Source organism: Harpia harpyja, chromosome 5, assembly GCF_026419915.1.
Source record: "Harpia harpyja isolate bHarHar1 chromosome 5, bHarHar1 primary haplotype, whole genome shotgun sequence".
In the NCBI taxonomy this organism is placed as follows: Eukaryota; Metazoa; Chordata; class Aves; order Accipitriformes; family Accipitridae; genus Harpia; species Harpia harpyja.
Genome location: NC_068944.1, coordinates 64,104,290 through 64,176,378, shown reverse-complemented (window position 1 = coordinate 64,176,378; position 72,089 = coordinate 64,104,290). Strand labels below are relative to the sequence as shown.

Genomic DNA, 72,089 nt, shown 5'->3' with positions numbered 1-72,089 from the left:
CTACTAATTTGTCTGGTAGCTGTGTCAGTCTCAGACGTCAATCTTCCCTGTGGAAAGGGAGGACATTGCAGCTTTCCAGTTCCAAAGCGGTTTTAAGGAAGAAGTTAAAGTATCACAGCTGACCATTCAACAAATCGGCTGAATAGCTCAGTATTCAGATTTTTAGTCTGCATAGTATTTGAACTATGAGAGATGTCTATTCAGGATCAGAATGCCTTGCACTGATGCCTTAAGTGATGTGATTAATATCTATCATGTGATGTTTACTCTTCTCCCCTCCTCTGGAGAGAAGCGTGTGCCCTGGAATGTATTATTTTGGTACAGCTTTATCAGTTTTGGCTTTGTTTGGCTTTGTTTTCTTTGAAAAATGCAATTCTTGCTCTATTTATTTTAGAGAAGGCAAGGTTAGAGAAACAAGGACCTTAAGTCTTGAGGGAGCTCATTCCACAGTTGCAGGCTGACCAGTTCTGTCTCCTCCACAGATAAAATTTGCCCTAGTTTTAGAGAGGTCTTGTTCCAGCAGAAGAGCAAAGTTACTGAGTACAGATTTTACTGAGGGCTTTAAACAGTCTTTAAGATATTTTGGGCCAAAAATGTGAATCATTTGAATGGTTCATCACATTGTGAACTCCATTTGGTAGTCTTTGGGAAGCCAACGCCAGACCTGGACGAAAAGTCTGATTTCCTGTGGTCAGGTCTGTTATTTGAAGGGCTGTGTGAACCTCTGGGGTACAAGCTGGATGCCTTAAGCCAGATAGATCACACTAGTGATGCAGGAGTAAATAACTGAAGTGGGTCACTGCTAGGCATGCAACACATCTCAGTCAACTGCAGAAGCCATGTGCAAGCCTTCATGCAACAAGTTAGCATTGACAGGGAATGACTGCTCCAGAAGCAAAGACCAAGGACACCCTCCCAGAGGGGCTGGGTTTGGGCTCTGAGCTTCTCAGCCGTTTGACATGCCAGACTCCCTCTTCACATGAACTCCATGTGTGGTTTCAGGCTCACAGAACATGGATTGGCTAAGAAATTAACGCCGAAGAGAAGTTAAGCAGAGGGAGCTTTCTCATTAATATTAATCTGTATTCTGGTGTGTCGTGGGATGCCTAAACAATTGCATTCCTGATGTTCAGGAGCCAACCTCACATTCCTGCTAGCGCTTTCTGTGCTGCTCTGAGCAGCCACCAAAAGGGTTGTTACAGAATGGCTTGAAGTCTTTTCATATTTAAGGGGTTGAGACTGATGCTTTCTAGCCCTGCTAGCTCAGGTGCCTCTGCTGTGGTTGTTTTAAATCCTCTCAGGATGAAGCTGAGCAACAGAAAACAATAAAAAGCAACAAAGGACTCACTAGGAATTTGGTATGAAGGGAGGGCATCTAAGCTTGCTGGTGCACTCATAGATTTTTTCAGGCATGCATCCAGTATTAGACTCAGACTCTTAATTTCCTTTAGGCTATGGTTTCATGTGGCTCAGTTTATTCATAGGTACCCAAAGAGTTTAAAAGTCTCATACAATCCAGAAACTTCCTAATGACCCCAGACAGCTCCATAAAGCAAGCAAGCACTGGAAAAGTAATAGCAACTGTAATAGCTGCAGATTACTTCCTAGTCCTTTAAGTTCTCCCTTCAGAGCATGCAGCCAGGCAGGGTTAGCTGGGTCATCCGCTGCGTAGGATGCACCCAGGTAGCAGCTACATCAGGCCCTTTAGCAAACAGCAGAGCTAACTCCAAGGTATTGCTCTTTACTCCCACCCGAGCCCGTTATAAGGGGGCTGTGCAGTTTAATATGAAATAAACCAGGTTGTAGTTCCTTCAGATCCCTGGAACAGTGCAGCCACTATTGTGCTGCTGACAGCAGTCCCCCCGGCTTCTTGGCCCGATTACAGCTCAGGTAGCTGCAATCTGCCTACTTACAGTCTCCCTTGAGTTCCTGTTGGCAGCATTATTCCTTTTCCACTTCTTGTCCCAATTTACTTGGGTTATCTTGCTGTGCACTGTTAAATGCTATCACAATCCATATCAGAGGTGGCTACATGTCAGGTTTGGGTGAAGCGATCTCTCATTAGGGGAGCCTGATCTTCCAGGCTTCACTCCTGTGAATAATCGAGAGGCATGTAATTAGGCTTCCAGAGGTCCAGCACTACTACTGGGCAATGTATTCAGAAGATTAACATCACTCGAGTGGCCTAGAGTTTTATATGCACATCTACACAACGTCCTTGCTGCAAATGTGAAGTCTTTGTTTAACTTTGCCATTCCAAACCAATTTGAAAATAAACAATATTTTGGGAAAAAGTGAGAAACAAGGGATTTACCTTGCTTGCCCTGAAACCATTAAAAAGCTTGGGGCTTTCAATACTCTTGTATACTGAACAATGATATCCACAGCCTTTCAGCTCAGTTTGAGCTCAGTGGAAGCCAGAATTAAAAATGCAGCCCACTGGGCTCGAGTGTAAATGGATTAAAACCAGTGGAGCAAAGACTCCGCTGCTCTTGAGAGTTTTCATAGAATCATAGAACCACAGAACAGTTTGAGTTTGAAGGGACCTTTAAAGGTCATCTAGTCCACCCCCCTTGCAGTCAGCAGGGACATCTTGTACTAGATCAGGCTGCTCAGAGCCCTGTCCAGCCTGAGCTTGAATGTTTCCAGGGATGGGGCATCTACCAGCTCTCTGGGTAACCTGCCATTACCCCTTGTCTTATCGCCAAAGGCCCTACCAAAAAGTCTGTCCCCATCTTTCCTATGAGCCCCCTTTAGGTACTGGAAGGCGGCAATAAGGTCCCCCCAGAGCCTTCTCTTCTCCAGGCTGAATAACCCCAACTCTCTCAGCCTTTCCTTATAGGAGAGGTGTTCCATGCCTCTGATCAGTTTCAGGGCCCTTCTCTGGACCCGCTCCAACAGGTCCATGTCTTCCCTGTGCTGAGGACCCCAGAGCTGGAGGCAGTACTCCAGGCGGGGTCTCGCTAGAGCGGAGTAGAGGGGCAGAATCACCTCCCTCGACCTGCTGGCCACGCTGCTTTCGATGCAGCCCAGTATACAGGATACACACAGGTCTACAAGCTATGAGGATGCTGATCAAGAACTTTGAGAAAATATTTTTTAATAAATGCAAAATACTAATGTATCTATTTTGCCAGTAGACATCCATTTTTCTTCCTTTCTATGGTCTCTGGGCTCATCTGTGACATGTGGCTAGAGACCCATGTGGTCCAGAGACCAACTCCTCCCATCTGAAGACAAGATCTAAGATAGGGAGGATGAATTATCCCAAGGCTACCTTTTGGTCTGCTCTGACTATGGAGGAAGCTTTTATTCCTCGGTTGGCAGGATGGAATACAGCCACCCTGCCTAAGTAAATAATGGGAAAGGCATCTAAATTTCCTGCATGTGATGTAAATTAGAACATAGATTTTTCCTTCTTGAGCAACAAAACATATCAGCTGTAAGTGTCACCCAACAGAAAATACATACAATATATATGCACATATTTAAAAATCACACAACTTTAAGGTAAGTTATACATGGTGAGTTATACATGCATTTGTTTTCAGATGCAGTCAATATCTATACTGGCAGGAGATCTTTAGCTTTTGATATACTGCTCTGATGATTGCCTATGTAGGGTGAAATGCATCCTTAAACACTGCACTGTCAAAGTAATATCCACAAATCATTCAGCGCCCATCACTGGCAGATAGTAAATATTTTATACCTTATTGAAAAATAATATTTCTTCTTCTCAAGTATTGCTCATGTCTTCCCTTTGGGCAACTCTCAGAATAGCCTTTTGGGATTCATAAAAACTAATAGTTCCCTTTATGCTTTTAAAGCTGTTGTCACATGGGCTCCCCAAAGCACTTCCATGGCAGAAATCCTAGTCACTTAGTTTGAAAGATGAATATACATTAAGGAGAATGTAGGGAGAGTAAAAATTCTTTCCTCTGTTCCAGCATGAAGACGTCACCTATGCTGTGTGCAGGACTGCCACTAGCATGGGTGGTCTCTCTACAGAGGTGCCATGGAGGAATGGCCCTGCTCTGGGAAGATGTTTCGAAGCAATGTGCAAAGAAAATGCACTGTGTGCCTGGGGAAGGCTACTAGGCTCACTAGAAAGATTGTGAAAGAAAGGTGTTATATTTCCTTTTTTTTTTTAAATTCATGCTATTGTTATTTCCCACATCCTGATCCATCTTTTTATTGCTGTGTTTGCAGCTGGATTGAAACTGTTGGGTTTGCTGATAATTTTTTCTTTAGAAGACAGATGTCCCTTACATCATACCAGATAAGACTGACACTGAGCAGGATTTCTGCAGTGACATTCAGGCTGGCCCATGGGCACCTCTGCTTTGCCTATTTTCAAGCTGCAGGTTAGGATGGCATTGCTCAGTTTGGCATTGGTTTCTGCAGCAGATTTAGACAGTAAATTGAATTCCGCCACTCCTCGTGACCTGTGTGCTTAGCAAGGCTGTTAAAACCTGCAGATAGCTTGCCCTCACATTATCCACGTCACCACTAGGTCCCAAAAACTGAGCTGGGGATACCTTCTGGAAAGCAAACTTTTGGACTTGTCCATGGACAGCCTGGCCAAACACTGTGTGATGGTAGGGTTGCACAAAGGTATGTCATGCTGTGGGGATCTCCTTCTTAACAAGTACCAGAGCTCTGCTCAAGTCCATGCCCGAGACGACACCAGCTGGGAGTTGGCCCTTAGCTGGGCACTAGGTATGGACCCGTGTGTCCCTGCTCCGCAGGCAGCACAAAAGCTGTGGGGATGCACTGCCAAGGCAGGTACTAAATATCACTGTAGAAATTGAATAGGGTTCTGCAGATGGAGAAGATCACGCTGCCCACAAATAATTCCTTCCCCCACCATCTGTTGCTGAAATGCTTTGCCTCCAGCGGTGGAGCAGGCTGACATTGCCTGGGCAGTCCCTGCTCTTTGTGGTCTGGAGAGGACAGAGCAAGCTGAGCCATCCATATGCTATGGCCCTCATAAAGCTAAAAAATGGCACCAGTACTTTGTGCTTTTAGCCGCTACTGTTGATGATGCTGGCCCAAGTTTCATTTGCCATGCTTATAGTTTTGAGAAACAGCAGTGTGTCATTATGTCCCTGGAAGTTGGAGATTATAAAAGGGATAACAGAAATAATAATAATAATAATAATAATAATAATAATAATAATAATAATAAATAATAATAATAATGTGGCTTTCAGAATGCTGTTCGTGAAAGCAGTCTAACATTCTGCCCTTGAGCTATTCCTCCAAACAAAATTTCCAGCATGTATTCTTCCCTTTCAAACGTCTAATGGAGTGTTGAGCCAGCAAGACAGCTGGGAAGTTCGAGTTTCTGCCTGCACAATGGCAGCAGTGTCTGTGCTGTCAAAATTAACTCTGCATTTTTTCCTGCTCGTGCTGGAAAAAAGATCTTTCTAACCTTTGAAAAATATACTGTGTGCTCAGAGATCTTATGTTCCTCCACTGGTTTAGTTCAAACAAAGCTGATCAAAAAACTAAATTCTACTGTCATTCAGGTAGCCAGTGATATTCAAATATTGGTATCATGAAGGTCTACTTTAAACACATGATCTCAGGGTGTGTGGAAGGATAAGCACAGTGGATCACTGCTTGGCTAATGAGGGGATGGGCACTGCATAAAAACCTGAAAAGAAGCATCAGTCCAGCTCTATAGGTATTTCCTGACTAGGTTGACACAATACCTGCCGATACTGGTATTTGCCAGGTAAATCCTGCTCTGGGTTGCACTTACCCAAAGAATTTCATCATGCTCTGTGGGGTTTTGCAGCTGAAAGGGAGGACGGGATCCAGCCCATTTTGTTACACACCTAATTGCTGTTGAATGGTGGATTTTGTGATTCATTTATCAGCCAATGCACAAACTGCATCAAAACATCAGACAGAGGAATTGCCACTTTTTGACCCGAGCTGCTAGACAAAGAAGGTTTGTACAGTTTTGTAATATCCATTTTGACCTCTCTGCCTTTGATGGTAATAGCACATGTTCAGCGTGAGCCCAGTTTTTAAAATATAAGTGACCCCCCTGAGGATCTATTCTAAAAAACTCAGGCTTCTCAGTGATAGAAAGTGATGTTTTTCTCTTTAAGGGAAAGAGGGAGGTAGGTAAGGAGGAGTGAGTACTCTGCTCCTTGGATATGGAAGGCACATGTAAATGCAAGATGCCATTTATCATTATTTGATATATAGCAAAATACAGTAATTTCATTTAGCAGCAGGTTTTAAGAAGATTAAACATGCTAGGAAAATTGTTTTAAAATAACAATGTAACAGGATATTGTAAATTATTTTGCAGTAGGCTGTCATGCCATGTCACCATAATTCTTCAATATTTAATTAAAACCCACAACAACTTAATATTCAGGTCCTGTCAAGAAAACTAATTGGATACAGGGACCAGCTGCTGGAGAAGTTTGGATGTCAACTTCAAATGGTAATGTGAGTGGTTCACGCTAGCTTGTAGGTACACATTTAAAACACTCGATCACCACGGACTTACGGAAAAGGCTGGTTTTGTTTATAATAAAGTCTTGGCATTTTAGCCAGAAAGATTCATCTTTAATGACAAGATATACTAATCCTATTTAATTAGAGACTGGTTTTTTTTAAAACAGCTCTCAGTTTAATGCTCTGTGATAGAAAGTTCTCTCTTGGGAAAGGTGATACCCACTGGTGTCCACGGTGTTCGGCACCTCTGCTTCTGCATACCCGATGGACCTTCTGTTTTTCCCCCTATCTCTGAGATTAAGCTCTTTTAAGGTAAGGATGGCTATTTCAAATCACTAGTCCCCTTTTTAGCATTCTAATCATTGCACTGGGCTGAGCGACCACTAGATCAGGCTACAAGATTATGGGGGGGTGAGTTTGGGAACTGTGGTACCCATTGAAGTGGGGCCAGCCACACTGGCCAGGTTTCATGCTAAATAATGAAAGGCCTGACATTAAATGCATTGCAATGAATCACACGCCTGTTCAGGGTGATATTTTATAGCTCTGCAGTCTCAGAGCTGTGTACGTTTTTTAAAAAATAAGTTTTAAATTACAAGTGCTTTGTACAGCTCATTTGTAAACTCACAAGTACTTGGTATTGCAAGGTATCTGTATTTCAGTGTTTATCAGAACACAGAACACTTTGCAAATTGCTCAGGAATAGAAAAAAAAAGTTTAAAATGATGGAAACTGGCATAATAGGGATTTATAAATATTATGTTAGCAGAGCAAGTAGGCTGTGTAATTCTCCTACCTTTGCAGCATTATAAAATACCCACAGTAAAAGGTACTCTCTTTTCTAGTAAATTGTTATGATTTTTTTCCATCATTGATTTATATTGAAGTGCTGAACTCCAACACTTTTGTTGCCAGCTAGCAATTAAGATGAAAGCACTGTCCTTTCTGAGAACTGCATTCTTTCAGGTGATACGGAGATCTTGACACAGTTTTGCTCTTTTACTCAGCAGTTGTTTGCAAAACAATAGAGAGGAACTGTACTAGATTTCATTGCTTTAAAAATGAAGAAAAAGAAAAAAAAAGGAAAGAAAAAAGGATGGAAATATTTAGCTTACAAAGAGATGAGAAATGGGTCTTGCAGGGAGCCAATGTCATGCTGTATGGAAGCTAATATAGCAAATTCAGAGTAAATGCAAATTCTGTGTTAGGCAAATTAGAGATGGTTGAATTAATCATGAATAAGTGACCAACATTGTGCTGCTTCTGTCTGGGTTCTCCAGCTGATGCTGATTTCTGATTATGCTCTCTTTGCTGTTTAAGAAGATTCTTCTGTGGCTTAATCCTGTGAGTACCTGAACTGCTTGCAGACACCAAGGACATCAAGACATCGCGTGACACGGAGTGAGGAAATGCCTCTCCTGAGTGGGGAGATCCGCCGAACTGCAGCAGGATTCCCAGCCCTGGGACTTTCTCCCAGCTCCTCTAAGACAGTTAAGGACCTCACCCTGGGCTCTTGGTAGTCTGGACCTGGCCCTGGGGAGCTCTGCGTGCCCTGCTGAGCCTCGTGCTCATGTTTCACTGTGCTGGCCTTGTGGCTCTCCTCCAGCAGCTGGGAGACACATACACCCACACAATGTCAAGGGGGCAGAAGCCGTGTGTCTTGCCGGGCTGAGAGCTCTTCATCAGCCTCATCTAGAGAGCGACGCTGGGCAAGCTGCTACGCCAAGTGAGTGACGCACTCGGTGTTAGTCCTGCTCATATCACATTTTCTGTCTTGACAGTGCTTAGGCAGGGTCTCTCTGCAGCCCAGTGACACGACTGCCATGGGGAAGGGAGAGCAGCTGTCCTTGTCCCCTGTGATGCAGAATGAGCATCCACGGGACTGGGCAATGAGTCTCCTCCAAGATTTTATCGCATACTAAATTCACTGGAGGAACAACGACATCCTTCTAGGCTTTGGTTTGACATCAGGTGGTAAATACCTCATTCTTGTAAAGCTTGTTCTGCCATAGAGAACAGTGTTCCTCTACGTTAGTGTACATCTTCCACGTGCAACTTCTGTTAATTTAATGAATTATTTAGCAGTGCCGTGCTCACAGGCTTGTGCCAACACAGTAATGGAATTCTGTACCGGCTACGGGTATAGCCAGATGTTCACAATTTTTCTCCCTCTTTCTGCACAGATTTTATGCAAATTGCAGGAAGAACAGCACTGCCATCACCACCTTCTCCGTTAATAAATCCCATAATGGACTCCACGCCTGTACAAACCAACCCACAAGGGACAAGCTGCCGGGTGTGATCCTTAGTCTTTGTGAGTTAAAGATGCTCAGTGGTGGGAAGGTAAGGGCCACCGGAGCCATTTCTTCACTTGCCCGCTCCTGCTGGTGTAAATCGTGTGTAACCACAGTCGGTGCATTTACACTCAAGTGTTGTCAGGGGAGAACCGGGCTCGGCAAACTCAGGAATAATTAGATAAGCTACAAAGTTAAAGGGTGATCGGAAGGTGATGACAGAAGCACAGTAGGAAATTCTGAGCTGTTGTGCGTGACAGTTTTACAGAAACCTTTTTCCTTTTTATTTTTTTTTCCTAGGGATTGTTTTTCCAGCGCTGGTGCGATTTTACGGAGTACCTACAGAGAGAAGAGCTGGCCTCATTCTCTCCCCGTTTCCACTATTCAGTCCCCTCCTCAGAGGATTTACTTGTGATTTACACTTGCAGAAGTGAGAAGAGATTCAAGCTGTGCTCATGCAATTATACCAAATGGGGGAGAAAGGCCAGCAGAACTGAAGTCGGTGGATTTTGGGGCTGGGGTTGTTTCTGCACAGCTGTGCTCCCTGCTCGACCATTTGAACCGCTCCAGAGTGAGACAAAGTGGATGCAGCCGCTCTGGAGTCAGAGCAGTTTAAGTCCAGGGCTGCTTTTCGACTCATAATGACACCCCTGCTTTGCAAAGTATTTAAATACGAACTTTACTCCCAACAGCTTCATTGCGGCACTTAAGCTTAAGCACGTGCTTAAATGTTTTTCTGAAGTGGGTCCTTGGTTTGATAGCATTTTATACATGAGGTCAAAGTTAATAAGCACCAGGCCCACTACACGACAGTGTGAGAATTACCCATTTATAGAGATCTAGAAATGTCATTTATAATTCAAGTCTTTCAAGGGAAGGATAATTGTCCAATTTTGCACTGCTGCATGGGAGAAAACAAAACTGGGTTATGTGTTTGCGTGCTCTGTGCTTTTTGGCTTAATGTCGTTTTGCTTTATAAATTGCTCCAGGTTTTGGGGGGATTGAAATCCACCTGATGCTGTAAAATGCTTCCTATAAAGCAAAGTCTTGCACCCTGCCATAGCTGTGGGCTTTTGCAGAAGTGTTCTGTTTGCTCCAGACTCCATCTCTGGTCCTGCTCACCCTGGGTGCCTATTAATTACATGCTAACTTCATACCCTGGCATAGGGACTGATGATGGATGATCTCTGGCCAGAGTGATCTCTGCTTTCTGGTCACTTGAGTCGCCTTGCCAATGAGACTGTATTTCTGTTTACTCAGTTAATGAGGATCAGTGTTATGAAATGCATGGCAGGGATTCAGTATACATTACCAGTTAATAGAGATAATTGAGTGGAAGGAAAACTAGTTTCTGATGTCACAAAATGTCTCTTGTGATAAAGCATTTGGAATATAATGGTTAACATTTCATTTAGCACTCACGGAGATTTGTGTACTGGTTAATATGTATTGTTTGTGAAATTATAATGACATAATAATTGCTTGCAGATACATTCCTATTATATTGGGTGAAGCCTTCCTCTCCATTTTTCTTGTCTATCCAGTCTTATTAATTCTCCAAACACACCATCAGACATCTGGTGCCAGGATCTGAGTATCTATTTTTCTGTCTCCACATCTAGACTCCTGAAAAGACAGCCAAATCTTTTTCTTGTTTTGTTTTGTGGGTTTTTTTTCCTCAGAAACATAAACACTGAGATCTGTGGGAGTTGAAGACTGAGTAATATTTCAAATTAGGCAACTTCTTAACTATGCTATAGCACATGTGTATGTAGAAGATCAATAGATAAGTGCCAGGAAAGGACACTCGGAGCATGTAGCATAATTTCTAGACTTGATAAGACCACTAAAACTTCCTGTTGTGCATTGTACAGACTTTCTTTGGCGCCTATTGACACTCGTCTTTGGCACTATTAAAAATCTTGGCTCTGGTTTGGGAAAACAGCTAGCAAACTAACACTGTTTACCTGTTTGTTTGACCATCCATCTTCTGATTTAACAAGTATTGATCAATATGGATTTTTATTTTGAAAAAATCAGACTCAACTGAGACATGAGCATTTTACCTTTTTTTTTTTTTTCATTAAGTCCTCATATCAGTTTCAACTAAAAAGATGTGTTTAACTGACAGGTATATTTGCTTTTCCAGCATGCAGAACCTTGAGAATAAGAGGAAAATAGGAATACATTGGGGGAAAGAAACAGTACTTTCCTCCTTATATATAGAAATAAATAATGTCTAAAATTTTTTTTTTGCCTCCTGCTTGAGTAGACTAAAATCCTAGAAGCTTCTTATATGTGCTGGCTGACTAAAAATAGAGAGCATATATCACATTATCATTCATAAAAAAACTGCCTGCACAGCCTGTGTAGTCCCCAGGCTGCTGGAGGCAGGGAGGATATTTCATGGCAGTACCAGTATATGTAGCTGTGCTCTTCCCTTGCTTTTTCTCAGAAATAGGATATTGGACAACATGTCCCTTCAGGCTGATGCGTTATAACCAACATTAGCTTCTTAAGCTCGAAAACGCAAGTTGCTAGTCAAGATACTGGCAATTATTTCAGTACTGGTAGTGGTTTTGGAGGTATTAATCAAAATAAGAAAGAAAAACACTAGAAAATAAAGCAGTTAAACTTTAGGCTTCGCATGCTGCATGGAGTGTACTTTGCTTCATTTTGTGCAGTGGCATGAGAGCGCTCTCCATGGACTTGTTGCAGGAGCCAAGCACATGTTGCTGCAAGCTTCTCTGTGAGTCTCCAGGCTGCTAGTGTACGTTAATTTGGCTAAGAAGGGACTAAGGGGGCCTGTGGATGGAAAGAAGAAGGTGATTTGTTCTACCAGGTAGAAAGGTAATAAGGAAGTAGCTTTCTGGTGAGGGAGGATGCAGTGTATGGACTGAGGTACCCTTCGGGAGTCACCCTTTGTATAGCCCAGCCTGAGAAGACAATGTGAGCTGGACTTTCGGATGTTACATCTAATTTCTTGATGTACTGCAGGAAGAGGCGGGGAGTTCCTGAGCTGATGCTGACTGGGCTTTGCCTCAGATGGATCGGCAATTGCTCCCGCTGGCATACAGAGAAAGCTGACTTTTCCAAGATCACTTGGATGGAAAGGTGACCAGGGACAGGAACAATTTACAGAAAAGGAGGAAGGCATCCACCACGCTCTGCTTTTGGTGCTGGTGCAGTGCCCTGCTTTACGCAGGGTGGCACGGTCACAAACCAGAGCAACACACGAGTGAGTCCAGCACATTACCGATAGCTCTCAGACCACAGATGTCAGTCAGTGTGAAATAACCTATGAAGCATCCAGAGGGAAATGTCTGTTAAAAGGGCAGTCAGGGCTGCTGCAGCGTCCTGAAGTATCTACCACAGCTGTCCGTGAGTCGTCCAGCCTTTGCTGATACTACCTGCTTATGAGGAACTTGCAGAGTTGTAAAAGATGAAAAGGAGGCCACCACAAAGAGCTAACCATATAAAACCTCCATTCGCCTAACATTCACATGTGTGTGAAATCATTGGATCTCCATTCATTTAAGCAGACCACACTGATTCACTCTGGTAACTCAGTGCACCATCAGTTCCCCTGATATCTTTTTAGTCTGAATGAAGATGGCTAACACCTCAGAACTGGATGGACATACAACCCATTTTATCTGACTATGATCTACAAAGGCTTCCTGCTCACTTGATATAGGAAAATTGTTCTGTAACACCAGCCCATGCTGTCACAGCCAGGCCTGCCATACCTTGGGGAACATTAACCTAAATATACTTTTCGAAATATGTGCGAGAGGCTCAGGGGAAATCTCTGTCTCAGACAAATTTCCAGACAGTGTTAGTGCTTTCATTTTCCTTCGTCCAACTTGGAAGTTTTGTCAGACCCGGAGCCTGTTCATGGTCCAGGGATGAGCAAGGTGATCAGGGTGCAAAGGTGGAAAGTTAAAAATAAAAACTAGGGTAAAAACCAAGAAGGAGGAAGGAAGCTATTGGTTGTGTGATCCAGCCCACGCTGTGGCTCATTATTATTACTTGCAACAGCAAATGTTGATGTAAGTGCTGCAGAGTGCCAGTAATTAGTAGGCATGCCTCTCCAACTGCTGCAGCATGTGGTCAATGAGTTCCTGCCTTCAAGAGATGTTCTGCACTGTAAGAAACAAGATTTATGTTACTGATAAACATAAAGGGAGACTGAAATACAGCCTATATGCCACATTCGGAATGAAATTTCTCCTACACCTACACATTGGGAGAAACAATCTCAGGCTGGAGAGTTGGTGGAAGGTGAGGCTCAGCATCCAGGGTGCAAGTCAGAATATAATTCTTTCTGTTTTCTTCCCCTCAGACTCCTACCAATCTGTTCAGCAGTATCCGGGAAAAAGAAATCAAACCCACGTAACATGGAATGCTGTTGGGTGGCTTAGTAACATTCAGTTATGCATGTCCAACAGCATTGTCATTACGGCTGACGCCTTCCACAGTTTCCATCTCTGCGTTGTACAGAATTCTCTTAATTATATTTTTACTCAAACTCTTTCTGCCGCTTGTAGGCTAAACCCATTTTACAAGCCCAGTAAATAGAGCTTTATCATAGAAAATGATAAAGTAATGAAACAGAATAGAGCACTGTGCTTCTTGCTAATGGGATAGCCTTTAAGCAGGAGTTGACATGGTGCCAGGCTAAGTGGGGGCTGCAACCACATCACTTGGAGGCTTCCATGGTAAGCCAGTTGGTGTGGTGCATACGGGAAGGAGCCTAATTTCCCGTTTATTCCTGGGTAGATCCCAATCCTCCTTCAATGCCCAATGTGGCTTTGCACTGCAGACCTACCCTATGGCACATTGTTTTTCCAGCACAGTGTAAAGATCAACTCCAAATTTCCAGCCTCTGAACTGTTGAATGAAGTCCTTTAGAACCTCATGAGGATGGAGAAAATCTTGGGTTGCAGAGTCCAAGTTCTTCTAGTCACATACTGCTGTGTCAAACACTCCCCAGCAATCTTTTATTAAGCTACATCTTAACATGAGTTTGTAATTTACTTCTACTTCTGTTAAAATGCAGATCCAGGAATTAACTCCTCTGTTCACTAGGTAGCTTCTTTTGACTTTTGGTCTAATTTTAGAAGATTATCTTCCAACTGTGAGCTCTTCTGCTAGCAATAATCTCTACATTTAACCAGTACTTCTACCTTGCTCGCACTTGCGCCTCTGATATTTTTAGAGAATGACCATATTCTCTCTCAACCTCCATTTTGCTAAGCTAAACAAGTCAACCTTTCCTAGTCTCCCCTCAAAAAATAAATGCTAAAATCCCTGAACATCCTACGAGGCCTGCTCCACCCCATTCCAGGTTGAATTCTTCTTCATTACCACACAGCAGTAGGACCAGGTATGGGACTCCAGCTATAGTCTTACCAAAGTCTTACTCAGCTTACGGCACTAATTGTGCCTTGTGCATGTGGGAATTACCTTGCCTGTACATTGTTTGGCATGAGTGATATAGGACATGGGACTACACGAGTGTAATTGTCCTCCAGCTTTCAAATCTATGAACAGTTACACATTTGCCTCTTGTTCAGCTCTTGAGAGGGGCACCTCTTTTTTTTGTCCTACAGAAAGAATCAGATTTTAAATTAAGAACACACTGACAAATATTTTAATAAACTACATTCTGCTGTTTGCTTCACACTGGGAATGAGCAGCTTAGACATCAGAGAGCTTTTTACATATTCTTCTTAGCTTGGCTTCCTGTGAGCCCATGCTTCTGCAAGCACGCGCTGCACGTGTGTGTGTGTATATATATGCATATGTGTTACTAATAAATTTTCAACCTCTTGACTAATTTCAACCATATTTGACAATCTCAGAGGTACTGTATCCCTATAGATTTAATGAAAGTCAGCAGCCAAGTAGAGGAAAGATCTGTGCTGTCATCTCCACTGAAGGAAAGGTTGCAGCACAAGCTTTGTCTAACCCTTTCTTAGATGCTAGCAAACCCTGTCAGGTTCCCAGACATGCGAAATAGTCGTTTGGAGCTTACATGTTATTATATGCTGTATCATCAAGCCAGGACACAAATCCATAGGAAGCGAGCCTGCATTAGTTCTGCTGCTCTGAGCTATCTGCTACATTTATGTATTTTCTCTTGCTTAGAGAACTGGATATGTCTGAAAATGCATATCCACCCTTCTCTTTCTGCTGCCGTGTAATATGTCTGGAAATTGTGTATCTGCAGACTTATATTTGAATACATCTCATGAATGAAGTTCTGTCTTTCACTCACACATACATGCAATCTCTATCTCTGCATCTCTGTATATTCCAGCTGTTTGAACGCTCCATATTTACATCCTTTTCTCAATCTATAGATTTTAATTACAACCATACAGACAACTACATTACCACCATCCACGTCTTCTCTCTCCTCACCACCAGGTATTGGACCTATAGATGGATATGCTGTGGCCATATACAGGACACAGAAACAATGACATAAACAGGAGGTAATATGTTCTCTGGGAAAGGGGGTGATGTTGTGTTGGTGGTGTACAGCCATGGCATTGCACAGTTTATAGCCACCCCACAGGTTCTGACTAGAATCAAGATTTGGCCATTCAAGTGATAGATCAAAAAATATGCTATTAGTAATACGTATCTGTTAACAAAACATTGGTCCAAGTTACTTAGTCCAATAGTTCACTAACTGCAATACTGCATGTGGTGCTGGGAAGCTGTTCCAAGAGCTTTTAAAGAGAAAATAACAGTCCTTCTTGGGTGCTCTGTGTTTTCACAATAAACAACCATAAATAAGATGCTGCTAGTAGACTCCATTTTCTCTGATTACACAGCTACCTGCCTTTCTGTCTATCAGTCACACAGTAAATCTCTCTCTTTCCATGAAGTATCTTACATTGTGCAAAATCAGTATGCTGTCAGAGTACTTTGCTACCTTACTGGTGACACCAGCATGGCATGTCCCCTAGTGAGTGTGACTTTGTGCAGGAGAAAAAAAATTCACCCTGTCTTAGGGCTGGATTTAGTAGAAGTCTGAGAGGTCGGATCCCCATGGGGACTTTGGCACTTTTTTGGCTCCAGTTCAGGATCCCTCCACCTGGCCCCTTTGGTTTGCAGCCCTGGGGGCCTCCAACATCCCATGCCTCAGCAAACTTGGCCAGACCACAGCTACGGCAGCAGCAGCAGCGAGCTTCTGCCAGTTCCCAGCTCAGCATTATCAGTGTTAAAACATTTACTGCATGTGCAATTCTCAACAGCTCTTAACTCTGGCAAATCAAAACCAATTTTAACCGGAACACTCCAAGACACTTCTCTACAATGAGGGCTATCTATCTGTCTGATAAATTCAGACTTGCTTCCCCCAGCTGCTTTGGCATTAAAGATGTTTTTTAAAAACAAATGAGTTGCAACAATTTTCTTCTTTATAGATGTTGAAAAAAAAATCATTCTCTTTGTATTAAAAACCGGTGATGGCTTCATGCCAACAAATCAAATGAGATTTCAATTGCAGGAACAAATAGAAAAATTTCTGACTGATCAATAGACATTCAAAGTGTTATCAGGAATTAGCTAGAGGGAGCTGGAATGGAAATACCTGGCTGGTCTCAACTGCTGTATCTAATGCCCTGTCTCAGGGCAGTCTGAACCTCTCAGGGCTGTGGATCAATCTAGGTTTTGGGGCACAGAAATGTAAATCCCTGCGGTGTGTCATGTCATTCACGCATGTAATGCCAGGTATGTGACTGAACCCTCCTCCTTCCTAGCTGGCACCCGGGCACTCACTTAAATCATGGCTGGGACATCCGATGAGCTCTTTGAAAGTTTCAGTTACCCTAAAATCTGTAAAATCCAACTTTTGCTCCCCACTTCGTTTAGTGTCATTGCTGCATTTGCAGGTTCAATGTGCGTGTGACCAAGCTGTGAAAACAGCAACTGAACACAATGATACCCTAAGGTCTGAGCAGCAGCAGACTGGGATTTGCTTCTTTCAGGCTATCATCCTCAATTTTAAATTGGAGCAGGGAGCACAGCACGGTCATTTTATTGATTGGATTAGAGAAAAATTGAGCTGGCTGATCTGTATGATGACATTATTGAGTTGTGTTTGCAGCTATGACAGAAACAAAAGAGGTTTTATTGGATTTTCGGGGGCACAGGGAGAAAAGGGGAAAGAAAAGCTAATATAGAGGTGAGCAGGTATTCGGCTTGGTGCCTTTGTGCTCAGTCTCTCCAGCAAGGGCTCTCTTCTCCTCTGCTACCCTGTCTACACAGCTCACTGCTGTGTTGGCTACTGCTGCCTTTCCAAACATAACCAACTGCGTAACCAAAGAGACAGGAATTAGTTGCAGTTCCTCATTAGTGGATGCTCACATTACACTAATTCATCACCCAGATGAGAATATTTGTGACCTTAAAAAACAACAAAATCCGTTTGGAGGTGAATATCCTGTTTAAGGGACATTTTTATGCAAGCCAGGTGTTTAAAAACTGTGGTGTTGCATGACACCTACTGACAAGCAGGGCATATCACAGTTCACAGTATGTGGGCAACTGAGTCCCTTGATTTATTTTTACTGGTGATTTATTTTTACGTTTGTTAAAAGTATATGATTGAGAAGGAAGAAATTGATATTTTGTACCATGTGAATATGTGACAGTGACTGAGTAACTGGCATATATATATGTGTGTGTATATATATGTACTCTACCTTATGTTTTATATACCTCTTTTACATGTTTAGTTTATAGACTGGTTTTAAAACCACCATGTCCAGCAGCTTCATTGATTCATTGTATTTATGGCTGAGACAGAATGTTAGTAGCAAATGTTGTAGTCAGCACAGGAGAGCAACCTACAGGTTATGCTTTTGAAATGATCATATATTTTATTTATATGGTGCCTGTCAGTCATAGAAGCCTCCTGTGAAATACTACTGAAATGAAACACAGCTAAAACTCCATATTAAAATGATACAGTCTGATTCGCCACAGCCGTGCATGCTGTGCCCTTAGACTGCTGAAATCAAACCATGTGGGGAAGAACTCTGCATGGGTATGGAGTGGCTCTACAAAATAAGAACAGTAACATTTTACATTTGCTTTGTGCTGGTGTGTTTTGTTCTACTAAATGATCAAGAAGAATTCAGAGCTGTGACTGTGCTGGGTTCCAATATTGGGGTTTTATTCCCAGATCAGAACTTTCATTATCTGGTTGGCTCTCCTGTGGCACAGGTAAGAGGACTGAGGGACAGATGACCAGGTCTCAGAGTCGGAGCCCCACCAAAGGCCATCACCCTCCTTCCCTTGCCACAGCCTGTGTCATGATTTCACCCGACAGTTGTTTTAAGACAAAGAGTTCCCGCATTGCAGCTCAACCCAATTCAGCATCGATATCTCGACAAATGACATAGAAGGAAATGGATCTTGTGAGGATCATCAGCACAATTCAAACCTTAAATGAAACCAACAAGCAAACAAACGAGCTGTAATTTTATCAGGTGGAAACAGAAATCAGTGGAGCTATTAAGTCTGCAGCAGCTGAGACTCTGCTCCTTAAATAAGAAGTTGCACAAAAGCCACTGTTACAACTGAAGCATTTTTCAGCTCAGAAGGCAGTGAGTGGGCCCCATGCCCAAGGAAAAGATGTCGACACTGTGCATTTTTGGAAACATCATTTCCATGCTGTGAAATTGCCCATGTGCTAGACTCTTACGGATTTCAGTGGGAAAGCTCACCGTCAAACCACATGGCACCCAGCCCATACAGAGCTTTGAAGAAGATAGTAGAGATAGTGTCAAAATCACCATGAAAATGGGACCAATGGCTAATGGTACAGCCAAAATTAGTCTCATAATTCATTTACAATGCTGTCAAAATAAGTCTAGAGCTGAAGGAATCACAAGCATCATCATCAGCTGCAGTTTTCTTCTAAGAATGAAATACAATGAGAAAAATGTGTCTTTGTGGATAATCCAGTGCTAAGAGGAAAAAAGACCCCCCAAAACTGCTTCATTAAGATTTAGAAGTTGACACCTCAGGCTACAGAAGTCCATACAAACCACATAGCTCTCTCTTTTGAAAGGCACAATATCCATATGCAGTGATGGCATATTCATCAAAACCCCCCAAACAGCTGTTTTCCCCAGTGCTGAACATATCTGTGTATATCCTTACACATGTGTCTTTCACAGGCAATACGTGCATTATACATACCGACTTCCTCAGCCTCACTAAAAACAGGCCCTAGCTGTTGCCCAGAATGACCCTAAATCAGAAGTTCTTGGAAATAAGTACACCAGCTTCCTGCTAGGGGACAAGACCTCCTATCTCCCTATGACAACAGGTCTTTCTGCTTTGACTAGAGGCCAGGCCCAGGATGCCCAGACCAGTACCCACGTTGTAGTAACTGGGAGGGCTCCTACTGCTCCAGTGGGCACTGAATCTGGCCTTTAAAGACACTGTTGATGTGATCAGTTCCTTACTGTAAAGGATGCCAGTGATGGAGCCAGTGAGGAGCAGCAGGATAAAATTTAACAAGAAAAATGTGGACTGAACATTGGTAAAACTTTCCCACAGGTGAGGTCTAATTGACCATGGCATGATTCTATCAGATGTTTCTTGTTTGGTCCTCTGGAAGGTGTCTGAATAAAACCCAAAAGAATTCTGCATTGGCGAGGCAACCTGCCCTGCTTTGCTTCATTCTTGCACTGTTAGGATCAGTTTACTCAGGAGATGTTCACCTACTGAATTTTAGTTTAAAAAAAAAAAAAGGTTTTAAACCCTCAGGGAAGAGTTACCAGCTTAAATATTATTTTATTAATTTGATGGTTTTGTTTTTATACTGATTCTCAAAAGTTATTTGAAATGCCCATAGGGGAATATGGTAGTGTTGTGTTTACACCAGAGACCCTGTGAACACAGTTCCCCTCTAATTTACTTAGTATGACCCCAAACTTCAAACAGGTTGTAGAGGAAGCAAAGGAGAGCAGAAGTTAACCCTGCAGATGTTTGTCTTGCTGGACTCGATTAGTTTATCTGCTGGCGCTCAGCTGGCACATGGTTCAGATTAGGAGGAGCATGCCCCTGGCTGGGTACAGCCGCGGCAGGGGAATTGCTGCGCGTCGGGATGGTGTTAGCTGGAGACGCTTGTGTTAGGACAGAGATCTAGACAGTATTTTAGTATGCAGCGGTGGCTATCCCAAGGTTGTTTTAAATATATACGGAGTTTGTGTGTGATAGTTAATTTAACTAACATGTTTATTTACTGGCTCGCTGGCTTTTTGTGTTTGGAAAAGATGACTCATCTGCTACTTGATCCTGCCAATGTTTATTCTGCTGGTGGGCTCACTCTTTACCCGAGTAATGAGAGTAATCCCACTTGTATCAGGCCTATTAACGAACATACTTTCATGGGATCAGGTCACAGGCTAGCTGTAAATAAAAACATCCACCTCCTCACCCTCAGCACTGGTGGAATTTCAGGGATGCTTATGTCATCACTGCCTGTTATAAGGTTTCAAAGGCACCACATTAGCTCCGTCCAGTTTTTCTAGGGATAACATTTTAAAGGGCACAAAACGCAAGCGAGGGATTTTGCTGTCGTTTAGCTGAGCACACAACAGCAAAGCTCTCGCAGGATTTCCTGCCTCACGCTCCCTGCTCTTCAGGTTCCCCATAAACTGCCTGGAGGCAGATAAACGTTTAAGACAGACAGTGGCTGGCCAGCAAAGCAGGGAGTTGCCCAAGGTTGAGAGAAATAGCAAGAAAGGACCTGCATGCACAAAAAAAATCAAGGCTCCTGGGGCCAGAAGGACGGAGGCACAATTAAGCATGCCACGGTGCAGCCTAGCAGTCAGGGCACCTCGCAAAGGTGGATGAAAGGTCTGTTCTCCCACTGCTGTTGATCCCCACCAAGGGCTGTAGAGACAGCACACGACTCTTTCTGTGCTGGTCAACTACGGAGTGCCAGGGAGCCTCTAGGGAAACTGTAATTCAGTTGCATGTGCTTTTAAATCATCCAAATCATTCCTGGAAATTTTTTTGCCTGTGCCAAAGAGCATCTAGCCACAACCTGGGAGCAGGAATGGGCCAGGGCCAGTCTACATCTGGCTCCCTGCCTCTACAAGCTTCGATGCTGGCCGGCCTTTGTGACAGCATGCTTCTGGGTACATTTAATTTACCAGGATGGCCATAATCTCTCTATGCCCGCTCTTATTTTGGGTTCTGTGCCGGGGAGTTCTAAAAGCTAGGTGTTGTGGTGCCTCACTTGCAGTTGCATGAGTCTTAATTGCCAACTATATGAATATCACTGAAAGTTTGGTGCCCCTGAGGATCCATCTCAGCCTTGGATTTTAGATTACACAGATATTAAGCACCTAAGGACCAAACAAGATATTTCGCACTTGCAGATATAAATGCAACATCATAGGGTTTGTTGAAAAAGAGCTGATGAAGATTTAGCAAACATCAATGTTGTGCACTTCGGTACTTTCTAAACTCACACTTGGCATCATGCATCTATCTGGGTATCCTTGAAAACCTGGCTTTGATTCCCAGAAGCATTGGATTTGAATGATTTTCAGTGTCTAAAAAGATCTCTAAGTCCACCCTGAGGACATTCCCAAGGCCCCCCAGCTCAGGCACTGGGCAACCTTCAGTCTCCACCAGTCAGACCATTTGCGAGCCATGGTGTGGCCCAGCCAACATCCCCGGGAAGGGCTAGCAAAGCCCAAGGAACCGGCCACGCTCCCTGTAACTGCAGCACCAATGGCTTGAGCACCACTGAGGAGAGAAGACACAGAGCACTGAAACAAGCAAGAACTGAGAACAACTTCCAAAGTTGTGCTGAGTGTGGCAGAGTGATGCTGCTCCTATTTCTGTCTCTGATCGAGCCATGTGGACAGTCTTTTTTGCTTCCTTCCAGGAGCAGGTTTGTAAACAGGCTCCTCAGCTGGAGGCGGTGCTGGTCTCCGACCCCCAGCCTGCTCAGGCAGTCCCAGCTCTCCCCTTGCCTTACCTGCTGTATCTCCCACCCTCCAGCTTTTTGATCACAGGCACTCTGCTTGCCCCAGACAAGCCAGCTTTGACTGTGTGCCCCTTGTGCACATACAGTTACGTGTTTTCCTTGCTTTCCTTACACCTGGATACTACAGCGCACAATATAATGGGATAATGTGCTAAAATGAGATGCCAGGGCTGTCTCTTCAGAGGACTAGGCTGCCAAACATTACACCCACTGGATGTTAAATGAAGGCGATGACTAAGTGTTCACACAGCAGCTTGCTTTCACTGAAGAGTTTGGCAGACTGACGTAAATTGAAAGTCTGCTGCGGGCAGATTTCCTCCTACTATTTTTGATTTCATGCAAATAAGAATTGCAGGACGCCAGGCAATTTCTACCTGTGACTGACATATTTAGTGTTGACAGTCCCACACTGTTTTTACATCTAAAAGTGAGGATTTAGTAATACATGTGGGGCAGTTGCAGATTGCAATATCTCATCCCAGACCCATCTCCGGTTCCCCTCCCTTCCCTACTCCCAGCAGGCTGCATCCAGCCCCGTGGCACGGCTTGCTTTGACACATGCATGTCTATAAAGTTTGCAGTCTGCTTCCGAGCTGCCAAAGAAAACACAACAGTGCACTATTTTCCGCTAACAAGCCTTTGTCCTGTGTGCTTCGCTCCCCAGTTCTGCTAGATAAAAGCTTCCCATTAAAGGATTAAGTGGTAGCTTAGTCAAACAAGTATTCCCCATCTTCTGACTGATCCAGGCAAGGAAGCATCTACTGCTCAAAAGCATTTAAGCTAATCTAAAGGAGTCCAGGAGGGAGGCTTAGCAGGTGCAGGGCTGCTGGGAGAGGAGCAGGGGCATCAGCTTTTGGGGTGGTGGGGATGCAGGAGGAAGCAGCTGCACGTGGGCGGCAGTGAGCCCCACGAGAGCGGAAACCGGGACGTGTGTCTGAAGCACCAGGTGCACGTGCGGTTTCATCCTGTCAGCTCCGGGTTGCACGTGGGTGCCACAAAAAGCACTGGGAAGGGTCCGCAGTAACATCCTGCATATGAAGAGCCCCACCACCTGCGAGCAGCGTTGCTGCCTCCCAAGGCCAGGAGGCCGTGCCTGGGGACAGAGGCTGGCTGCAATGTCTTTGGTAAAGCTCACTCTTGGGCAAGTAGCCTGACAGCCTCTTTCTGCTTGTCCCTGCGAGGCCAGAAATCTTCCTCCGTGTATTTTAGTACGCTGTCCAGCCACCGTGAAATGTGGTGGTTTCATATCCTCTTCCCCCACAGCGACCCAGCCATCGAACCAAAATCTCAAGGAGGAAAGGAGACAAGGTAGTCAGGCTGCCAAGCAGAGCAGGCACCAGAGGATAATGTTTCAACTCCCATCACTACCTCATTCAGACCAGGACCTTGCGCCCCAGCAACTGCCTGTTTGGAGGCATGTGCTCTCCCCTTGCAGGTATTGTGCAGTAGATGCCTGTCTTCCCCCATCATGTTTTAAACAAGGCTTAGGCTGTGCCTACCTGCCTACAGGCATTTGCAATAGCCAACATGCAACCTGGCCAGTGGCACGGTGTGGATTACAGCCCGACAGCTCAGGGCTCATCATCTGGAAGCGACTGGCAATCCATACATCTAGCATACAGCCTCAGTCTCCACCAGGCTCCCTGTGGAGTCCCTAATACATAATAATATTTGGTGTTTTTCCTCCCAAAGTGTTTGAACTGATGTGAGACTGTTTTCCACAGTGGTGTTTTGGTATGGTGTGGTCTGTGGCTTGAAGAGGAGAAGGGAAGCTTCAAGTCTTTCTGGGATAGTGGTAACTAATGGATGGTGGACAGATCCAAACCTGGGGGAATCTTGTCCATACTGCCTGTGGAAAAGTGTCTCTGAATGAACTATCCTTAGATAGTTATTTCATAGTGCACATACATCTGTGGGAAGCTAACTGGAAAGGGACCTGTGGGCCAGGCTTCCTAGCAGAAGGTGGCATCCTGGGTACCTAACCTCTTGCTCCATAATTCACACGGGCTCTTGAGATATCTCGTCCCTTCAGGAGTGGGGAAGCAGGTGCCAAACCAGGCTGTCACTCTTCATTGATGTGCTTCAGAAACAGTCCTAGCATTAATCTCGTGGCTAGCACAATGTCCCATGATGCTGTATTCACATTGATATGCTCACAAGACTGCCCTTTCCCATGAGCTTTCCAGCTCCACTGGGAGAAAACAAGTAGAACAAAAGTGAGAAAACTCATGAGACTAGCTCAAGATAGTTTAACAGATGAGGGAAAGAGAAAAAAAACAAGTGGGACAAAGGAGATCACTCACCCTCTCCAACAGGCAGAGCAGCTGAGCAATGGCCACCTTGGAAGCCAGAACTCCACCGTCTTCTTCCTCTACCCAAGTTGTCACTCCTGAGCATGGCATTCATTACAGAGTATGGAATATCCCTTTGGCCAGTTCGGATCAGCTGTTGCTCCCAGCTCCACTGGAAAGCTGAGTCTGCTTCACCTAAAGCCAGCCGGCTCCAAGCACTGGAGTTCAGCTAATGGATGCAGGATTTCAGGGATCAACACTCTGTGTGCAAAAGAGAAGTGCAAACCAACTAACGGTCAAACTACCTATGCGTGGGAGCTGGCTAAAACGTCTTTTTTATGGTTTCATATTTCATTGGATAGTTTGTTCTTATATGTTGGAGCTGTTCAACCTAAAACAGTGACTCAGGGCTATGATACTGGGGCCAAAGACCTCAGTAAGTGTGTTTACAGTCCAGCTTCTATTTACATTCTCGCCTTCAGCAGCTGACATCAAAGTGGGAAAGAGAAGTGGGTGGCCTGCCCCAAGGCTGGTACTAATTATTGCAGTTAGGAAGCTTCGTAAGAATACACTCAACATTCAAACAGAGCATCCAGTGTTTTGTAGCTTTACTAAGGAATTGTGAGTGTTAATTTAACTAAAAATGCTTGAACTGTCTTTTATTACAAACATCCAGTTTGGTTAGGACTTTGTGGATTTCCAAGAGCTCATGAACAATAAAAGCTGCACTGGATCCATCATGTTCATGATTTCTTCTGATCCACCAATTTTAAGTTTCTTCAAGAAAACAGAACATCATTTGAGCCCATTGCATGCACCACACCAGTGAGAAAACACAGCTGCATCCTGCCACCACGCCTCTGCCTGTTTGTGCAGACTGTCTCCCTCTTTATTGACATTCAAAGCATTGACAAGAATCAGCCCACCTTGCCTCAGCTGTGCCCACTAGTTCATAAACTTCATTGTATAGTAACTCTTCTAGTGCCTGCTGCTTATTTTCCATGCTCCTTGCATCCACGTATAGACATTTCAGTACATTAATATTCTTCATCTCTTGCTGAGCTACTCCAGCTTCAGTCTTATTTGTAGGCTGGCAGTACATGTCAGATTATTTGAGTTAGGTGAAAATTTCTCCTTTTTCCTTCACACTGAGTTTTATAGCTATCCAATAAACTTGCCTGGTTTTGAAACCAGGAGTTTGGTACCCTGTTTTGGCAGAGTAACATTAACCACAAATTGCTTGCATCTAAAAATAATAGATGATAATTTTGTTCTCTCTCAGAAACTGGCACACTGCATTCTCTAAAGGGAGATGAATGAATATGTGAAAACATTTTTGGAACAGTTGCTTGTCTATAACAAGTCAATATGAAATTAAGGTAGAATTTATACTTAATCTCTCCATAAAGGTTTATTAAGCTATGTTTCAAACGTCATTCAGAGTGAGGCCTCTGGGGGACAAAGAAACAAGGACTTGATCTTTCTGGAGCTTTCTATCCATAGGGAGACAACAGATCTGAATATTCATCAGCTGGACAGCAAGTACAGATTGCGACTTGCAGAATTTCTTTTTGAAACAAGGGAATCGTGACCATCTTTCATTTTGCTTTCTATTTCTTGAGAAACTTCTGGGCATAGCAACACTTTGCAGTTTCCTACAAGGAGTTCTACACGTTAATTAAATCTCCTGAGACTCATGTCTCCCAGTCTGAGACAAGAGCCAGACATTTGCCAAATTACATCATTTCACCATGTGCAACTTCTCTAAGGTTCACTCTTGTCAGCCATGCGACAAAAATTGTGGTCATGCCCTGATCATTTCTCCTCACGACTACTAGAGCCTCCTCTTCATTTTCATCTTTTTCCTTTGCAACCTATTTCAAATGCCTCAGTAAATCATCTGCCACAACAGCGGCACCTCTGAATTCTTCCATCATTTTCCTTTGGCCTCCTGCATTAAATTTCAGCTACTTGTGCTTCCCTTCAAGGCTCCCCAGAACACTGCTCTGACCTATAGCACCAACTGCAATATTTCCTGCTCATGCTTCCACTCAGTCAGTACATCACACCACGCTGATGCCTTTGTCACCTCCTCCACGCTCCAGACCACCCTCAACAACTGAATGCTTCTTTTATGCAATTTAGAAAGGAAGGCACCTCTGTTTTCATACATCCTTTCTCAAAGCACACCTTCCTCTGTTGAAAGGTGCTCCTACAGCCCTCCCTGCTCCAATATGACACTGCCACTCAGACAAGGCCAAGCATTGCCAAAACTATGCAGTTATCACATTCTGGCCCCTGATGAGCTCCAGGCTTGTATTTACAACTCATTGGTTAAAAGTGCCTAGAGGCAGCAGCATTCTTCGTGCCTTGCACAGTGCCAACCTACTTCTAGACACCAATAACTAACAAAACTAAGAGGCCTGCAACTAAGTCTTATTATCATTCTTATTTTACAGATGCAGTGGTGTTACATTTTTCAAATCAGAGACCCTTGCCAGGTACAAAAAAAGTCAGAGTGAAGATCAGGGTTTCCTGAGAACTCCTCTATTCTTAACTGGCTGGCTAAGGCTAAGTCAAGGACACATTTGTTCTTCTGCCATAAAGCATCTTCTCATATTTGGTCCTAGCTGTCTTCTTCCTTATTTAGAGAAGTCCTAGAGGACAAGTGGCACTTCCAAGGAGTGGTGGAGGATCTCACCTGGCTATTGGAGTCCTGTCAGGCAAGAAGCTTCACAGATCTAGTGGCTTAGCCAAGAATGCTTATTCCCATCAGAAAAGGGAGTTTTTTTCCAGCCACACAAAATGTGAATAATGGGAGCTTAGGTTTCTGATTTTTATGTGTGCAGCTGGTGGTTTACAGGTATGTTTGTAGTGAGAAGAAGAGTTATAGGACTCTGTTTCTTACGCACCATTTACAAGCGTGTGAAGAGAGCATAAGGAAGAGGGTGTGTTGTATATTTTCTCTAATGGAGTATTATCTGGCAATTTTGCAAAGATCTGGTGAGAAGGTATTGCAACCATGTCTCATGCTCAAGCCCATAACTGCAAATTCAATCTCATCACAGAAGCAGCATTAGAGGATCAAATGCAACGCTAATGGATGTTCCAAAGACTGCAGGGAAAGATCCTGCTGCTGTTTGAGCTGTAACAGAGGTTTAAGGGCCAACACATCTGAACCATCCCTTGACCAGGGAAGCAGTTCACTGTAGCTGGAGACAGTCTGATGGCAAAAATACCCAGTGCACCTTGCTTCAGTGGGCCTCCTTACATGATACTGCCTCTCTCTTTACCCTTTGGCCTTTGTTGCTGTAGCTAAGGGGAGTACTTGCTTGGTTCTCATTGTGTAATTGCAGAGGGTTGACCCTGGCTGGACAGCAAGTGCCCACCAAAGCCGCTCTGTCACTTCCCTCCTCAGCTGGACAGGGGAGAGAAAATATAATAAAGGGCTCGCATGTCGAGATTACGGACAGGGAGAGATCACTTGAGAAATCACTCAACCAATTACCATCATGGGCAAAACAGACTCGACTTGGGGAACATTAATTTATTACCAATCAAATCAGAATAGGATAATGAGAAATAAAACCAAATCTTAAAGCACCTTCCCCCTAACCCTTGCTCCTTCCCAGCTCAACTCCACTCCCAGTTCTCTCTACCTCCTCCCCCCCCAGCAGTGCAGGGGGACGGGGAATGGGGGTTGCGGTCAGTTCATCACACGTTGTCTCTGCTGCTCCTTCCTCCCCAGGGGGAGGACTCCTCACTCTTCCCATGCTCCAGCATGGGGTCCCTCCCACAGGAGACAGTCCTCCATGAACTTCTCCAACGTGAGTCCTTCCCACGGGCTGCAGTTCTTCACAAACTGCTCCAGCGTGGGTCCTTTCCATGGGCTGCAGTCCTTCAGGCACAGACTGCTCCAGTGTGGGTCTTTTCCACGGGGTCACAAGTCCTGCCAGCAAACCTGCTCCAGCGTGGGCTCCTCTCTCCATGGGGCCGCAGGTCCTGCCAGGAGCCTACTCCAGCGCGGGGTTCCCACAGGGTCACAGCCTCCTTCGGGCACCCACCTGCTCCGGCGTGGGGTCCTCCCCGGGCTGCAGGTGGATATCTGCTCCACCATGGACCTCCCTGGGCTGCGGGGGGACAGCCTGCCTCACCATGGTCTTCCCCACGGGCTGCAGGGGAATCTCTGCTCCGGTGCCTGGAGCATCTCCTCCCCCTCCTTCTGCACTGACCTGGGGGTCTGCAGGGTTGTTTCTCTTACATGTTCTCACTCCTCTCTCTGGCTGCAGTTTCTATGCTGCAGCAACTTTTTTTTCCCCCTTCTTAAGTATCTTATCACAGAGGCTCTACCACCATCGTTGATGGGCTCAGCCTTGGCCAGCGGTGGGTCCATCTTGGAGCCGGCTGGTATTGGCTCTGTCAGACATAGGGGAAGCTTCTAGCAGCTTCTCACAGAAGCCACCCCTGTAACTCCGCCCTGCTACCAAAACCTTGCCACACAAACCCAATACAGTAATATTTTTTACTCTTCCCTTTTCTAGATGCAGCTATTTGATTTGTACTCAGGAGCTGTATCTTCCAACAAATATAAATTATGCACATACCCTATGTCATCTCTCAGTTTTCATGAAATACGTTTGCTTTCTCTCTCTGCAGTGAGGCTTCTGTGTATGCAAAAAGAGACTTGCATATGAGAGAGCATCTTCCAGACATAAGATCAGCTCCTTTCAGGCCTGACTCATGCTGCTGCATCCCTCTTTGCCTCAAGCTGATCCTGATATGCTGCCAAAGGTGGAAGACCTGAATCTGGGTCTTTCAAGGAAGTGCTTTAATCACCAGTGGCATGGGTGTTGCATCTCCTTGTGCAGTCTCTTGTGCCTCACTTACTTACAAAATGCCTACTAGCCCCAGCTCCCAAGAGTGAGAGGTGATGAAAGGGTCAGTACAGGAGTTCTGCCAACACTTAGATGCTATCTAGGGATCACAGCAGCTCAGTTACATCAAGGCTTAGCAAGCCTGTGATTTCCTGTAAGCAAAACGTAGGCTTCATTACAATAATATAGGCATCTACAGATTGAGATGGGATTTGAACACAAGATTTGCAACAAATATTAGTGCCACCTTAGTTGCTGGACACGGCACTCAGAGTGGCAATACAGCTCTTGGAGTACTCGGCTTCCAAGCGCCCAACACTTTAACAAAGTAATTGCAGGTGTAAATGGCCAGAATTACCCAGGTTTCATTACTTGCTGTGTTATGTACTGATGCACCACAACATCACAGTTACTGTATTTAACAAGTTGGTCCCTTTACAGTTTTTCCAGTGAGATGTAGGTTAATGAAGCAACTTTCTGTCATGGACCCAAGAGGCAGAAACTTCTCTGTAGCTATTAAAAAAGACTCTTGCTTGAAGGATTCATGTTTATAGAACAAAATAAAGATCAGAACATGCTCTCTAGTCAAGGAACTCTTCCTATCACAGCTATCTTTTATAAATCATATATATGCTCCCTAAGCTGTGCCCTTCTGGAAATTTTGAGGAAATTTATGGGCGTTAAAAGTCGATGTTCTTAGACATTGTTAGACCCAGAAGAGAGGCAAAATCCAGAACAGAAGACTCTTTCAGTTAAATGCTTAAAATGTTCTGGTAACAAACTCCCCCACATTAAACTAGAAGGCAACTAACTGGGGCATTTCTGATGCTCTCAGACACTTTGATACTACACAAGCAGAGATCATGTCTAAAATGTACAAGATCCAGCCTACAAAGGCCACTTTCTGCACTGTCTCTTTGACACAAGTTTTATAGCAATTACTTGGAAATTAAGTTCTATTGCATTTACCATTGATTTCAGTGGAACCAGGCTTTCATCCATTTTGTCTCAGCTTTAGAGTTTCTTTTCTGTTTTCCCGGTTTTGGCATGATCTAGTCCAGGGAGTAGCTGCAATCTGTCATCTGGTAGTAGGTACTGAATGTATGTTGGGGGGGGGAAGGAAAAAAAAAAAAACAACCAGCCTGCCACGTCTTGCAGCCTTAAACCTTTGGTGCAGTACAAGGTTTACAAGATGATTTAAAATCTGCATGTGTAGGAAATAAGGAAGATGGGCTGACTCTACACAGAAAATGGGTTTGGGATAGACTGAGATTGATGGCTTTGTGACAATGACAGTAAAGTTAATAGCTGATACAGGCAGACAACAGACTCCATTTTAAATTTAAAATTGAAGCATGTGTCGCTGACAGCGTCATACTGACCATTCATTGCTAGACCTAATTTCTCTCTGGTAATGACTACAAGAAGCTGAATAGATAATGATTTGCACTGCAGAACATTTGGGAAATGGGATTAACTGCTTTGCAATTTTTTTTCTTGTTTTAAAAACAACTATTTAATGATTAGTAGAGGTGGCTATACTTGAACACTCCTGAAGGGTAAAGATTAGTCACTCCTCTGGGAACATCTCTGTCGCCTCTATTTCCTTTCCTTTTAGGAGACAGAAGGGGTGTAAATTGTGCTTGCAACAGACTGGGAAGGCTGACACTGTTAAAATATAAGACCTCGACAAAAACCCTGGAGATGATGTATCACCAGTCTCCTGGGCAGTTGCACTCCATGTTCACATTTGCACACTGCAGATAATTCCTGCCTTTCAACAGCCTGAACCCAAACTTCAAATGCAAATTGTCTTGGAGCTGGAAATGGAAACCTGCATGCAACAAGACAGTTTTTCACATATTCAAACAAAAAGCTGACAAACAAAAAAAGTGAAACAAAGGGAAAACAAACCCTTCAGTCCTGGGGGAAGGAACTCTTTGCTCTCTATTTCTGTCATTAGTCCCTCCTGGTTATCTACCCTGCTCTTCAGGGAGAGAGATACCCATCAGTTTTGTACATCTCCACCCATACAAATAGAGATCTTTATTGCCATAGCAGTACAGGGTTTATCACCAGAGATTCGACTTTACTGTATGTCATGAAAGGCCTTTAAAAAAGTATACAAACCATAATACAAGGGGCTTCTGAAATTTTACACATGTAGCACATGGAAGCAATCAACTTCAGGAATAAATACTTGTGCCTCAAACCTGAACGCAGCCAGCGCACATGCGTGAGGGTGAATGTTGCTGGCTTTATGCTACCAGTTTGTCCCCGTAACAACCTTTTTTTGCTAGGTGCCATGCTAAAGTGTAGCAAAATGGTAGTAGTACGTTGCATAATCTGTACCATAACTGTAGTTCAGAGTATCAGCGGGCTGAAATTTCCACCCGTTTCCTTACTCCTGTCTGTGACATGAGTTTGCACAACTGAAGGACATACTGTTTCTCTGCTTGCTTTTTTGTTCAGCAAAACTAGCTGAACTGTTCGAGTCAAGTTCAAAAGCTCAAATCTGAAAGCTGTATGCTCTTTGCATGAATCAATTCTAACTCCACTCTGGCTTTGTAAAGCTAATTTAAATTATAGTGGTCTCTGCAACTTCATGGAGCTCTAAAATAAATAAATCTAATTGTATTTGGCTTAACTACTGTGAATCTGCTTATTACTTTCAAAATGGTACAGTGGGGCTCAGTTTTTATAAAATCTAAGCTACCAAATGATTATGAGGAAAAATTGGGACTGTGGCGATAGTAATTGAACACACGTAAAACCCCATTTTCTTCTCTGTGAGAAAGTGCAATGCCTATGTTCTATTTCCATCCCTTACTTCTGTCTTCTGTGATTGCTGGAGGGCACTTTAGATGTGGTTGCTCAGACTATTCGAGACCTTTAAAAAAAGTTGTTTCCTAGAAAGTAATTAAAACCTCCCACACTGAACAAAAATGTATGTCACATATGCAAATGCTATAAAAATAGCATGTGGTTTACATAATTTCTAATACTACTTCATATCTGAGGCAAAATACGATCACATTTTACACACTTAGATCACTGCTCTGTGTCTGTGCTGGAACAAACGTTCTCTCTCAGTGCAGACTGTGACATGAGCTCACACTGCAACACATGCAAGCACTACAGTTGTTTTTAATATCAGCCGGGTAAGTAGCATCACATTTCCCATTAGTAAAAGGCTTCCTAAGTTCTACCGAGTCAACAGACAGTAATCAGGTATCAGCTACTACTTCAGCTTTTCAGCAAGATCCCAGAGCAGCGCTTCACTAGGAAATGAACCAAAACTAAGTGTGGGAGGCGGGGGATGTGGGGTGGGGAGGCAGGGAGGGAGAAACAAGGTACTGCTTCATTTCCTTTTCTGCTCCGATCCCTCTAATACAAATTCCACAAAGGCATGTTAACCTGAAAAGGAATTTCAGCAGCAAATCATCACAAAGAAGCCATGAAAGCCTGTTTAATACTTGAAGGTGGTAACTAGTCCAGGTGCCCTCAGGAGCTCATCATCTGACAAACAGTCATCTGATAAACAGATGCTTTACAACTGTAAAATCTAAAGGTGGAAAAACCAGTCAGGTCAGTTTAGTCCACCTCTTGCTCTACCAATGCAAGATAGGATTTTTTTTTTTCGCCTTTTCCTAATGTGTTTGTCTAGTCTTTTTGTGCTGTTTAAAATTTCCAAGTAACCCAAAAGACATCTTCTAAACTCCTAGGGAAATTAGTATTTTGTATCTTAGCATTAAGAGGTTTTCCCTACCCACCCCTCTTCATTGCTGTTTAGTGAAAGAAGTTCCTGCTTACCTTCTTTCACTGTTCTGTACTACAGTCACTCCAAATCACTCTAATTACCTCCCCTTTGCATCTGCCCAAGAATTTCTACATTTGAGCCTCACCTTTTGCTTTCACAAGTTATTCTAATGATTATTCATATGGTAGCACATCAGTATTTTTCTCTCACTGTACTAGTAACACACTGACCCCCAAACTAATGCAGTATTTCATGCAGAATTACTATATCAGAATTACTGGTCTCAGAGCAAAAGCTCTCACGCTTATACTCTCTACTATGCAACCCATGTCATGCACCCCAAAACGGCGGTGGCTTTTCTTCTCTCACTGCATCCCAATTATCTCTTTAACGCAGGCTTAAAATGTGTTTTCCCAAATCCTCTTTCCTTGCTTCTATTTTATGGCCAGTTCGTGCTCACCTAAGTTTTGATTGTTGCTGTTGTATTTCTTTATATTTTCCCCTTATTGTTTGAAAGTCTTCCCACTTCAACAATGTATTTCAGTAATGGACTGTCTTCACGACCCTCTTCTTCCCTCTCCAGGACTGTAAATACCACTAAAACCTCTACATGGCTATAAAAACAACTGCATCGCTATCTATTGCTGCTCAGACAACTTTAAAATCACATATCTTTCTTCCTATTTAGGCAAATCTGAATTTATTTTTCAAGCAAGATTTCATGAGAAAGCACACGCAGACCTAGGAGAGGATTTTATCACAGATGTGTATGTATGTAATTCATTCCTTTCAGCCACTCATTTTCAACTCTATTCCAGAACATTGCTCTACAGCTTTGCAGTAGGGGCAGTCAGCTCAGAAGGGAAAGTGAGAGCACAAGAAGTCAAAAAGGACCTAGCACATCAGCCCTCCTATAGGATTTAGGCAGAAAAATCACAGAGTTTATACAATCTCAGCAGTGATTAGCAGATATCATCAGCTGTTAGGAACATGTGCAGAAGCAGAACTCCAAGCGATAATGTAGCTTGCAAGTTGAACCTGAAGGCATAGGAACTGAGATGCCCCCACATTTCAGTGGACACATGAAAACATGCCTCTGCTTATTTGCCTCAAATATGCCTACGGTCTTTACTGGGCCTAGTCCAGTGAGAAGTGCTGTAAAACATACATTCTGCTTCTGACTACATTCACATCAACACAAACACTGTTCCCAGCTTTTAGTAGTGTTATTTGTTGTGTACTGTTGTAACAGATGTCAGAATGTGTCCCTTATGCAACATGAGTAAGAAAAATCCTTAAAATTTATACCGGTTATATTTAACAAGACAAAAGTTTCAATATATTGCATTTATTTACCTCTTACATTCCAGTTATCCATTACATTTTCTTAAATAAAAACTGGCATTGGTACATGTTTTTCATCAGTTTCATTAATATCCTGTAATACATATCAGCCAGCTTGTTATTTTTATGCATAGAGTAACCTTCCAACTCAGCAAAAAAACTTCTCTTTCAAAGCCCTGATGCTCTACCATATCAGTCTTACTATTAAATAAGGAGAGTGAGCAAACTACTAACTTTCTTCCCCAGATATTTTTTTCTACACTGATGTATTTGTAAATTCCTTTATAATTCCCCATTTCCTTTGTTAGCATGAAGTAATTAAACTAATCCATCCTCTGTAAACCTCAGTTGACTCACAGTGTCCTTGGGTGTCATTGCATCTTTTTTTGATGTTTTTTCTTAACTTCAGATCTTCAAATCTACATCCGGAGCTTACTGTTTTCCACAGCAGTTGTCAGTCATCCTTCAGCTGTACTCTTTTTGGCTTGTGCAGCCATCTTGCACACCGATGAAATCTTGGTTCCTATGAGACCAGAATCCTTGTCCTACTCCACCTAAATCCATTCTTTAGAGTGATTAATTTAAGTAGCACTTGTGCACAAGTTCCAATTTCTCCACCAGTAAGAAATACTATAATCAGAGCAGTGTTTTTTCTACAGGACAACAAAAACTGTAATGGTTTATTGAAGCACTCTGGATGTGGCCTTGCTGCCTCTATGGAAGACAAGAGGAAAGGTAAACTCCTGGCATCTTTCCTGAACATGGCATAAATCTGCTCCACACTCTTGTCTTTTTATGTAAGAAAAACCTTGGACCTTTGCATACTGCCTAGCAGGCATCTTCTGTGTCGTGACGCTGAACCAAACATTCAATATCTATTATATTGTCTACAAAGGTATTGGATTAATGGTTTCATTTTGAGAGCATGTGTTAACTTGGGGTGCTCCCACAAATATGCTATAAAGTATTCAGCATCCTAGCTCCACTGCCTCAAGTCCTCTCTGGGCAAAATACAGCCCTAAGAACCCCCTCAAATATTTTTATATTCCAAAAATAGAACCATCCTAGGTTCTGGTATCTGCTCCTGAGACTGTACTTTTATCCAGCTTCTGCTTAATCAGAAATACAGAACTAGTCAATGATATATAAACAAAACATTGAAACATGTGGTGGTACTGCTTTGCTGGTATTTGTAAATACTTCATTTGGTGCCATTTCATTAACCAGCAGTTAAAGTTCAGTTAGCATTTACTAAAATATTAAATTTCAGCACATGTTGATGCCCAGTAATTCCTTTAAAAGTGTTTCACAGCTGAGGAATTGCTAGTTTTCTTAAAACTGTCATCTTCTTGGTCAAATCCTATACTTATTCATGGATCTGGTAGCATATGAATTATATTCACTACCCTTACTTTCATCTGTGTAAGTCAAAGTGTATGGTTTTGGTCCAACACCTTGCAAAGTTCCTGTTTTGACAGTATTTACTGTGATAATTTACAATTCTGTCAATTTCTGCACTTTGCAATTTAGCTACTGCACTATCTATTCTGGTAGTGGTTTAAAGTGTTTTCTCCTCTCTCCCAGATGAAAAATTGTAGTATAAACCTTGGCTACTGCTAGCAGCTGCACACAGTAAGCTAAATATTATATCGGCCAGACATCTACTTGCAATATTTGCACTCTTATTCACATATTAGGTTACTTCTGCACTGTTTATATGCAATAAAAAAGTCAACAAAGTTTAAAGACATTTAGTAAGAATACATAGATAGTATATAGGCAGTAGAGCAGTCCAGACTGATCTCCATTTTCCATAATTGTTCCAAAAATAGAACAAAATACTAAGTACTGAGAATTTTACACTCACAATTAAGATGTTGGTGCCATTTCAAAATCCACTTCAAATACTTCTTCTAGGCTGGATGCATGCTTATGCATACACTAAACAGAAGGCTGCCACTACACCTTGCAAATACAAAAATGCACCTGTATTTTAAACAAACAAAACAAAATCTCTACTTGCAGTCTTCATCTCCTTTTCAAAAGCTTTGCATATAAAATTGTTATGTCTCTCACAGCTGCAGAAATCCACCATTATTTCTGACCAACAAGGCTGCCATAGTGGTCAATCTACATGGGAAACGAACAGTTCTGCTGCTAGCTTTGCCACTGAGTAAGCTAACCACTCTTCCATTTGTAATATGGGAGAAAAGAGAGTGACCTTATTTGTAATGTGTTTTGACATCTACTCACATCTAGGTATTGTCATAGTTACGTATCACTTTCAACACTGGGTAAACTAATCAAAATGAACATTTTCTAACTCTGTTTATTTGCAATTATATGACTGGGCATCCATTCATCTGTTAAGATTTAAAGCCTTCAAAAGGAGAAATAAGAGACAACTATATTGTACCTAATTTCAGGGAAAAGTCATATATTGTTAACCAGGTGTGACCAGATCTATTACATGCCAGTGATTTTTACCCCAAGGAGTAGACAAATGGGTTGAAATTATTAAAAACCAAAATAAAAAAGACTGATTGAACAACAAACCAGTATAACATTTTTTAAACATTTATAACATTTTTAAAACTATATATACCAAATCAGTAAGCATTCAGTATCAAAACCCCATACTGTGAAAAGGATATCTTTTAAAAGGATACCATTTAACTGGACTCTTCAGAAGGTTCTGTGCAAATCTTTCACACAAAACTATTAAGGAATCTGACTCGGCATGGAATGAGAGGGAAAAGTAATACGCAAGAAGCAAATCATGATGGTCAGTTTTCAACTTGACAAATACTAACAGTAGTGCACCCTATGAATTTGTACTGAAACAGTGTTACTTTACATATTCTTTCATCTGGAAAAAGAGACATATAGTCCACTGGCATCATCTGTGGATAACAAAAATTATTAGGAGTATTTTCAGGGCTAATGAAAATTGTGAGGAATACCAGAGGCAGAACAAAGATGAAGGTTGATGATTAACACAAAATAATGAACTGCTCATATACACCAGTTTTCTAGGACTGGCAGTCATAGGGAAAAGATTAATGAGGCATTTATTCAGTGCATTCTGGTAAACAAACCCGAACTATTCCAACCATACATAATGCTACGGGAATATTACACCATACAATAGCTGGAGCAGTACTCAAGAAATTATAACACATAGTTACAGAAGAAGTTAATGTTGAGGATATATGTATGTAGTCTTCACTTAAAAAGACTTAATTATATCCATAAGGATATAGGGGTAATTTTATGTAGCTTTTGAATTTTGCTCCAATTTATCTAATGTAACATATATCCAGTGACAGGATATGGAATAAAATGAACATATATGGCATAGCAGCTTGTAGTATATGTCCCCACAATGGGGGAACATACTGCATTGCAATATCTGATCACTTATTTCATATATTATATCACATGTAGCTTACTAGAACAACTTTTCTGTATTGCAACTTCTCCTGTCTGTAGAGGCAGTTTGCACTGCAGAATGGCATGCAAACACATGTTTTTAAAACAGTGTTAATTGTATTATAAAAAATATCCAGAAACACTAAATTTATAAAAACCCCCATTTGCATAGCAATCCAAAATATTACTGTAAGTTACTAAGGCGGTATTATATTCAGCCTAAGCAAATCTCTCTAAGTAAGTAAAACCTCTAGAATGAATCTTTTATAAAAACAAAGCCAACACCATTTAAGTTATTACAAACCCCCAACATTTTAATCTTGAAGACTTTTCAAACATTACTGCAATATGGTTGTGGGAAAAGATGTTACTTTGAAAGAAATTACATATATCCAAACAAATTTGTATCTTTTCCAGTTTGATTCTCCTTGTTCAGTTCCGCATTGCCAACATGGCATTTATGTCCCAAATAAGATTCCGTAGCTGATCCATGATCTGCTTCAGCTGCTGATTCTTCTGTTTCAGTTTCTGTGGGAAGAGTTTATTAGAAGTTTTTTTGTAATCAGTTCAAATAGTGCACTCAGAAATTCAACAAAAGTTACAGTATTATGAAATGCTATATGGATCTTTTTCTCAGTTGTCTGTGAGCAGTATTAGTGGGATAATACATCCTCTTTAAAGGACACTCTAAAAATACAAGAAAGCTGCAAAAGTTAAGGATCATTGCTAGAGGGGCAATGCTGTTTCTTTTCACAGCAATCTTTTTATCAAAACACTTGATCCCTTCAAAACCTGAAGGCTTGTGGGGATCGGTCCTCTGTTTCCAAAGTCCAAAAGACAGCACTTTAACTAGGAAGAAAGAATTCAGGCAACAAGTAAATTTATGTGAATATATGTTGTATAACTTGGGTGCACAGAAAAATGAGGGATTAACAGTAGAAGTTTGAACAAAGCACAAGGTAAAGGTGAAGCCAATCGTACTTTTCCAGCCCTTCTGCCTATGTAGGTCAATCCTGATGTGCTAAGGAGTCCTATCTTGAAATAGATATTCCCAAGCATGCTGAATTCTTTAAAATTATGTATTTGTTTTTGTGAACTGCAGAAGCATTTGAAGGAACAGAAGAACAGCAAACTCGCTTTTGTTTGGGTGCGTAACCAGAACCTAAAAATTATGTCTTTACAGAAGAAAGATCAGTGCATTAAGACAACGCACAATCTCCCTAACCTTTCATGTTTCACAATAATACACATATTTATTGTCTGATATATTCACTTTCCTGCTCAAATCAAAGCTGTCAAGAACTAAGTTACTGTGTATTGTTAACAACAACCGAAGTCCTTCATTTCATTCCGATTTGATGTCAGCCTTCTCACATTAGAGATCAAACTACTTATTCATTAGGGAAGTCCACAATTCCAAGTAAAGTGAAAGCACAGGAAAGACTTGCTACCATCAAAAAAACCCAAACTATTCAAAATATTTCAGGTCTGACATAACTTTGTACTTGCACTACACAAATGGCAATACATTAAAAGGGTGACTCAGATCAGTAATAGGACCAAAGTAACTGGAACAGTGATAAAAGGAAGCAGCAAAAGAAGCAATATCCTGAAAATCAGTCTCCTGAATTTTGCTGTGGATAACAGACCAATATTTTTAAGTTGCCCAGCTGGTCAGTTGGGAAAGAAGCCCAGGGGAAAAAAAGGAAATCCATTCACTTCAGAGCTGTAAAAATGGTCTGAAGTAATATGGTAATTAGGCTTTGATCACATTGGGAACATAGCACTTTGAGTAAGGGAAATATTCCTGAACAGACTATGATGGACACATTACCTGGAAGGAGAGACAACTCCCAATTCCAGGCTCCTGAGAATGATGTAAAAACAGATGTAGGACAGTTCATGTGCACTAACTCAGAATTTCTAATCAAGCATTTGACAGACTAAAAAGTATTTTAAAGATAACTACGTGCATTTATTGAATGCTTCTTTCTTTTCCATTTGCTAATGCAAGACTTCACAATACACAGCAGAGATCCAACTCCTGAAGACAAGACAGAAAACTGAGAAGCATGTAGTTACCATAGCACCCAAATGACAGAATTGCAAGTGTCTCCCTACAAAAGCTCATAATGTAAGATCTTGATGCTTGAGAAAGCACAAGAGGCATGAGATAAACAAGCATGTTCACACCTGTGGCATTTTTAAACATTTCTGTTTGCCATCCTCAACATTCAATCTTAGAGAAATCAAGGAACGTTACATCAAAACTACTAGTTTAATGCAAGTTGTCACTCACTGATACTGAGGGCCTGCCATTTCATGATTTTTCAAAGCCTTCATCAATAGAAATGAAGGCTGAACAGTCACTGATGGTTATTCACGTCACAGAAAGAACCATTAACCTCTGATATGCAGACTGTGTTCTCTCTCCATCCATGTCTAATTGTACTGTTAAATACTGTTACGTAGGTATGCTCACATGAACGTTACATAAGCTATGCCCAAAAGACTCATTCTGTAAGACTGTTTTCATTTCTTGTGCAAGTGTTATGAAACTGTAAATTGCTTGATCTTTACTTGATGCTAGACAAGGGAACCTTCAAATTGGATTTCATTTGTTTTCAAAGCATCTGTAAAGACAAGAAGTACACAACTGTTACTTTATTTATCTGAAAATAATTTTAGATCCTTGACTTCAGTGAAGAGCTATTTGCTTAGCTCTTCTATTCTACTTTTTCTAGAGACAGAAAAAACATTTAAGATGAAGCAACATCTCTGGATTGCTAGGCTGAAAAAAAAAAGAATAGAGAGGGGAAAAAATCCACCTCAGAGAGCATGGTCTCCTAACTGAAATGCATACAGTGATCTTTGTTACTGATCTTTGACAGGCGGTGGTCCACACCACAAAGTACTACATAATTAATACGTTCTGCACCACTGGCAGTGCTGGCCTCTGCTTAAGATTTTCCTGAGCCAGTAACAACATCTCAACTCTAGTCTAACCTTGGAAAGATAGGTGAAAGGGCCTACTTGGGAAACTGGCAAGTTCTGTAAGCAGCTTCTGCAGCAATGACACATTTTCATTTGAACAGATTGCTTCCAAGTTGTGTCCCACTCTTTCCTCCTTCTACTGAAATGACTTAGTTGAACTCTGGACTGCTTCTTAGGATTAACAGTTGTATGAAACAAGAAAACATACTTCATCCTACATATATACTACAGCTTCTGACTTTTTATCTGTTTTAAGATAGCACAGGAAAATTACTTTATATGAGGCAGTTTATAACGAGTTTAAGAGATCTAAATTCACCTTACATGACAGGCATGTTTCTGTTAGTCCCTCTTTGTCGAGAAAAGTGATCTGACTGGAAACCAATCCTAAGGGGTCTTCTTTGGTGATATTAATTTTCAATGTGATTAATTATCCATTTTGACTAACACTGCAAGTACTATGGCGAGCACGATGGAGTTGGCAAGGACTGCACCTTCCAGTAACTGAGACCTTAGTAGGCTTAGGTCAGGTAGGATATTTATGAAAACACGTATAGAAGCAGAAAATCCACATAAATGAAACTAAGTGGAAGAACCATAACATACATCCAGAAAATAGCTGTCTTTCAAGTAATGTGCCAAAAGTAACTTGACATGTGTGCCAGTTTTGGCTGGGATAGAGTTAAATTTCTTCCTAGTAGCTAGTATGGGGCTGTGTTTTGGATTTGTGCTGAAAACAGTGTTGGTAATTCAGGGATGTTTTCCTTATTGCTGAGCAGTGCTTTCACAGCGACAAGGCCTTTTCAGCTTCTCACCCCACCCCACCAGCGAGCAGGCTGGGGGTGCACAAGGAGTCGGAAGGGGACACAGCTGGGACAGCTGACCCCAACTGACCAAAGGGATATTCCAGACCATAGGACGTCATGCTCAGCATATCAAGCTGGGGGAAGAAGAAGGAAGGGGGGACGTTCGGAGTGACAGTGTTTGTCTTCCCAAGTAACCGATACATGTGATGGAGCCCTGCCTTCCTGGAGATGGCTGAACACCTGCCTGCCGATGGGAAGCAGTGAATGAATGCCTTCTTTCGCTTTGCTTGCATGTGTGGCTTTTGCTTTACTTATTAAACTGCCTTTATCTCAACCCACTAGTTTTCTCAGTTTTACTCTTCCGATTCTCTCCCCCATCTCACCGGGGGGGGGGAGTGAGCAAGTGGCTGTGTGGTGCTTAGTTGCCAGCTTGGGGTTAAACCACAACAACATGTTTCATACAGATTTGGGTTCAGTAGGACACAGTAATTTCAACTTTGACCAAAATCAGTTTTTGACTTAAACTCATATTTTGGTTCACTTTCATTTCATTTGAAATCAGTGCTGTCTAGACCAATCCACAACTTTCTATCAGAGATGTATCAGAACTTTCCTTTGCACACTGTTCCTCTCCTCATCTTAAGCTCATCTAGCTTTCACATTTTAAAACTTAAACATCACTATGAGTCATTATTCTGCATTCAATCCATTTGTTAAAATTCCCTTCATCAGGCAAAGATAATAGTGTAAACACGGTGGAAGAGTAAGATTACATCCCAGCTGATGCCTGTAAAAACATCAAAAGTACTTGCCTATGTTGTACAGGCACTTCTGCTTAAGAAAAAAAAAAGAAGAGACATTTCCATCTTGAAAATCTTACATAAAAGACCATTCTCCTGAATGCTCTGCCAGCTATAGTTTTTACCTGCTCTGTTCAAGACCTGCAACAGTACAGGGCAGAAGCACGTATAAGCGTAATAAAGCACTACGTATTAATAGTAGTACCTGTACTTGCATAAATCTCAGCAGAATTAAAACAATTATGTTTACTTTGTTAATTACGACTCTACTGCAGAGAGGACTTACATCACCTTCTTTTTCATGAACATGTTACTCCTTCTGACAGTTAAACTGCTGTAGGAAGCAATTGTTGAAAGTCTTACCAAGGCGACAATGGCCTCTGCTTTTCCATGTAAGTCAAACCCAAGAAATTTCTAAAGAAACACAGTGTTTGTGATGATAGGTGAGAAAAAGTAAAACCTGCCCTGGCAATTTATACTGTTCTTTTTTTAAGTGAGTCCTTCATAATGAAATCTCTAAACTAAGGAGGTGGAAATACCTTTTTTTTTTTTTTTCCTTCAGTTTTATAGTCAAAAGACTTACAATATTGTATGTACTCAGCAGGAAAAAAAAAAAGATAGAAAAAATGCCTCAACACTTTGCTCAAACTCTCTTAAAGCTGCCAGGTGACGTTCTAACTTATGGCTACTCAAATGATACCAAGGGGCCCACTTTCCATCATAATAAATTCACATATCCATCTATTTATAAAATTTTTTTCAAATGGGTAAAAAGTATTCATCACTAATACACTAATTGCTGTGCAATTAAATATTAACACACACATTGTTCAATAACTACAGCTTTTCCTGATGTCATTCACAGGCATAACTGTTCTACCCTTACTGGAAATGAGAGACTGGGTTTTCTGCATCCCTCCTCACCTGACAGCTGAAAGGAAAACTGCTCCTTCGGCATGCATTACTCTTTGTTCCTGAAACAAGCAGAAGCACCAGAGACAGCCTGTGCTCCACTGCATGCTCAATACTTTTCACATATTGAACCAGACAGCAATTGCATGTATCCACTGCTCTGTTGTTCAAAGAAGAATAAGTGTGTTCATTAAAATAGATGGATGTTTGCTTCATACCAATTATTTATCATTCAACAATGAAGTCTGACATCTTATTTCCTGAGTACCCTCTAAGCTATGTAGCTTGTAATGGAATTATCCATTCCCCAACGTGCTTCTCCACCACACTCCTCAGTGTTACATTCCCATTCTTAACATGAAAATCACACAGATGTATGACCCTCAGTTACAGATGGCAAATGAAGTCACAGGAAGACGACAGATAAAACTGGAGTGCCTACTAACTTTGTCCAGAGACATAGAAGATTCAAGTCCATCACTAAACTTCATATTTTAACACCGTGCCACAAATTTTCAAAGGACAGCTATCACCAACTGTAAGGGGAAGAACGAACAACTATCACAGACATTTTGTGGCAGAGACAAGAATAAAAACTCCAGTTCTCAAGAGCAGCCTTCAGTTACTTACTCACTACCTAGATTAAATCCTTCCTTCTCACTCCCAAATTTCCTGCTTATTGAATACCCTCATACAAGTTACACAATACGTAAACCAAGATTTATAATCTTATTTATCACAATACTGATTCAATCTAAACAGTGCCTAATCTGCAACAAAAGCAGAATAGCTCAAGCACTCTTCCAGAAGAGAAAGGGGCGGGGGGGAAGAGAGGAACCAAATGTGATAATGTAATAAAGGTTGTTTAATATGCATTTATACGAGAACAAAAAGGGACAATTGGGATTGTACAGACAGCTTTAAGCTTGACATTTCCTTACTTTTCTCAACTTTGTAACCATGATATTGTTTCGATATAGGAAGCTACAGGAAAAACTTTGCATGCAACATTTTAAATGAAACTGAAAAGGAAATACCTCATTATATGGAATAACATGCATTTCAATGCTGAGAGAGCTGGCTGATGACATCACAAGACCACTCTACATAATTTTCTATTGGAGATGGGGAGAGGTTCCTGATGAAAAAGGAAACGTCTCAACTCATCTTCAAGAAAGGCAAGGAGGGGGAATCCAGAAAACTAGAGAAACTACAGGCTGGTCAGCCTAACCCTGACCCCAGAAAGACTATGCAGCAAATCCTCCCGGAAGCCATGTCCAGACACATGAATGATAAGGTGACTGGGAGCAGTCATCTTGCATTTACCAAAGATGTGTTATGCCAGACCAACATGATAGCCTTCTACTGAGAAATGACTGGCTGTGTGGCCAAGGGGAGAGCAGGGGATTTTCCTTACTTTCATATTAGTCAGGCTTTTGACACAGTCTCTCATAGCATCCTTGCAGCCAAATTGGAGAGATGTGGTTTGGATAGGTGGATTATAGGGTTTATGGAACACTGGCTAGACTACTGGGTTCTAAATGTTGTGATCATCAGTATTAAGACCAAGTGGCAGCTGATCACTGATGTTTCTCAGGTTTGATACTAAGGTCAATATACTTAATATCCTCATTAATGACTTATCCACACTTAATGACTTAATCACCATATCAAAGTACCAAATTTGTGGACAATACCGAACTGGGGGAAGTGGTCAGTATACTCAGTGGTAGGATGTCCAATTCACAGGTGGGAAAGGCAGGCCAACACCTATCTCAGGAACCTCAATTAAAGCAACATCCTATATCTGAAAACAGAATAAACTCCGACAACAGCACAGGCAGAGGGCTGACTGAATAGAAAGCAGATTTACAGAAAACAACCTGAGGTCCTTTTTGAAACTTTCTGACAAGTAGAAAATGAGTCAGCAGTGGATCTTTTTGTAACAGTGAAGACTAGCTGCATGCTGTGCTATATTAGCAAGAGTGTACCTATCAGGTAAAGTGAAATTGTTCCTCTCCTCTATTTGGCTCTGGAGAATGATTGTCCAATTTGGGGCTCAATACAAAACACTAACATACTGGAGAACATCTAGTGAAAGGCCACCAAGATGATTAAAGCTATATTTGTTCAGTCTCAAGCAGAGAAGGCTAAGGCAGGATCAAGATGCTGTCTTCAGCTACTTAATGAAGATCATAGAAAAGACAAAGCTGGACTCTTCTTGAAGGAAAGCAAAAGCAAAAGGATGAGGGGCAGTGGACATGAGTTACAGCAAAGAAAATTCCAATGTAACATTAGGAAAACTTTCACAGTGAAAGTCAACACTTAAGAAGGACCCAGAAAGGGTAGAATTTCCATCCTTACAAATACTGAAAATGGTACTGGATATGAGCCTGAGCAACTGAATCTAACTTTGCTGGTTGGCCCTGCTTTGAGCTGGGGGTTGAATCAGATAATCTCCAGAACTCCCACTGAGCCTAAATTCCTCTGTGATTCTACCATTGCAGAGAGCCAGTTTAGGTACCCAAAACAGGACGGAGCAGCCCCCAGTGCAGATTAATCTGCTGAGAAGGTGTCCAAATAAACAATTCTTCCCCTCTTGTTAAAGTGTTCCTTGGTGCACACTCATATTTTGGGTGAAAAAGGACTCTACAAATACAAAACAAATTAAAAATACATGCAAGTAGCATGAAAGATTGTTTAAAAGAAATGCAGGTTTTCAGCACAGTCAAAAGTAGTTTTCAGGTAAGGTTCTCCAAAGAGACAGACTAATTCCAAATCACTGTCATTTTAAGGACTACTTCTCTAAACAACATCAGCTGCAGTGCACAATGGTTTTGTTATCAAAAAAGCCCCAAGTAAACTCATAACAGCTTAACTTAAAAGCCTGTCATGTAGATTGTCTTTTCTGCTCTTAGCAAGATCACTATTAACCAGTTAGCAAAGATTAATTAAGAATATCAAACATGATTGTTTTCTAAAGGGTCACCTAGAATGTCCTCATGCTATTTCCCATTATTTCATTTTCACCCAAATGTATTGAGACTACTAATTATGCCATGGTTTTCCTAAGTGCTTCATTTGAAACCAGACCTACAGCATCTAAAACCCCAAAGCTGCACTTGCCTCATTTCTAAAAACAAGTAGTAAAGAAAGCTGCTGCTAAGGCAGCAACACAGATTAAAATGTTCTCAGTCTGTGATTTGATATTTTCTGTTGTAAGTCCTGTCAAATGTACTACAAGACCATGGACCAAAGGTAAGCCTGACATCTTGAAAATATTACAGATGATGCTATACTTAGAAGGTAAAAAACCTGTAGACAGAACATTAAAGACTCAAAAAATATGAAGGCAAGTGAGGAAATTTTGGTAACAGCTTCCAATTGTTGCAAATAGTAATTATGTTCAGTGAAAACTGGATCAGGACCTGTATTAGTAGACCAATGTAAATGTTAATCTGATTCTGGAACAGTAAATTTTTATTCCAGAAAAGAGTCAACCACCTCAACAATCTACAACCCCAGAAAGCAAATACAGATAAAAGGAATAAGCAACATTTTTGGGAACTGCAGGAGAGAACTGTTTAGTACAAAAGGTAGAGGTAGTCAGTGCTCAATAAATGGTTTGTTTGGTTGGTTTACAATAATGGTGCACTCAGTGCTGGCAAAAATCCCTTTTGTTTTTACACTTAACAGGTTTTATTTAAACCTACAGTTGCTAAATATTACTGAATTGCTAGCACAGAAATTCATTACCTTGTAAACTGATCTATATTTTAAATTAATGGACAAGTACTTCTTAGCCAAGGTGAGCGCGTTAAATTTTCTGACCTAAAAGATAAGTCTAATATAGCAGAATAAATAAATAAATAAATTAATAAGACCAAAAGATGTCACTATACAGTAAAATGATGCCAAAAGCTACTGCAGTATTTAGGAACTCTGCTACATCAACGGGTTCTCCTGCCCCATGAGTGAGATGGTGAGTATAGGAAGTACATGATGCTCCCTTCCCAGATAACTGTAGTAGCAAGGCAGAGCTGCTATGTTTCAGGTCAGTGGTTCCTGGAAAGAGGGACATTTTTGTGTGAGAATATATGATGACAAAGTTTATATGATCTACTAGTTTTGGCTGTGCTCCACAGGGGCCCTGCAGGGCAGTTAGTGTCTTTCACACATATCCAGAGCCACTAAAGAGATCAGACTGGCCGGGATATCACAGCAAGAAGGGCAAAATTAAGAGACCCATGAAAGGTCTAAGAATTCAAATGTCTCAATAGTGTCAAAGTATTGGGTTATTGCAATAATGCTTTTTTGGTACCAGTAACATGCAAGACTGAAAAAATACTGCCTATCACAGAAAAAAGGACTAGGTGAGAACAGGACAACCAGCTGAAGGAAGAAAAGATAGTGGGTCAAGAATATAAAAAGCTTCTTCATCTGTCATGTTGGTCTCCTGTCACAGCATTTTCACCATTTTGTATTACTGAAATTTTGCTAAAATAAATTAAGCAAAATTGCATTGGAGGTGGACATTACATACTACAGAGGATTGGAAAGCTATCAATCAGGAGTGCCAGCTAAGAACCAGAGAGGGCTATTTAAGTCCAGCAGCCAGTGTCAGAAATTAGACCAATTAACCTGATTCTAGTGATTTTCCTTTGCAAAAATAAGAATTTCTTTATTTCTAGTCATAAAAACCAAAGCATTTCCTATTCTGTAATGTATTAAAATTCGAACTTCGAAAGTGGTAGTGGATGTGCTTATACAGCTGGAGGCAGACAAAAGAAAAAAAACTCAGTGCACTTTTAAAAAGAAATTTCAAAGTTTCAATTTCTTTTGCAGCAGTTACTAAATATTTTTCTGTAAGAATACTAGAGAAAGTTCAACTATCTTGTGAAGTTTTACTGTGGAAAATCTGGAAATTAGGTCTAGGCATTTAAGTGTAAATACAGGATTTCAGACCAGATTTAAGTGAATTTAATACATTCTTAATTACCAGTTTGCTACCAATAGTCCTGTGATAACATCAACCTTTTTAAGGTTCAGAACTCATCATAAACATTTATGAAATTCTTTTCACAAGATCACACCAAGGAGGTTTAAAAACATATTAGCATACAAGTACAACAAGAAGGGCAAAAACATGTCATAGAACTATTAAAAACACAGCAAATATGGACAGTTAAGCTTATTAACTCTTAAAGATTGCAAATAAATGTGCATAAATTCACAGCACAACATTACATACAATATAAAGTATACAACCCTGCTACATCAGCACTGAACAGAAAGAATACAACAGGAAAGCTGACAAGTCCTTTTCTCTAAATTCACATAGTCCTCATTTTCTCCTGTACAATATGCATGCATTTTTCAAAATAAATGGGTTACGAAAAATTCAGTACATCTCTGATTGTTGAAGGCAAATTAAAATATTGGAAACATTTTAAAAGCTGAAAACCCACCAATTATTCTCTCCATAAATAAATATTTTACTCATTTATTTCCTTTGTTCAGTGATTTTTGTAGATTATGCCTCCTTTTTACTGTGCATTTACAGATATTACAGCTACAGAAATATTTAATTAATCCTATCTTTGTACTTTACAGATTGAAGAAACAGTGTTGAAAATTGTGGTCTGGTAAAACTACGTATTTTTAATCTCAATTTTATATTAGCATTTACTACAGCATATTTATTTTTAGATTTGAATCCATCTTCAGTAATTGTACTCAGTTGCATACTGCCACTCAAACTGAAAATTTAACAGCACCTTTATCATACATTGTACATTTTTTTCTGAATGTGTCAAGATTCAATAAATGCTACACTTAAAAAGGAATGGTCTTCCTCAAACTGTCAAAATACAGAAGGTAGCCCTGAAAATCCTTTACTAACTCACATCACTGCAATAATATTTACACATCTGATGTTCAATACTCATTTTTTAACACCTAAGGTAAGTTTTGAAGAGAAATAAGTTCAACCTTACCTCAACCTGTACTGCCAATATCTAGTGGGTTAAGCATAAACATAATACACCGTATTTGGAAGAATATATGTAGGTTTAAAAAGAGGCACAAGTTAAAATTGTCAAGAAACCTAAACTCTACAGCCAGAGGTACAGCTAAAAAAAACCTGCTTACTAAAAGGTAATTCTGAAATAGTTACATGCAAAGTATTTATTACCAAGTTTGATGGTAGTCATCACACATACTGCATTTAGTACAGCATTCTAGAAATTTAAGCTTTGTAATGACAACATGACATTTTCAGTTTTATGCAAATTAATTTCTACTTTGTTACCTTATTTACTTCCATGATTTCCCTTCTCTCTTCAGTAGCAAAACGAAGCTGACTTGCAGCACCACGATCGTCGTGCTTGGAGCCATCTTCTTCAACATATGGAATAAGTTGCTGTGAAGACAAAAAACATTAGCTTTAGATAAAAAAAGAAAAAAAAAAGAAAAAAAAAAAGGAAAAAAAGGAAGGAAAAAAAGAAACCAAAACCAGGACATACATAAGTTACTGCCATTTTCTCCATAGGTTCAAACTTCCTAAGAGTAAGTGGAGACGAGCTTAATTTGTCACCTCAAACCCAAAGGCCTTGGAATGACCTCAGTCAGTTCTCCAGGAAAACAATATGCCTCAAAAAGACACAATCCCACATATTATCATGCCTAGACCTAAGCAATTACACAACTGCAGGCAGAACCCAGTATTTACATTTTAAGATGTTTATCACAGATAATCCTTGTATTCTTGAACTCTGCAAATTGTTATTTTAAAATTTACTATTCCACACTATTAAATACCACAAACATGAAGTTATCATTCTTATAAAGTATTTCAGTGATATACTAAACATAATTATGACTGGCTTTACATAGCTACTTGGTTAATACCCTAATTATGACTTGCTATTTTAGTGGGCCTCTGTTTGGCTATTCTTAAGACGAGGCCCAGAGTTACCTAATAGGAGCTTTTCTGTAAGAATTTCCCACTGTGATCTCCTCAAGCATGTAGTGTACTATCTTTATTGTAAGGTTCTACAAAGCCAAAAAATCTTCAGTAAAGAATTTCTAGATGAATATATAATGTATGTTCCCTTCCTAAAAAAAATTGAATCAGTAAATATACTAGATACAAAACAAATACATGCTTCTGTCAGAACACTCCCAAGCTATTAACATCTTATTAAAAAATAATTATAAGTTGTAACATTTTACACAAACATAGCTCCACAAAGTCTATAGTCTATCATTGATTTGTCTGTCCTGAACTAAAAAAAGCTAAAGTTGATAGCAAAATTACATCCTTGTTCACATACACATTACAAGCAAATGAAAGACTAGTAATTGGTGCAAATGAGCAAGAAGACTTTAGTTTAAAAGTCTGGGACCATGTTGCTCATCGAATGCATATTAACTTGTTACTTAGGTTGGGGTGTAATATTATGAAGCATTGAGCAGCATCCTTCAGCATTCTGATGGAAAACTTACTTTGATTTAACCCACTGAAAATTTAATTTCCTTCTATACAAAGATTTTTGTAGGCCACTCTTATTAAGCTTATTAAAATGGCCAAAACCAACCACACTAAACTGCCATGAGAACGCAGTAAAGGTTAACAACTCACTATGTTTGCATACCATGAAGTAGTGTGGATGCTAAATACTCTTCGAAAAATCTTCTCTCTCTGATGCAAAAATAAAGTACCACTCAAAGTGGAACATTTCCTTTGAAAACTCCCATCTTTCAGAAAAGCTAGTAGAAAAAAAAACACAGAAAAGCAAAGAACTACACCTAACACACAAATGAAGCTGGAAATTTAATCAATTAGAGGACTTTGTAGCCAGATTTGCTTCACAATTATCTCATGCCTCACTATGTTAGTTAACAGAAAGTTGGTAAGAATACCTATTACATTAGTAGTACACATTAACAAAAAAATATAAAAACATTTATATCAATAATAATAGACTAAAGAATATTAGTAGGTACTGACTTCTCTTGACTGTGTGGAAAAAGAGATTTGTTGATATTCTTTAAAGATATGGTTAGAATGTCAGTCATTAAATAATATGATTGAGACTATTATTGAAAAGCTGAAATAAGAATTTAAGAAAACTGATCCAAGAGGAATGGCGTGCCACTCTCATTCACCCTAACCAATACAGCACGAGGAGGCAGGCATTCTATTAACTTCACAAAACAGACTAAGTAGGTAAGAAGAATTCCATCTATCAATACAAAACTCTGCTGTGCATAACGTATCAATGAGACGTTGCATTAAAAAAGCTTAAAGTGACTACTCATGTTCTTTATGGTGATTCTTTTTCATCCTGGTAACAGGAAAAAACTGTGAAAAGAAAAGACCAACCCCACCTCATCCCAACCATATGTGAAAACAAGACACATCAAAAGCTTTTAAAGGGGTCACAAGTATTCAGCTATTGCACACAAGTCAACAAACCATGAAAAAAGTTTTATTTTTTTAAATGGGAAAGTTATCTTACTCCCTCGCTTGCTCTAAGGTTTCCAAATACCTTTCTCCGAAACAAATGGCAGTGACTGTTGACAGAAGTAGATTAGTAGCCTAGAATGGACTGTACAGAATGGACTCCTTCATCTCTTTATTCCTATTCAGTGAAGAGACTCAAATACAAAATATAATGCTTAAATGATTAAAACTCAATGGACAATCAGAAGTTCATTAATAGAGTTGCCTCAGAATCCAGAGGTCAGTAATTAAAGAACTTCACAGTTCTAGTTAATATAGAGCAGTAGTAACTCAGATCGTAACAGAAAACAGGCTTAAGAGTATTAATAGGAATTAGAAACCATTTAACTTATGAGGGGGGAAAATTAAGTTTGGATTTTACTAGGAATAGCATTTTTATTACGATAAACTTTGGCCAATCCTCCTTCCTGGAAGTCTTACCCTGTTAACTTTTCCATCACCACTGCACATTCAGATTTGGTTCATACTGGCTCAGCAGGGTTAAGAGTAGCTGAGAAAAGGAACTACGGAGGCGCAGACTGATGGGCAGAACAAGAAAATAATGCTTATTACTCAGGGAGCCAGGCTGGCAGGTGAGAGCTTAAAGCACACGTTTTCCCACTATAACAACTTCTTTAAAAAACAACTTGTGCTGACCATTTTTTCCCTAGGGGAAACAAATTGGTGAATGTACCAAGAAGCCTGAGGAAAAAGGCTAAAATTTTAAATGAAGTTTGATTTCAAAATTGGATCCCTCTGAATTGGTAAGAAATGTTGATGTTAACGTGGAAGTTTCACAATCTTCCAACCACCTCCAAATAATAACCAGAATTCAGTCCACTGAATAATTTCAGTCTCATTTAAAACTTGTTATGAGTCTCCTCCAACTCAGGAGAACGGATGACATGCTAAGCAGAGAGTGGTTATTCTGATTTGTAATTTATATATGAATAAAGATACTTACTTCTATGGGAACAGGATCGAGCCCAGCACAGTTTTCATTGCATTTGTCATAGACTAATCTCAGTTTTCTGAAGAGTATTGATAGCTGACGGAGATGTTCCTGCAGCTTTCCCAGTCTGTCTTGATATGTTCCAGTATGATAAGTAACACCATTCGGTAACTTAGAGAACCAGAACCCCAAAACGTTAAAAATATTATGTTAAAGTTTCTGTCACATGAAATAAATAAACTAAAATAAATCACAGAGGGTTTTTTACATTTTTAAATAAGACAATCACACTATCCGCACAGAAATCACTGAAATTTCTATTTCTTTAGCAGCAAAATTCTGTATTTTATCTGCTCATCTGATGTGCCAAATCACTGCTGTTGAACAGCTTCATGTATTCTACACTTTTGATCGTTGTCAATCCCTCTGTAACTCTTTTCAGTGAATGTCTTCAAAATGCTTGAGCATGACACTGTTGTTATCCAAGTATTACACTTTGAGAGTTTGTGTATTAACCCCAGGTCACAATTCAGAGACACAATCAAAGCGAATTCACAGTTAGCAAATTCTAAGTACGTATACCTATACCTAAGATAACTACAGAACGAAACTGCCAGAGTCGTGAAAATACAGAGGGAACGGGAGTGATTATTTATCTTCTGCTGTCAACAGAGAAACACAATAAAAGTTTGTACGTTTTCTCAGGAAGTACCCATGCATAAGGATTATGTCCACTTTAATAACAAAGAGAAATGTCAAAAAGTTCTAGGTGGGAAATATTACAGAAAAAGATCAATGAAAATTCCTCTAAAATTACTCCCCAGATGTTAACAAAAACAGAGAAACATAACTGGCATATAAGCAGACTTCACTATTAATAAAGGAAAACACAGATATTAAATGTGTTTAGAGTATATTCATTGTGGGGGATATAACAATTTAGCATTTCTGAATGTTCTCCATCTTCACTTAATGTACAGGAGTAAGCAAATATATTAAGAGTAGTATTCACTTCTCCAACCAATCTCCCTTTTCAAAGCAGTTTGATTAAGTTACGTATTTAAATGTCCTAAGCTACCTCCTGTGCCTACATATGGCAGTTGGTGGGAAAAACATGGGAAGTTGAGGACCATAAGAAGAAAAAGTTATTTCTCACCTGCATGTTCCTCAGTAACTGGAAGATTTCCATGGTTCGAAATACAATGTCCTGCACAGTCTCTTGGCCAATTCGACACAGAGAGGCTGTATTTACCTCCCGAGCTGCTTGAGCCTGCGTCCCTGAGAAAGCACCAGGCGGCATGCCTGCCCCAGCGAGAGGGGGAGTTGACATCTCCTGACGTTACCCAGGCCCACCGAGCCAAGCTGCACGAAAAAGTTAAGACGGAACGATTAAGTACTTGTTTGAGTCTACCATAATAAACTTCTGTATGGCGGCTACACCATTCCTCTTCCCCATACGTGGTCCTATCCATGATAAAACCGTTCAACTGACAAAAAGGCGGCTCAGTGCAGTACCCTTTGGTTTGGATACCGCTCCCTTAACCGCTACAGCTTTGCTGGGCGGTGGAACTGGGGGTGCTCCTCACACACCTCCCCTCAGAGCGGTCGCCAGGAGGGCCCCTGCCCCGATCCGTCGCAAGGGGACACGGAAGAGCCTTTTGCCCGGCTCCAACACGCTCAATCGCGGCCCTACTCCCGGGCTCCGCGACCGGCACCTGCCCAACCGCCTGCTCCTCCCTCCGCTGCAGCGAACGGCCTGAGGCACCGCTTACCCGCCCCGCAACCCCGGGAGGGTCAGCCCGACCCCCCGCGCTCCCGCCTGGGTCCCCGCCCCCCTCCGGGGCTGCAGGCCCCTCCCGGACGAGCAGGCCCACCGGGTGCCTCCCCGGCTAGCACGGCCGCCCGAGGAGCCGCGCGGAGTTACCGGGACGGGGCGCGACATCAGCTCCGCTCCCCCTGACCGCAACGGGGCAGCCCCCAGCAGGCTGGCGGGGGGGGAGGAGGAGGGCCCGCCCCGAGCTGCGCGGGGACGCCCGGTTGGTAACGGGAGCGGCGCGGCGCGGCGCCGCGCTGCCGCCACGGGAGGCAGCAAGGGCCCCCGCCAGGTCTGCCCCCGCCCCGGGCGGCGGCCGGTACTCACGGGGGAACCGGGGCGCCGCGTTGCCCTGGAAACGCGCAGGCGGAAGCACTCGGCGCTGCCCGGCGGCGCGGGCGACCCGAAGCGGAAGCAACGCCACGGCAGCCGCCGGGGCGGGGCGGGCGTGAGGGGCGGCGGGTGTCGGTGCTGAGGGGAGCGGCGGGACCGGAGCGGAGCGGCCGGGGGCGCGGAGCGGGGGAGGTCCCGTTCCCCGGTGCGGGGTGTCTGTCATGCCGGCTCCCCCCGGGAAACCCGCCTCGGCCTGCAAGCCCTCCTGGGCTTGGTGCCGTCCCTGTCCGCCGCGCCTGGGCTCCCCAGTGACGGCCTTACTCGGGAGTCGGCTCGTTTTTCCGGCTCGCTGAATCGAGTGAGGGTTTACGGGCAAGTCAGCGTCTAGAGGTGTGAGCCCGGAGCCCTGCGATATGGTTCCGCGAGGCTAAGTTTGGTCAAAACCTTAGCACGTTCACGCGAGTCACACTACCCCTGTAATGGAGGTGAGGATTTGGACGCACCGTTTTTGTCAGATCATGCTGATAAATTGCTGAGTATCTGTTTTGCAAGGTAGGTGTGTATGTTTGGATATACACATGCACACCTGTGTTAATTTTGTAGCTTAATAGGTGCACTACTACTACTTCTTGCATACATACGTTTTTGCTAGTATAGAAAAGCCTTGCACTTTGGCCTTCCTCTGTCACAGTATTTGCGTGGGTATAAAACACGTGTTGGCCACCCTGAGTGCTAGTAGTACACTAATACAATTGAATTGCACGGTTTCGAAGTACAGATGAGGCCTCCTGTGTGAGGAAGAAGAAACACCCTTGAAAAGAAACCAGGCAGGGTCTGTGAGGGTTGATAGATATGAATTGTCTATACAGTAGTTGAGTGCTTACTGTCTGTCTGTGTAATGAAAAATTTCTTCATACGCAAAAATCAGTAAGTACTAAAGTTTCTCTTTTTCCCGTTGATGTCATACCTAGGACACTGTATTTGAGTGATTTTGACAGCAAATACCTGAAAATGCAGAGGAGGGCATTTATATACCTGCGGCTTCTTATGAATTCTTAGGAAGTACAGTCTTAAAGTAGTTGTGCTATATTAAAACTGATGTTACGAATGATCTTTTGTATGAAATGCATTGCATTTGTAATGCTATAAAAATAAATCAGAAGCTTGTCGCATGGTATACCACCCTTATTAAAGAAAGAAGGAAGCAGTCAAGGAACATTCAGGGACAGAACCATACAAACTTGCTGTCAGAGGCATTTTGCTGCAGAAAACATTTTTTTTACCTCAGAAACAGATTAATGAGGGGGAAACACCACCCCCGTCCCTAAACTGAAGCTTTTTGCTGCCTGGCTAAGTTCTCTCTAGCACGCTGCTGTAGCCAAGGCGCGATGTAAATAATTACATTTTAACAAAGATCTTAGCACAAAAGATACAAAAGTGGTTTTCTTAAACAGATAGAAAAAAATTGTTTACAAAAATAAGAGGGGCATATTTTCAGACAGCAAAGGAGCATCCCATGGTGTCTGGCTAGACAATGCTTGGGAAGAGCAGCCCCCGGAGAATTTCTGAGGGCTTGTTTGAAGGCCTGCATCTCAGTTCGCTGTACATTAAGGAAATGATGCAAGAACTGTTCAAGAGTTGAGCACAAAGGATAATGTTTTCCTCTTCTGACTGCGTGCCCAAGAGCTCTGTTCACACTGCTTAACTTACTACCCCAAATCTGATGGCATGAGAGTAATGAGCAATTTAGACCACCTACTATTCAGGGCTGCCAGACACAGACTCCCTATGCAGTCATATCCTGAAGTATATGATTGCCACATACAGTAGGCAGTTGAAATACAGAGCCAAGTCTGCATGCGAAGGGTGCTGAAGAACGTTGCTAGGAGGCCTAATGTTCTTCATTGCCAATCTGTGGAACCATCTAAATCTGATTTTTTGCTCCTAGACAAAGGAATCTCTTCCTTTTAGATAAGGAATGTTTTCTTGGTTGAATGAGAAAAACATGAATATATATTTTGCTTTTTAAAAGCAATCCATTAAGCAGCCATTGTCTGACTTCAGTTTGGGCCAAGTGCTTTCATCTGGAAGGTGTCCAAATCAGAGTTCATCTTTCACATCCATTTCAATTTCTGTGGCATCAGTTCAACCAGTGTCTTAGATGCTGCAGCCTTTGTTGTTGCGTGGTAGAGAAGCTACCAAGAAACTAATGAAGAGCATATGTCTACACGTAATATTCTAGTCCAATCAACTTTAACTCAAATTTGAAATTAGGACTCTTTAAAGAGTAACTACTTCAGTGATTATTATTTTCACAATAATAATGGCTTATGATTTTTTTATATTTTAAGAGATTCTCACTCACATACCCCAAGGAACTCCAAAGATGGTATGGCTATGCTCTATCAGGAAAGCAAAAATCCTCAAAAGTGAGGCAAGAGGATAATTGTTGCTTTTATTTAAACAATTTTCTGTAAATCAGTTGATATGCCTGCAAGGCAATATGCATCATTGTATTTAAAAATAAACAGAACTGGTGGAATTCCTGGATCATCCTCTGTTTTCCTTGAGTAAAGAAAAGCGTACTCCCTCCCAAGTCTCCTCACGCTATTCCTTAGCAGCAGTGCTTTGATACTGCTCCGAGGGTGACAGATGGGCCTGAGGGAAATGTGTTAACCAGGAAAGGGCTTTCATTTTCAGTCCTGTCCCATTCACTGTTTATGTGTGGATTCAAGGAGAAATAATGGGACTTTGTGGAAACTTTGCCAACAATAAACAGACAAGGCACAGTTTTACAGTTACCAAGCTGTAATAGATAACAGCATGGCACATAACTTCTTTAGGATGTGGCCAACACAGACAGTTAAGCTGGGTGGAGTTTAATTCAGCAGAGATTACATGTATAGGCCAGAGGAAACAGTTAAGGACTGTGATTAGATGAGGCGGGTTGTGGGTTTGGGTTTTTTTGTGCGGTGTGGGTTCTTTTGTGACTTTTTTCCCCATCCAGACAGGTATTTTCATGAACTATGAAGGCAGCCATTTAGAGGGAAGCAGGATCATCCATGGTAGTGCTAGATAAGATGGGATAAATTAGGTAGGATCAGAGTCCAAAGCATCAGAGCAAAGGGCATTACTCCAGGCGTTTGCTCAGTAGAGGATGGATACAGCTGTTTTCTGGACTAAGAAGGAGCTAGGGTTGAGCATTTATAACCTCTCTGCCATTACATGATTCTGTTGCGCAGCCCTTTGGTGCTGCAGCTGGTAGAATGACAGCAAGAGAGCAAGATGGAAAGGGTTCAACCTCCCTGCTTGCTTCTTTTCTCCTTCATCCTCTATATATCCATAAGCAAACTTGTCTATACTTGCTGTGTGGTCTTGGCACCTTCTGCTGGGGCACAGAGAAGCAGGACAAGTGTCATGCCTGCTGGGTTTCATACAGGTAGTAACCAACTTCAGTGGTTTACCATAGCCCAGCCTCTGAATGTTCACAGAGTGGTCAGAAAAAATGATCATGTTCCTTTAAGCACTAAAGAACTAGTTTTGCATTCACTGCTTTCTGGCATGGAAGATTGTTGAAACATCCTTCCCCATGTTTTACACAATGGGCCGTTACGCCCAGCAGTGGGTCCTTTCACTGTAACTGTGACAGAAGAAAAAGAAATAACAGGAAGTCCCCAGACTTCTTCCAGAGTATCCCAATGCAGAAGTCTCATCCTTATCATCTTCCTGCGCTTTGCAGTTGTTCAGTTGCTTGTCTCCAGAGAGACATCTTGGAGTCCCAACATAATCTCAATATTGTGACTTCAGACCCAAGCCCACAAGCAGAGGTATCATGTCTCCTTTTGGTCTCTCGCTACCCAGCGCCTCTCCTGTAGCCTCCTGCTGTATTGGTGCTCCAAATGCTGACACTGAAAATTATTCAGACACAACAGTACCAAGTTTTTCTTCTTGCCCCAGAATAGCTGTGGGCAGTCTATGACTTCTTGTACTGGACATTCAGATATTTCCCCTGGTCCTATTTTCCTGAGCAAATGGTATCTTGTGGGACTAGCTGTTTGGAAGAGGAGGCATTCCAAACTGCAGTTTATATAAACTGTATGTCTTCATCAGCCAGATGTGCATTAATGATGCCTGTGGATAAATTTTCAGCATGCTTGTCTGATGGCTTCTCCTGGGGCTTGCACAAAAATGGCTTGGAAATAGAACATTTGCAAAGAAGCGGATGCTGGCAAAAGAAAGCATTACAATGAGATGTAAAATATGTGCACTGTAATTTATACAGGCAACTAGCTTCTGGAAAACTTGACCTCTGACCGGCAGAGGACAGAAACATATCCAAAGAGACAACCGAAGCAGTGACTGGTACCCAGTGGGACAGAGATGGAGGGACTAATTATATTTTTGCAGCTGTTCCACCAATGCTGGAAGTATGTTGGTGACAAATGACTTTGTGGTGGACAGCACCGTAGTTAATACTGGAGAAAAGCTAGTCTGCCCTGTGGTTTGACTGCTTATGTGCTATTAGCATTATAAGCAGGTGTTCAAGGGTGGGTTTTCCCTTCAGGGGTCATTGCTGGTATGCAGTTTCCCACTGTCACTCCACAGTTGGAGAAGGCATAGTTCTCATTAAGGTGTTGACAGACGATATTCCTGTGACTCACTCCATAGTAGCGAAGAGAGAGAGAGCCTGTGCTCTTTCCCTTCCCCAAACATGTCCTACTTGTGTGAGGGGATCCATGCTGTGCTCTGTAGTATGTGGCGCTTTGTCCTAGACCATGAAAGGCGCAGCAGCCTGGGGTTTCTCTCTTCATCTGCCTCTATTAATGTTTTATTTCTCTGACTATAAATCCCTAGTAGCAGGTGAAAACTTTCTCTTTGACTTTACAGGAACAAGTCCACCCCACTGTCATTTTGGGGGCACTGGCCACCCATCAGCTGACTGCGAAGAATATCTGTATTCTTGAAGTATTGTAAGCCTCATCATTGTTTCTTATATCTGTAGCAAGAGATGTTTTCTTTCACCCTAACTTCATTCTTATGAGCAAAATTAATTGTGATTTATTCAGTGTCAATCAATTTAGGTTCTCTAGTCTCCTTTCTTATTTATAGGTTCCACAGCCCTTCCTGCATGTGAATCAGATATTGCATCCAGACATGAACGGCATGTAGAACAGGTATTAACAAGGTGGTAAGATCAGCCCTTCTGGTGGTACAGATCTGGTCCTGGGAGTTTTTTGCATTCTCATCAGTAGCTCCCCTACGCGTGTAACCATTCATTGACTCATTCTGTCTCCTTCGCTCCCTCATTTGGACATTCATTCACATAATCTATTCATCCCAAGGTGCATTTTGCTCATCTTGTTTTCTTATTGGTAGCTTTAGAATGATTTAAACAAAACCAGACATACATTATAACCTCATTCCACTGCGTGAATACAGAGGAAAACAGTCCTTGCCCCAGAAATATACAATCAGAGATTGTATATTTCACAGCAAAGAAGAACATTGATTAAAAAGGGACCTAATAGTTTCTGGATAAGGCTGTTGGAGTGTCCTAATTTACCATGAAAGTCATCAGCAGTATAGATGGTAATGCAGGAAAAGTTATAGGGCATGAAAGATATATAGTGTAGATTCTGTCCACAAAAGCCATCATCTCTTGACGCAAGTCAAATGCCACTTGTGTCTTCCCAATGATATACGACTACGTGAACTAGGGAATGGAGTAATAGATAGGAAAAAAGCATAGCTGGAGGCAGATGTCTGAACACAAATCATCCCTCTAGGCTGATGCATTATTGCGGGATTCCTGGATTGACTCATTGACATTATTTATGCAAAACTTCTGGCCACATTCCCTCTGTGCAATATTACAAGCAATACATTACAGAATCGAGGATGTCCTCTATTTCCCCAGAGTTTTCTATCCTGTTCCTATATAACCTTCTAGATGTATATTACAATTACTAGAAGCAGTATATTTCTCATTATAACCTGGAATCTATATACAACATCTGGCCATTTTTACTGATCACATTCCCAGCTAGTGCAGGCTTGGATGATGGCAAAACTCATCGTCTTGCCTGATCAGTACTAATTGCACATTAGATTTGAGGCTTTTTTTCTTAAACGTTGCATATCCTAGTTTTGTTATGGAGTGCTGGAAAGTGTTTTGTAACTTGTAGGGTATGCTGTGTGTGAAAGATGTTCAGTAGACTCTGTATGGCTGCAACTATACTAATAAATTAAATGTTCCTCAGGCTGTTGTCTGGGTGCAGGGCCAGTTGGCATGGAACAGCCTGTATGCATGCTATTGGACTCTTTTAAACTTTGAAAAAGGGTAGCAAGACACATGCTGCCTGCTGGAAATGATTGCTGTCTCATGTTAACTCCCAGACTATTGGTGGTAGAGTGCTAGCTGACCAGGATAGTCTACTCTTCTTTTTGCAATGTGGTCTTACCAGTGAGTACGTCCATAACAACTGCATTTTTTAATTTGTTCTTATGGCCAGTAACTTTGAAATGCAAAATGGGATGGAAGAAAAGAGAGCCACTAAAGAAGAAAGCTCATAATCTTGTAATCCATGTCATTTTTAAAAGGATAGTGATATTTGGTGGAGTTGTTTGGTTTTTTAATTGTTATAGGGGCTTTTTAAACACAAAATGTGGCATGAGCAATTGCTGTCTCCATGAGCTGTGTGAAGTGAGTGAGACATCTGGTGTTATTTCAGTTTCACAAGTTTGTCAGTATCTGGAACAAGGCTTTTCCTGGAATGAAGATGATAATTAGTGATCTGAGATCTAAGTGTGTTCTGAGGTTACAACTCAAAAAGTCGTCTTAGCAGAGTGAGCATACTGTCAGATGCGGTGTGACAGCATGAGGGTCTCCAAACGTGGTAATGCTTGGAGAATTCGGAGAATTCCTGCTTTGGATGGGAACAGCATACTTCCAGTCATCTGTGAGTAGAGACTCGACCACAGCTAGTAGCAATGCTTTTCCTGAAAATAAGGACAACAAAAGGAAGAAAGGGGCGTCAGCCACACAAAGCTCAAATATCAATCTCTGCTGCTGTATCAGGCTGTTAACCAGTGAGAAGTACAGTGATGTTCCTTTGAAAGGGGCTGCCATAGAATTGCTGTTGATGGTGCTCTAACAGGGACAGCAGAGGAGCTGTCTCAACCCTAACAAAACTCTCATGGCTGCTTCTTCCTTTACAGATATGCCAAGAACAAGGATGCAGGCAGATAAATTGTAAGGGTAGAGAGGCAGAGTACTTTAAAATTACATGGTACCATAGCAAAGGATTCTGAGATAATCCAACTGTTAAACCAATGCAATGAATTTTCAAAGAAAAGGAAAAACAGAAAAGCACAAGTCCCCATTCATGTAAAGCCTTACTACCAAGTCCTTCAAGTGGGTCTTCAGCTCCTCTGCAGAACTAGCTGAAATCTTACTACATTAGCAGGTGGCATGATACTGGTTTTATTTGCACTGGTGGTGCTGAAAAATTACTTTGTTTCCATCACTGAATACTGTGACCCTATTGCAGCAGGGTGTTAGCCTGGTGTACTGTGGTGTACCTCTGTCCTTGAGCTCAAAGCAACCATGGTGGGGCCCTTCAGCTGCAATTGCCTGCTTCCTGTAATGCAGGAAGGTTTGATCTGAATTTTAAAAGTCCCTGTCAAAGAAAAAATATTTAAAAGGCCATAAATTTAGGTCTTAAGAAACCAAACTTCATGCTGAAAGTCGATGAAGATGTTTCCACCACATATTTTCAATATTCAGAGAGAGCCGTACTTGTGGTGATACCAAACAGAATTGCTTAAAAAACACACTCTCCTTATTCCCACCTCCTTCCACCCCATCTCCAGTGACTCTGAAAAAGTTTGGTTTTTATTGATTTTTTACATCTGAAATGTGCAGGGGAGTGTGTCTTTTTGAAAGTGTTCATTTTTTGATATATGATGTGAGGAGTAGATACAGATGTTTTCATTTAACTGAATAGAAGCTTTTCATTAAATGAAAGGTTTTGATGGAAAATTTCTGGCCAGCACTATCTGAATGACATATCACATAGCTTTGTGATAATAATAAGAGAAAAAACCTGAAGTGAAACAGACCAGAAAGTGGCAGTGTGAAAAGGAGAAGCTGTCTAATTAGTTTGATTGCTCAAGCAAAAAAACCCACAACAAAGCAAGATAACCAAACCCCTTCAAGCTTACTATTTATTGTTCAACTAGACATTTGAACACTCTTCCATTTTAATGCTATAAGGGCACTGTTGGCATGTGACAAGTACTGTAGCTTTGGGAGTAACAAGTGGGACTTTTAAAAAATGTTATTTTAACCAACACTAACCCTTTTAAAGATGCCTTTTTAAAAAGCATTAGCAAATACAGTCCATGTTGTTATTAACAAAAGAAAGACTCAGATATGAAAACGGGTGTGCTGTCTTGGTATGATGCTGGCAACAATAATAATCCATGCATCACTGTAAAACAGAAAAGATGAAAGAAATGTACACCCAGAAGAGCAGAAGATATTCTGCAAGAAGCAGTACTTTATTGTAGACTTCTTTTTCTATTTTTAAATTCTAGAGGTATTATCCTTAGCTCTCATTGCTTGAGCTGAGGATCTTCAGGCCTGTATGTCTTTATTTCTCATGTGCAGGTGCCAAATTACTGTATAGGAAAAAAGGCATATATAAATAATTCAGAAAAGGATTATATTTTTTTAATTCAGAAAAATCTATGAAATACTTTTGAAGCCTTTAGAGAATGAAAGTGTGGATCTAGAAAGGGTGCTTACAGATAAAATCCGTGCCCTGTTGCTACTTCTGCAGCTGAGATTAAATAAATTTTTAGTTTAATTTAGAAAGAATATAAAGTGTTCCACACATTATAGGAAGGTCCTTCCCTTGGACCAATAAATACATGCCTTTCAAATATTCCTTTTTGTTCTGTCCACCTGTGCACATCTTCCCACCAGAGATGCAACACTGCCATCCCATCTTTCTTCTTAATCTTAATATTTAATGATAGAAATGTATTTAGGGATGCTGTTTCCATTAGTGACAGAAGTGACAGAGCAAACATACAGTATTAAGAGGGCGTGGGAAGAGGTCCTTCAGCAGCTGATATCTGCTGAGTAATAGCTGCAGGCATGAGGAGAATTAAAAGCTTATCCTCAAGCATGAAAAGAAGAAAACTACAGTGCAAAGGTCAAGTCAGTGTTTCATCATTTGTCATTTAACTTGAACTGGTTTTTCAAATCCACATCCTCTGATAGCATGAAATGTGAAGTTTTCTAAGTGACTTATCTTTTGTCTGTATGGCACTATATGACAGCAGTGGCAGCATCTAGTGATTCATGTCTTCAGGGAAGTGGATAAGGGGAGGAAAAAAATGTATATTGGGGTTGATGGAAATTGTCATGGTTCCACTGACGTCAAAGAGCTGGCTATCAAGTGGCAGGGAAAATTCACATGAGTTGAGGATCTGTGCCATCCTGTATTTTATTAACTGACAATCCTGACTGAAAACTAATGAGGGTGACCACTTAAAAAAAAATTGATTCATACAAATTCGAAATGTGAACTGCAGAAATTCAAGTCTTGGTTTGGGAGACTTCAGAATGTGGGGTTAATGAACTTGGTCCAATGCACAGTAAATAAAGGGCCATTTCTAAGATGCCTATCTTTTCTGGGATAACTATTTGAAACCCAGACTGAGAGCACATTCTCCCTGTATTATCTAGCCAACACAAGTTTAGTGGGAGAATTGTGGCTTCTTTACAGGACACCTAACCAACGGTGGGATCCTAATAAGGTATGATAGAGAAAAGTCTTTTTCTAATTTTAATTTATTTTATTTTTAAAATATTTTTGTTTATGGTTAAAATTTTTCAGAATTAATTAATCCCATAGTTCAGCCTTCCATGACCAGTAGAGTTTAAAAGTTGTAATATATGAGCTAAATTAATTAACACCAGCCCAAGTAATATATTTCAGATGTTAATCACATCAAATCTGCAGGCCAAATTGGAAAAAATGACATTGGGGACAGGACTACAGCTACTGAAGTAAAGGAAAAGGCTGCATTGAATTGTTAATGGCTTAAACATCAGGTCTGAAATAACAGCGCTTCTCAGACTCATAATCCCAGAGGGACCAACAATCTTTCATCCTTCTAGAGTAAATATGCTAGGAGTCAGTAGTTTGCTATGCCTCAGATTTTAGCATTAGAATTTAAGTATCAAGATATGTGTTTCATATGAACAGTACAGATCTTATGGGAAGAGCATGGTTTAGTTCATCCAATTTGCTGTCATTTTCACCATTTTTTTATCTACGTATCCTTCACCCCACTTTTGATTTTTCAGTGGTGCAGTAAATTTACAACAGGAAGGACACAGGAATTCTTAGCACAAAGCAAGAATCCAGGCTAAGGGCAGTGCTGGTGGCTGTTGTACTGAAAATACTGAAATAATGCTGCATACAAATGGAAGTTAATTAACCTGTTAAACCGCTTTAGAGAACATGTTGATATTTTTGTACCATGCATATACAAAATTGTTTGTATTGACTAGTAGGTGATGCTGTTGCATCACTCCAGCTGCACATCCGCAGCATGTTTTTTGTCTTTTGAGGGAACTCCAAACTCTGTTTCCGTCAACATGTGAATGTTTTTGCAGTCCCTTAATATGGACATAAATGATGGATGCGGGTGCAAACACATATGCAGTGGCCAATACCCAGGACTGCACCTGAATCTTCTGGCTTGGCACCTTTACCCATTGTTTAGGGCCATATTAAGGTCAGTGGAAAGCAGTAGCAGTCTTACTTTTACACATGGTCTGAGGGAACAGAGTCATGTTCTTACTGGGATGCTTTTGGTAGATCCTTCTCCTGACCTCAGCTTCCTGTCATGTCCAACAGGGGCAGTTATTAGTGTCCCTTTTCTTCTCTTTGTTTGTATCCAGTCTCTCTATGTAATCTACTAAAAAAGGTTCAGTGACCATTTCCATGCTAACGATTCATAAGTCTACCTTTAATGAATCCCTCATCTCAGCTGGTTTTACTGGCTCTGATCCAGGGAAGTACTTAAGCATGTGCTTAGCTTTGAGTTTATTGACATTCCAAACTCAGGCCAACATCACACTTTGGAGAGCTGTCAAAATAATAACTAATTTTATTATTGAAATTGCTGCGGTTTGTGCTGTAAGGTTGACACAAAAATCGGATTAGTATTGACCCTTCTAAATAAGGTATGTTAGAAAGTCATTCAGCACATAAGTGATTTCTGAAAAATTGAAGAAACAGTCAAATAAATTTAAAATGAGTTATATGCAGCTGAATGTCACATCTTAATAATGTATCCAATACACAAATCTACATTTAGGAGAGTGCATTTATAAAAGCATATGAACCATATAAGCTGATATTACATATTCTGTATTGCATGTTAAATGTGTGTGTATATATGTATCTATATGTAACTGTGTATCCATATGAAATGTATACATCTACCCAGTCATCTTTGTGTTGTAAACCATCATATTAAAAATGTAGATGAAGAAAATAATTCTTTCTGACCCCTCATGTATTTTAACTGCTTGACTAAAATTCTGAGAATTGTCTGAACAAGACTGTTTGCCCATCTGTCTTCACACTAGGAGAACGAGAGCAGCTTGTGTCTTGTCTTGTCTCTGGGTTATTTAGTAAATGTCAGCAGTATAATTGGTCTATAGGAATTGTGCTACTGCTGGTAATGTTCCGTGCACTGATATGTATACCACAAGAAGATGCCAGTGTATACTGGTTTGTTTATAATGGAGAGAACATTTTCAGAATGAACTGAAGTGTTCCTTAGCTAAAGGAGAAAGAAAAAGTAGAAAATAACTTCAGACGAAATGTTCCTTAGGCACAGATAGCATCCTTATTTGACTATATAAGGCAAGACCTAAATTTGAACACAGCCTTCATATGAGCGTGAGAGCCAGGAACAGATTGGCTTCCTGGCGAAAAGTGAGTGAATTGCTTCAGCAGCCTCTCTTCATTATGTTGTTCCTGATGCCATAAACTTTGTTATAGTGATAATTGCTGCTTCTGGATTCATAAATCTTCTCAACATTAGATCAAGAATAGAGATCAGCTCAGGCCAAACTGCCTGGGGTTCCTGATCCTTGCGACATTAACAAGGCGCAAGTTCTGAACTGGAGTAACCTTCTTCCTTACCATCTGATTTAAAGGGTGAACCAAAAGCAAGTGGGGAATTCTAAGCTATGGTGGATAAATCCTTTCCATTTTGGATCTGTTCTTAGGAACTAACGCTTGACTAACTTAATAATGTGTTATATGGGTATTTCTGAATCCTGGATATTCACAACCAGATACTGGGTGTGACGTGAATTTCATATTTAACCTCAATTTTCATTATCATTGGAATCAAAAAGCTCAATTCCAGATGCCTCTCAACATTCAGGGCTTTGTGGCTTTCTTCTGCTCAAAATCTTAATATGTCAAGATGAGGAGGTATGAGGTTGGAAGGTGAAAGTGATCAGAGTGACAGCTGAACATAACAGGCCAAACAATTGCATGTATTTGAATGCTGAATCTATACTGCAATACTAACAAATTCAGCAAATAGGAAATATTTGCAGAATGTAAGCTGAATATAGGCCAAATTGAAAGGATATTGAAAATCTTTCTCAAGTAACTTTTCTACTGGCTGACAGAAGAAAACTGGGTGGATATGGTGGACTGCTGGCAGAGCCCTTGGAGGATGACTGTGTCCTCCTCTGTTTGGCCTGACGTTTTACAGGAGCTAGAGTGGTGCTGCAACCTTTCCTGCAGTGGAGACACACATAGTCCCTCTTTTGTCTAACTGGGCACTCTTCAAACACAGAATATGAGTATTATAACATTTTATATTCTGAAAAGATGTGGCTGGTAACAGATGGAAGGGCATGGTTGTTATTACTGTATTAGAGATCTGGGATGGAGAGTAGGCAGTGGTAGGATTTCCTTGTAAATATTAGTCACCTGAAAGCTGTGGTGTGGAGACTAACCCTGTTGTGCAGACTTTCCCATTAGTCAAAGGAGAGTGAAAGACACCTGCAGAGAATGATGTCCCCAGGACTGCTGGTGATGCTTCTCTCTTGACTGTAGAGGACAGCTTAGACTGGACAGCTGAGTCGGGGGAGGCAAGCCCCATTCCCAATGACAGTGGCAAACCTCCTGGAGAAGTCTGTGGCATAGTTAACAGTTGGAAGCAGGTGTCCAGAATCTGGTGTCTTGAATGCAATGCTGTTCGTTATTTTTAAAGATGAATGTTTGGTGACAAAGAATCGTGGAAGAAAGGGAACTTCCTGCTGAGGCAAAACTGAGGGTCATCAGTGTAGATCTGGAGCTTACTCCTGAGAAATCATATCCATTTCAGAGATTTGAAATTAATCTGAAGGCTGTATGAAAAGTGCAGAAGGGAAAATGTGGCTGTGAGGCAGACAAAGTGTGATTAGTTAGCAGACAAGCAGGTTCTAATTGCAGCAGAGAGCTGAATGTGACAAAACAGACCATCCCCCTCATCTTGCAAAGATGGCCTACTGTGCTGTGTGACAATGACAGATAAGGGAGTGTCATTTAAACTAATATAAATTGAGAAGCAGTGGCTTTGTGGGTCTGAGTGATGAAGCCACCCAGAAAGTAAGACCTCCTCCAAACAGAAGACTTGGTGTCCTCCAAAGGATCGGAAAGGTGAAAGGCCGTCATACTAAAGGAAAAATGGAACTTAGTCTCTGTTCTCAGGATGAATTGCAGGCAAGGGAAAGGAGAGTGAAGATGTCAAAAAACAAATTGTCAGTAAAAAAGTAAGAAAAGAATTGTAAAACCATTTTAAGTTCATTTGTGATAAAATAGAACCTATTTACAGAAATGTCTACAGCAACCTTCTTTCATCTGAAAAACCTTATACTTCTGCATCAGATGAAGTTAACAGGATTCATATCTGAGTAAGATTTGATTTTTATATAGGAACATTTTCTTTGATATAATTTTATTTGTTTTCTGGCGCTGTCTGCCCTGCCATGTACTTACATTTAGTTTTATTTTCTGTGGAACAGTTTTTTCACTACTTGTACCGTAGATGTTTCCCTTTACAAAACAGCTGACGGTCCCTCTATGCAGTATGGGTACGTGCATGAATACACTGGTTCAGTCCAGTGAGGGTCCTTAAATGCAACATTCCCTTTACAGTGTGTTGCTGGCAGCTCTTTTAAACTCTGCTGCTCGTCACTGGAATGGGGACTTCACTTCGAGCTGCCCACTGTGGCCTTCACAGCCATTGTAGATCCTTCACTTTTCTTGCACTATAAGAGGAGAGTGTGTAGGTAACTCTACGTTACTCTGACATGAAAGCTAGTATTTTCAGAGAGGCTATCAAGGAGACATTGGTATGCACACTGGAGGGTCCACATGCATACAAAGAGAAAGCAATATGCCAACAAAGCTGCCTCAATACAACCATCTAGCATAGATGAGATGCAGAGACTAGTGACCTGAATTACCTCACTCACTATGGGGACATGAGGATTTTGGTTTTATCAGTGTCATCACCCGTACCTTGTTCAGCCTTTGTTTCACTTCCCCCGTCTCGTCCTGTAAAATGCTTAATCTGTCTCAAGGATATCTTAGGGGGACTAATGATGTGGTTTGATTCACTTATAATATACCCAGCCTCAAATCTCTTTCAGGAGGGGCCAAGTGCTCCTCTCCACATGTACCAGCTTTTTGTACGCCAGTGGATGGAGATCCTCAAATCCAGCAATTCTAAAAGCCGAGCCACCTCTGAGAGTTCTGGATTTAGTCTGACAGGTTTTGAAGTTTGAAACAGGACTCTGAGTTTAGTTCATCTGATGCTAAACAAAGGACACAGTTTGTGTTGTTTAATGTGTTTGCCTTATTTAATAGATGCACCTGGCAAAAGCCTGCACACGCCTGGCATCTCCTGCCCTTTCCCTCTCCCTGTGCTGCACTTTCAGTTCTGGTCAGGTAAGGGATTCAGTTTCCATTCCCATGCTCCCTGTATTGACAGATTATTTCAGGTGAAAGAGACAAAGCAAAAGGAACAGGAATTCAGACAAGCAGCTTGGAACAACAAGAGATGCATGTTGCCAAATGCCCAATCTATCACCATCAGCATCACTGAATGCAACATCTTTCTGCACTTTTGAATCATCACAGGCTTTATACATGCCCTCCCCTCCCCCCAGTTTCTAAATCTCTTTGTCGGCCTGTATCATTTTTCTTTCTAGTGGATATTATTTTCTTGGGTTTTTCTTTGCTTCCACACATATTTTTATGCAAGTCAGAAAAGGTGTTTTGTCACCTGCAGCTAAGCTGCCAAATGAAACTGGCTGGCGTGTGCACTTTAGGCCAGGAATCTGCAAGCTTCACTGGCTGCTAATAAAGTGGCAGATTGATGTTAAGATTGTCTGACTTTTAAGTCCCTATATATAGAGTAAGCCTTGTTAGCCTTATTATTTATTTATATAGTACTAAAGGTATGTGTGGCACTTTACTAATAAATGAGGAGATGAAGTCCCTACACTGAGCCACTTACAGTCTAGTTTAGATTGCTATGATGTATAAAAGATTAGTGGACACATGCAGGAGTAGGGGCAAATAACACTGTGGAGGAACTGAGTCATGTAAGGCTCCATGAAAGCAGCAAATATTTAACACTGATGGCTTTAAGGACATCCTTCATGGCGACTGTGGGTGAAGTCTTTGGACTGCAGCTCCAGAGAGCTGGATTTAACAGCTGAGTCTTCAACAGATCTCCTGTTCAAGCCTTAACAGTGCATAGTGCAAACTGCTGTCGTGCTTCAAAATAAGGTCTTAACTATGTGCTTAATTTTAACTTTTGGCATCTTGACTTCAGTAGACCTGTGCTAGCTTACATCAGCTGAGGATCTGTCCCTAAAAATAGAAAACCACAAACCACCTACCTTAGCTGAGGTCTGAAGAGACATCTGCAAACATTTGTGCTGTTTTGTCTGATGTCACTAGGGTTTATTTGTAATTTATCTGGCAGTAGAAGGTGGAATATGCCTTGCATACCATTTCCAGGAGAGGTATGTTGGAGAGTAAATCAGTGTTAACATACTTTATTTTTTTCAGCCTTAATGTGCATTTTCTTCTGCTATTGTACAAGACACACAAACAATTTCAATTCTTTATTTTTTTCCTCTTGACTTGTTGACAAAGCAATGAGCCAGTTCTAATGCTGATCTCTAAGGTATGCAGGCATTCTTTTCAGCAGGCGAAGGATTTGTTTATGACAACCTGTTATTCTTATCCCATTGTTCCACTTTCTGCCTTATCTGTTGATGCTTCTTTCTTCACATTAGACATTTGTTGCTGGTGGGCTGTGTTATCAAGTGCTCTAGGACATCTTAGCTAAGGGATGCATCTCTCTTGAGTAGCATGTCAGAGGGATCTTCAAAGAAGTCTTAACAAAGGATGCATTTGAAGGCAAGAGAACTCTGGCTATTTTAACTATTCTTCCTTTTGATCTCTGAAAGTAGATTGTGAATGTGACTGCTCTGTATTTTCCTGTCGGGTCCCTTGACTCTTTTTCGAAAAGGTTATGTTAGTTACTTTCTAGTCCAAAGGGACTCTTTCCTGTACTAAATGCATTTCTGAAAATGTCACTTGAAACTCCTTCACCTTCTATTCTTGTTTGGTTTTAATATTCTCAGTTTCATATTGTCTGAATCCTAGAGCACCATCAATTTTCAGATCTTTCAAACTTTTCAGAGAAGTTTGGTGCTATTGAATGTCTTGTTTGTCCTTACCACTTTGCTGTCTGACAACAAAAGTGATTCACCTTTTGCATTTCAGAACGCAGTTTATCGCTTTATTACTGCTGGTATTGTCTACTCCTCTGCAGCCTCCCCTACCCTTGTGCAACAAACAGGTTTGAAAATCTGTTTGCCAAGCTTTAGTTCTCTTACTGATTCTTTGCTTTGTTTTTCACTGCTTTAATTAAAGAGCAACAACAACCTATCACTTTAACTCTGTCTCAAGGTAAACTGAAATGGAACTTATTAAGACTCATAAGCAGAATCAGCTTCCTTTCAGTTTTACTGGGTTTTGTCTATAAATTGCCTGCTGTTATTGAATTAGCATAGATAGAGCTGTACAGGAACTGAATTACTGCAGTTTTTAATTTTTCCTTTAAAATCGGAATAAAAATGGCAAATTAAGAAAAATTTCCACATAGAAAAATATTTCATTCCGGTCAGCTGACACATTTCTTTTCACTAAAATCAGAAATTTAATGTCAGTTTTGACAATCTTAATTCTCCAGAATGTGAAGATAAAATGCATTTAAGGATCAACGTGATTTGAAAAGTAAAACTAATGCATTTATTACTCCAAATGGGAAAAGTTCAA

General features: G+C 41.2%; 1 protein-coding gene across 3 annotated transcripts; it reads right to left on the bottom strand.

The window, feature by feature from the left end:
- Positions 1 to 34,073: 34,073 nt before the first annotated feature.
- On the bottom strand, positions 34,074 to 54,724 carry MED30 (mediator complex subunit 30). 3 transcript variants are annotated; one of them, XM_052787638.1, is made up of 5 exons: positions 54,628 to 54,724; positions 53,644 to 53,849; positions 52,500 to 52,658; positions 49,340 to 49,450; positions 34,074 to 38,045 (listed from the first exon to the last, which is right to left on the bottom strand). In XM_052787638.1, the coding sequence occupies exons 2-5, from the start codon at positions 53,815 to 53,817 to the stop codon at positions 37,950 to 37,952; spliced, it is 540 nt and encodes a 179-aa protein (XP_052643598.1). In that variant the 5' UTR covers positions 53,818 to 53,849; positions 54,628 to 54,724; the 3' UTR covers positions 34,074 to 37,949. The 3 variants fall into 3 exon arrangements, with proteins under 3 accessions (XP_052643598.1, XP_052643599.1, XP_052643597.1); XM_052787639.1 differs by lacking the exon at positions 54,628 to 54,724 and adding an exon at positions 54,412 to 54,505; XM_052787637.1 differs by lacking the exon at positions 54,628 to 54,724 and adding an exon at positions 54,003 to 54,209.
- Positions 54,725 to 72,089: the final 17,365 nt, after the last annotated feature.

What these genes read in the sequence shown, in the direction of transcription:
- MED30 (XM_052787638.1), bottom strand. Translation starts at nt 53,817, where the DNA reads ATGTCAACTCCCCCTCTCGCTGGGGCAGGCATGCCGCCTGGTGCTTTC. An exon ending in TCGATCCTGTTCCCATAGAA is followed by an intron (nt 49,451 to 52,499) that starts GTAAGTATCTTT and finishes TTGTCTTCACAG; the next exon opens with CAACTTATTCCATATGTTGA. An exon ending in AAATCATGGAAGTAAATAAG is followed by an intron (nt 38,046 to 49,339) that starts GTAACAAAGTAG and finishes CTCTTCCCACAG; the next exon opens with AAACTGAAACAGAAGAATCA.